This window comes from Spinacia oleracea, chromosome 6 (assembly GCF_020520425.1).
Source record: "Spinacia oleracea cultivar Varoflay chromosome 6, BTI_SOV_V1, whole genome shotgun sequence".
Lineage (NCBI taxonomy): Eukaryota > Viridiplantae > Streptophyta > Magnoliopsida > Caryophyllales > Amaranthaceae > Spinacia > Spinacia oleracea.
The window spans coordinates 9,861,831-9,933,919 of NC_079492.1; the positions used below are offsets into that span (position 1 = coordinate 9,861,831).

General features: G+C 37.8%; 1 protein-coding gene and 1 long non-coding RNA gene across 4 annotated transcripts; one reads left to right on the top strand and one right to left on the bottom strand.

Annotated features, from left to right (window-relative positions):
• Positions 1 to 2,043: 2,043 nt before the first annotated feature.
• On the bottom strand, positions 2,044 to 6,845 carry LOC130462766 (protein DETOXIFICATION 45, chloroplastic-like). Of its 3 annotated transcripts, none has more exons than XM_056831657.1 (9): positions 6,326 to 6,845; positions 5,866 to 5,992; positions 5,639 to 5,767; positions 5,405 to 5,544; positions 5,083 to 5,218; positions 4,826 to 4,922; positions 4,645 to 4,745; positions 4,276 to 4,439; positions 2,044 to 2,479 (listed from the first exon to the last, which is right to left on the bottom strand). In XM_056831657.1, exons 2-9 carry the CDS (start codon positions 5,945 to 5,947, stop codon positions 2,381 to 2,383), a joined length of 948 nt encoding a protein of 315 aa, XP_056687635.1. In that variant the 5' UTR covers positions 5,948 to 5,992; positions 6,326 to 6,845; the 3' UTR covers positions 2,044 to 2,380. The 3 variants fall into 3 exon arrangements, with proteins under 3 accessions (XP_056687635.1, XP_056687633.1, XP_056687634.1); XM_056831655.1 differs by having other exon boundaries at positions 5,866 to 6,008; positions 6,326 to 6,844; XM_056831656.1 differs by lacking the exon at positions 6,326 to 6,845 and adding an exon at positions 6,118 to 6,298 and having other exon boundaries at positions 5,866 to 6,008.
• Positions 6,846 to 19,007: 12,162 nt separating this feature from the next.
• On the top strand, positions 19,008 to 21,759 carry LOC130464291 (uncharacterized). The gene is made up of 3 exons (XR_008924664.1): positions 19,008 to 19,392; positions 19,477 to 19,542; positions 21,562 to 21,759. It is a non-coding gene; the product is annotated as an uncharacterized lncRNA (long non-coding RNA).
• Positions 21,760 to 72,089: the final 50,330 nt, after the last annotated feature.

A 72,089-nucleotide genomic window follows, 5' to 3' on the forward strand; every position in this document is an offset into this window, starting at 1 on the left:
TAGGTATTTTGACGAACGAGAGCTATGACGTTCTATTACTTGAAAGTGATGAACCTGCGACTTACAAACAAGCTATGACGAGCCCTAGCTCCAAGCAATGGCAAGAAGCCATGCAATCTGAATTAGACTCCATGTCTGAAAACCAAGTATGGGATTTGGTCGATTTGCCAGGAGGCTACCAAGCCATTGGAAGAAAATGGGTTTTCAAACTGAAAAAGCACAAGGATGGGAAACTTGAAGTTTTCAAAGCTAGATCGGTTGCAAAAGGTTACAGGAAAGTCCACGGTGTGGATTACGATGAAACCTTTTCACCAGTTGCAATGCTAAAGTCTATTCGGATAATGTTAGCAATCGCTGCATATTACGATTACGAAATATGGCAGATGGATGTCAAAACCGCTTTCTTAACCGGCGTTTTAACAGAAACTGTGTTTATGACACAGCCTGAAGGTTTTGAGGATCCAAAGAATGCTAAAAAGGTATGCAAGCTAAAGAAATCAATCTACGGATTGAAGCAGGCATCCAGGAGCTGGAATATACGTTTTGATGAAGCAGTCAGTGACTTTGGTTTCATCAAGAAAGCAGACGAATCTTGTGTATACAAGAAGGTCAGTGGGAGCAAAATTGCTTTCCTAGTATTATATGTCGACGACATATTACTTATCGGAAATGACAATCCTATGTTGAACTCTGTCAAGATTTGGCTTGGGAAATGTTTTTCGATGAAGGATCTAGGAGAAGCACAGTACATATTGGGCATCAAGATTTACAGAGATAGATCTAAAAAGATGATTGGACTTAGTCAAAGCACTTATATCAATAAGGTGCTTGATAGGTTCAAGATGGCAGACTCCAAGCGAGGCTACCTACCCATGTCTCATGGAATAACTCTAAGCAAGACTCAGTGCCCAAAAACACTTGATGAGCGTAGACGAATGAATGGGATTCCATATGCATCATTGATTGGTTCAATAATGTATGCTATGATATGTACACGCCCAGATGTTGCGTACGCACTCAGTGCTACGAGCAGATACCAGTCAACCCAGGAGAGGCACATTGGACTGCTGCCAAGAATATTATGAAGTACCTGAAAAGGCACAAAGATGACTTCCTGGTCTATGGTGGAGATGATGAATTAATTGTTAAAGGCTATACGGACGCAAGTTTCCAAACCGACAAAGATGATTTCAGATCACAGTCTGGGTTTGTCTTCTGCCTCAACGGAGGTGCAGTAAGCTGGAAAAGTGCTAAGCAAAGCACCATTGCGGATTCTACAACTGAAGCGGAGTACATTGCTCCACATCAAGAAGCAAAGGAAGCTATATGGCTAAGGAAGTTCATAGGTGAACTAGGTGTAGTCCCCTCCATTAAAGGACCAATATCCCTGTATTGTGATAACAATGGAGCTATTGCACAGGCAAAGGAGCCTAGACACCACCAAAGAGTCAAGCATGTACTTCGTAGATTTCAACTTCTACGAGAGTTCGTTGAAAGAAAAGAAGTCGAGATAAGCTAGATTGGAACTGATGACAACATATCAGATCCATTGACTAAACCTCTGCTGCAGGCGAAGCACAACTCGCACACTACAGCCATGGGAATCAAGCATATTGGAGAATGGCTTTGATGTCCTTATTTAATGTTTTAAATTTTTAGAGTTTAAATCTTTGTAAAACATTATTGGTTAATCATTCACAATAAATGAATAGAATTCATTTTTCCATTCACTAGTAGAAAAAACCCTTATTGCAGCGGGCTTTTAGACCCCTGTTGCAGCGTACATCGTATGCTGCAACTGGGGGGCCTGCAACAAGTCTGAACTTGTTGCAGCGTACAATGTTCGCTGCAAAAAGTGATTTGTTGCAGCGGGCTTTTAGATGTACGCTGCAACAAGTGCCAAAAAATTGGCAAAATTTTGGACTTGTTGCAGCGTACATATATATGTACGCTGCAAAAGACTCAACTTTTTGCAGCGTACATTTATTTGTACGCTGCAACAAGTCTGAATTACTCAATTTTTTGCGCGTACATTTATTTGTACGCTGCAACAAGTCTGAATTTTTGCAAATTTTTTTTCCCTTGTTGCAGCGTACAACATATATGTACGCTGCAAAAAAGCACTTTTGGCGGGAAAATTCTAATTTTGTTTAGGGATACCTAGAGTGCCTTGCACCAAATATAGAAACCTGTCAAAACAATAATAGAATAACGCAACCTGTATAACAAATATAAAAACAACAACTGGAGTTTTGTATACTATATATCCCAAAACCAAAGTGCACATATTACATTTAAATATATGTTCCAATTTCAACATAAACATACATTTTAATATAAAATTTATTCTATAACAACTAAACCAACTCGATCAAGCGCGCTAAAGCCAATAATAAATACTTGTTGGTAAAAAACTTAGCCCATTGCTCACGAACCACATCAAATTCCTCGCATAAGGCGCAATCCTCGGAGTGTAGACCTTTACAAAAACAGAAATTTAAATTAAACATTAGATTAAATACAAATTAAATATCACATTTTAACATTCAAGAAACTAATGACAATGTCCTAATAGTCTAAAATGAGTCCTTAGGTTCTTTAGTTCAAAGTTGGGAGCGAAAATGTCATTTTAGCCTAAATATGACCTATAACGACCCAATGAGCCTATAGGTGCATAAATAGATTGGAACGAGTCTTAGATCGTTAAAATTATGCATATTAAACATGTAATAAGTTTTAAATGAGTCCTTAGGTTCTTTATTTTAAAGTTGGGAGCGAAAATGCCTTATTTTAGCCTAGATATGACCTATAACGATCAAACAAGCATTAAATGGGTATAAGTAGATTAGAATAAGTCCTAGAAACTCAAAACTAAGCTTATTAATCATATAATAATTTAAAAATGAGTCCTTAGGTTCTTAAGTTCAAAGTTGGGAGCGAAAATGTCATTTTAGCCTAAATATGACCTAAAACGACACAATGAGCCTTAAATGTGCATAAATGGATTGGAATGAGTCCTAGAAAGTTAAAAATAAGCATATAAAACATTTAGTAAGTTTAAAATGAGTCCTTAGGTTCTTTGGTTCATAGTTGGGAGCGAAAATGTCATTTTAGCCTAAATATGACCTATAACGACACAATGAGCCTTAAATGTGCATAAATGGATTGGAATGAGTCCTAGAAAGTTAAAAACAAGCATATAAAACATTTAGTAAGTTTAAAATGAGTCCTTAGGTTCTTTGGTTCATAGTTGGGAGCGAAAATGTCATTTTAGCCTAAATATGTCCTATAACGACCAAACAAGCCTTAAATGTGTATAAGTAGTTAGATTAAGTCTTAGAAACTTAAAACTAAGCATATTAATCATGTAATAAGTTTAAAATAAGTCCTTAGGTTCTTTATTTTAAAGTTGGGATCGAAAATGCCTTATTTTATCCTAAATATGACCTATAACGATAAAACAAGCATTAAATGTGCATAAATAGATTAGAATAAGTCTTAGAAACTTAAAACTAAGCATATTTATCATATAATAAGTTTAAAATGAGTCATTAGGTTCTTAAGTTCAAAGTTGGGAGCGAAAATGTCATTTTAGCCTAAATATGACCTATAACGACACAATGAGCCTTAAATGTGCTTAAATGGATTGGAATGAGTCCTAGAAAGTTAAAAATAATCATATGAATCATGTAATAAGTTTGAAATTAGTTTTTAAGTTCGTTAGATCAAAGTTGGGAGCGAAAATGTCATTTTAGCCTAAATATGACCTATAACGGCCAAAGAAGTCATGAATGTGCATAAATAGATTGGATTAAGTCTTGTAAAGTTAAAACTAATCATATAAAATATTTAATATGTTTAAAATGAGTCCTAAGGTTCTTTATTTCATATTTGGGAGCAAAAAAGCCTCATTTTAGCCTAATATGACCTATAACGACCAAACAAGCCTTAAATTTGCATAAGTAGATTGGAATGAGTGTTAGAAAGTTAAAACTATTCATATTAAACATGTAATAAGTGTAATACTCTGAGAAAATATGTAGATTTTCCTATTTGGTTTATTGTTCACAAATCAGGATCTTTGGACAACAACAAATGCTTATTAATCCAAGAAGCTTTTCCTATTTGGTTAAAACCCACACATTATTCACAATCTTCAACTTTTGTGATAATCATAAATCATAATGGACAAGCACTGTAGAATAGAGGTAGTCTAGATGCCTGAAAAACCTATAGCCTGGATATCGAACCTCCTAGTTAGATGAAAGCTCATACCTGACCAGATGCGGCCAATCCATCAGTTAAAAGAGAGACAGCCAACCACACTTGCATACAGATTTGATGAGCAGCCATAGCTAGAGGACCTTGACGAGCAGCTATCGAGGTCCCAATCGTCATAGTTATCAAAACAGCCACAGTTCTTCCAATCAGAAATCCACCTGGAAAAAAGGTAAACATAAGGAAACAGACGGCAATCCAAACATGTACGAGTAACACTTTAAGTAGGTACAAACAATGGCCACTTAAGCAGACTAATTTAAGAAGTTTGTAATGGTGATTATTAAGTAGAAGGTTATTAAAATCAATGTGTTGGATAAAGAATCAAAAACAGAAAATAACCATAAACATTTCTCTGACACTCACCAGATTTTAAATAGACCCCAAACTTCAGATCTCCAAATTTTGGAGGTAATAATATTACTCTCTTGCTAAGAAACCAAATCATCAAGAAGCTACCTATGTATCTGGAGCACAAACAAGCAGCATGATTACCAATATAGTTAAAAGAAAGCCGACTAACAGACTTCAGGAAGAAAGTGCATACTGAGACACAACAGTGGCAGTGGCTGCTCCAGTGACACCCATCTGAAAATAATTTATGAAAAGCGGGAACAGAAAAACAGCTGCAAGATTGGCAACACCTGCATGCAGATCATCAATGTACAGACATAAAAAGTCAAAAAGAAGGAAATTAAGAAATAGAGACTAAAAATAAACAGAAATAAATTATAACAATTAAAATAGAGTAACCAGGGGATAAAAAAAAAAGTACAAATGCAATGCTGAGGCTTGAAAACATGCCTAGACAGAATACAGGGGTTTTTGTGTCCTTAAATCCCCTCAGCACACCCTGAAGAGCCAGAGAAAGTACAACAGCGGGGGCACCAAGAGCTCTAAGCGACAGAAACTTCTCTGCTTGTACTCGCATAGGAGAATCCTGCAAGGCAATTGCAGTTGAACATTAAATAACGCCAGTATGCAATACGTAATCAATGTACTAAGAATAAATTTGATCATGACCAGCAGGGATAACAAAGGGCTCGTTGGTCAACTTCACGAGTTTCACTACTGAATTCGTCATGGAAACAAAATCTCAATAACCATTTAACTATTTAGAACTTACTGCTGAGACACCCATTAACCTGAGGAATGATCCAGCTCCCAAAAGTAAAGCTAGCGCCTCAATGATGCCAATGCCTAGAGCGAGAAATAACGCTGTCGAAACTGATGATAACTGTTTTCTTTCATTTTTTTCATCGCCATCTAGAAGGTGCAAACAAAATACATGATAATCAAGTAATACAATAGTTCAATGGCAAAGATTATGACTAGAATGACAAAATTCAGAATATTTTACCTGAAGAAGACTTTGCTAAATCTTCAGCTACGAAAGAAGTAGCAACACTAAGAAGTGGTATGTTGAATAGCTTTGAAATGATATTAAAGATAGACATAGAAACACCAGCGGATGCCAGCTGTACAGGACCTGCACACATAATGAAAACAAAGTGAGATCATTGACACACACAAAATAAGAGAAAACAAAGTTTTTTTTAAATTCAAAATAAAGAATAAGATTTCAACCTAAACTGCCAATATAAGCTGTCTCCATCAGCTGAGCCATAGGATCAATGGCCTGGCTAGCTATTGCCGGTAAAGAAAGCATTATAAGCTCCCGTTTGACATTTGGAGGAGGCAACTGGTTGAGGGGCTGAAGTACAGACTCACTGCGAAGTCATTAAAAATAAACTAACATAAAAGGGACATGCTTAAAACTTAAAGATTCAAATCAACAGTAGTTTCAACATAATCATTATCGCAGAGAAGTATTTTTACCAACGTATATTTTTGAGATGCGTGGCTCAAATAGTTGTAATGTGGTATCACCAAAAGATCAAGTAACACAAAAAATAAGAATAAGAATAATTTATATTATCAAACCCTAAAAATACGAAATTAGGGGAAAAATCAAGAATTGACTGAAAGCAAACCCTAAAAATACGAAATTAGGGAAAAACAAATACAAAAAGTTAGAAAACTATACCTCCTCAATTTCGAAGGCGGCTGAGTTCGAAGGCTGAGGTCGAAGGCCAGATGCTTGGAGAGAAAGAGTCGAGCAAATTTTCACAAAAACCAAGACGAATTGTCACCCAATTTCAACAATTACTTGCAAAAAACCCAAAAAAAACCACGAATTAGAGAAAACTTAGAACAAAAAAGGGGGGATTCAGAAAAAAGCGTCGAAATGGGAGTTACCTGGGTAAGAAACCGCGGCGAGAAAACGGGGGAGAATTCACGAAAAGGACCTCAGAATTGGGGGAATATGGCGGAGAAAGAAGGGATTTAGGAGAGAGAAAGAGAGCAGATGAAGAAGAAGAAGAATGAGGAGGTGAGAGAGTACGCAGGGAAAGCTGAGGGAAGAAGAGGGAGTATGAGCGTCCTTAGGTTTGAGATCCGAAATGTTTTTCTTAATTAGCTTTGCAGCGAATTTTTTTTATTGCAGCGGGCTTTTATCTGTACGCTGCAAAATAAATGGGCTATTGCAGGGGGCTTTTACTTTGTACGCTGCAAAAAACTCTCTTGCTGCGGGCAATTAATTTGTACGCTGCAACAACCCTTTATAAAGTTTGACCCGCGTTGACCTACTGGTTGTTGAAGCGTATTATTACATGTACGCTGCAACAAGGGGGTTGCAACAGGGGTTTTTTCTACTAGTGATTTAATTTGTGGTTTATTAAATGATGAGTCCCTTCAATTTTACAATATATTCAAGATAGACTGTTAGGACCAGTCCTATGACTAAGAAATGTCTATCAAGTGAACTTGAATGTCAAATGTTGAAAATGGTCCCTGGTCGGAGTTTTCTATAAAATTGGACGCATAGAAAATGTTAGACGACTAGAATGCAAGATGACTAGTAGTTCTGTTTCTTGAACTATGTGGGCATGGCAATGTCATAATCATTTGCATAGATACTTACTTTGGGAAGACTAGTATCAGACAGACCTATGAAACTTTACTGTAAGAGATGAAAATTTGTCATAAGTAAATTTCATTAAAATTATTAGACACTAAATCCTCCATACCTGAGTGATTTTAGATTACTTGTTTGAGAACTGGTTGCTTTGACGTTGACCAACCGTCGCACCGTAAAAGGAGGCTATAAAGGCAACGCTCAGGTAATCACCTATCAAACGAAGTCTAATCTCAAGATCGCAAGATTGGGATTTTCCTCCCATAAATCGGGATGAGATGCTTAAAAGTTGTACAAGGCCACTCGGAGAGCTAGAAACTGTGAAATGCATGGCCGTGCTCAGATGAATCAGAGGCTATGATTATCTGTTTATTTGATCAGTTGAACTCTGAAACCGAGAAACACCTCTGGACGTAATAAGGATGACAACTCTTACCTTATGTTCAAGAGCAAGCATCAAGTGAGAAAGGAATTAGGAAATGCACACTTGTCCCTAAGGACAAGTGGGAGACTGAAGGAAATAATGCCCTTGGTCCAAGTATGCATTCAATGTTAAGTTTAATAAATGCGGTTCAGTATTAATTAACAAGTTAATAATTCAGTGAGATCAAGTGAGCTGAATGCCTAGCTAGAGGCCGCTTCAGTTCAAGTGGAATTAATGATATTAATCCACAGCTTACTCTTGACTGAACCCATAGGGTCACACAAATAGTACGTAAACGGATCAAGTATTTAATGGCATTACATACTCTATCTATGGATATTCGGAATCGACGGACTTGGTTTCAGTTGGAGCTGAGATCGTCACAAGCAAGAAATGAATACTCCGGAAACGATGATATTGCCGGAAATGGAAATATGGATCGTATCGGAAATATAAATATTATCCAAGTGGTAGATGTTGCCGGAAACGGAAACATGGTACGTATCGGAAAATATTATCGGAAATGGAAATATTGCCGGAACCGGAAATATTGCCGGAAACGGAAATATTGTCAGAATCGGAAATATTATCGGAATCGGAAAATAATTCCGGAATCGAAAATATTAAATATTGTTCGTATCGGAAATGAATTTCGAAATCGGGAATTTAATCGGAAGCGTATCGTACGAATTAGCATTGGACGAGGCTCGCTAGACGAAGGCCCAACACGAAGCCAGGCCATCGCCCAGCAAGCCACACGCATCACCAACACACGCCAAAGCCTCGACCAGGCCCAGCGCAAGCCAGGCCCAGCCGAAGCCATGGGCCCGCGCGGACAGCAGCATGGGCTGAGCGCTGTGGGCTCAACGTGGGCCGCAAGGCCTACGCGGGTGTACGGTGCTCGTGCGTTGCTCGTGTGCGTATCCTAAAGCTATCGGGATTCGATAAAAGATTAAATCCTAAACTTATTGGATAAAGTTTATTTAAATAGAGTCCTAGCAGGATTCTAATTAAATTAATTAGTATCCTAATAGGATTCCAGTTCATTTTCCATACCTCTATAAATAAGTGCTTAGGGTCATTATTTACAGATACGATTGAAGTATTCAAAGGGTAAGTTTTTGAAAGAAAATTCAGCCATACACTTGCACAACAATAGCCGAAAATTCCTAGGACCTTAAGGGCGATTCTAGTTGGTCAATCTTGAGGCGGATCCGGACGTACTGTGGACTATCTACGGAGGGACGACATTTGGAGTCATAAAGACTTGTTCTTGTTCGGTTCGGGCGCAGCTAGGGAAGACACGCTACAAAGTGTATGCATCTATACTATGCTAAATGATTATGTGTAAATAATATGCTTTCCTGGCTTTATGGTTTTTCCGCATGATTTATGTATTATCATATGTATCATAACCTAACAGTGGTATCACGAGCCTCTTATTATTTTCATAATCTAAATTGCATAAACATGGTTAAATATTACAAATTTGCAAGAATTAAAAGGGGTGATTAATTTTCGTAATTGTTAATTAATTGCAAATTGCGTTTATTTAATTATATGTACGCAGTTTTTCGGCAGTGTCTTCGTTACTCATCCAAATCGAGTGGTTTTTGTGTCAATTCCGCATGTAAAAGACATTCTAAAATTTTTACAAAAATAGTTATTTTTCGGCCGAACCCAGAATTCTCAAATTCGAAGCCTAACTATGACTTTTTGGAGGTTTTAGTTTTTCGAACGCAAAATTTTGTAAATTTAAGATGTTAAATTAAATATTTGCGATTCTTGTTGTTAAATCTTGAATTTTTTATTGACCTACTGTATATGTTTAACAAGTTTGAATGCCTAGCCTTGTTAATTATGCAATCTAATTTGTAATTATGATTAATTTGTTGAAAATTGGAATAATTTAGAATTAATTTGATTTTCATAATTAGTTAGTAATTTAATTAGATACCTATGATTAAAAACCACCATAAAAATTGTAAATTTATGTTAAATTTTAAATTTTTACGACCTATACTTGAATCCATGTTAATCGGAAATCAACTAATTAATAAATTTTCGATTTTTCGCCCTAAAATTATGAAATTAATATGATTTATTAATTTGTCATTAATTTTGAAAATAAAATTTTTAATTTTTATGCAATTCGCTCATATAACTTGCACGCACAAAGCAATGGACGCTACGTGTTACCCTTAAGGGGTGTTGTATAGTGCGGGCATGCGACGACGAGCAAGGGAGCTCCTCGCCCATGCGGTACGAATGCAATGAGCAAGGCTATGGTGCACGAGCACAAGGCAGCAGCCCTGCCTTGTGTCGTGTGCTGTGTGCGATGGGCGAGTGGGCAAGGGCGAGAGCAAGGCAGCGACAGTCGCGTGTGGGCAGCAGGCGAGCTGCGCCACGACGCAACTGCCGCGCGCAACGTGCGAAGCTTCGCGCGCAGCGAGTGCAAGCTCGCGTGCGACGAGCGCTACGCCCAGCTATGGTGAGCAGCCAATCCAATCCAAACCATAAAATTCTACGATGTCTACCCTTTCCAATCCTTATGTTCTTAGACGCCTTCGCTCTGGGGCCCCTGTTCAGCTCATTTAACCCATCCATGTTCTCATTGCCATAACCCAAGAAACCATTACCTCGACTCTTGTTCTTGAACTTGTTATCAACTGCAAACCACGTACGGTCATTGACACGTGCGTCATGCCCATTATTTCCAAAGCCCAAACCTGCTCTTACACCACCATTAGCATAATGACCATATAACTTGTTTGGATACATCCTGTTGATATACCCTTGAGCCGTCCCCATGCTACTCATTGGCCTTGGTTGATGTAAACTCATGACACTAGCTTGAGGCTGCAAATTGTGAGTCCTAGCAGATATAATCCTCATGACCAATACCCATACAAATTATCCTATCTCATTCAACCCATCTTTCAAACCGTCTTGAGTCATGAATAAAAAAAAGAAGACAAATGAAAAGTACAAAAAATAATAAATAATTAAAAAGAAACTTTGCAAAGCGCCTCTAAAGTTAGTCTAAAAAGAAAAAGAAGCATTTAGCGCACCAAAAAGATCCGCCCAGAAATCATTTTCAGCGCCCACCCCTGGGCGCCGAAATCTTTAACGCCCCAGCCTGGGCGCTGAATCTCTCTGCTTGCCAAATTTTGTTCAGAAGTGCTCGTCATTTTATCCGCATATACACGGAAAAATGACGAACACTTGGGGGGGGGGGGGGGGTACAGCACGTATTCAGATATACGTACCACCAAAAAATACATGTACTCAAAAAAAAATATAAAACAAACTTTTGGCTAACGGCAAGGCAGCAGATTAAAATAATAATAAACTTCACTTATTCTACCGTTTCAAATAATATGTTTCCACCTCAGAACGTACTTGTTTAAAATCGGCATTCTAAGAAACCATTTTCTGGCTAAGAACTACGCAAGACCTGATTCCAAATTAAATCTATTTAAGGCGGATACGTAGGCAATCCATGATTCGCTCCAACCAATTTGCAAAAATGTTAGAGCCTATAGAATAACAAGAATAAAAAATAAAGTCCCTTATTGAAATTTAATTATTTGCAATCCAAGTCGAAAGAAAAATTTAAGTCAAAGAAAGAATCCAAGTCATCAAGATGCCAAAATGAGCACACATCGAAAAATAATAAAGGGCACGTACCCTTGCCAGAAGGAGCACTCACACTCCTAGGCACTTAGCCAAGACTCAAAAGACCGCTTTGCCTCAATTGAATGGGGGCAAGCGCAAGCGTCCATGACCTCTAAAGTACTCGACTTGACCCTCCCTAAAGCGAACTAACTCACTTAAAGACCTTCTTTCACCACTAGACATAGTCGTTCGCTTAAAGACCTTCTTTCACCACTAGACACAGTCATAATCGCCAACAAGCAGTAAAGGCAGTAAGCTTGTAATAAAGAGGATTGTTCTACGGCATCGCCCATCGTTCCTTCGAACTCAGGGTATCCGTTCATGGTAATTCAAATGTTTGCGAATCCCCTTTGAAAAAAAAACAGACATTGTCAATAGGACTTGGCACTTAACCAAGGCTCACCCTACTCAGACATATGACACGGGCATCTAAAATCGAAGTCTGAAAACATCATTAATGGGAAGACATAACAGCAACTGGGGGCTAAAAAAAATTTGAAATGAAAGAGCTAGGGAAAGAACTAAGTATACCTTGACCTTTTTGTGCAGACATACACCAAGTAAATCTAAGTGAATTTGAAAACGGTTTATATTCCCGCAATTCTGGAAAAGATGGCCCTAAAAAGCCTAAAGCATATGCCAAACAGGCACAAGTATATCTTGACGCCTGCACCCTGGCTTCCAGCAAATCCTTAGACAGCATTCCGAAAATCGTAACAGTATTTTGATTCACTCATGTAATCCTGTACGAACCCTTCTATAAGTCAACTTACTTAGGACACCTCGGATTGTACACAGTAGGACTCGGATTTCAAATAATTTTCAAAGACTTCTTCGAACATAATAAAGTGTCGTTGGTTTAAGCTAAGTATGCATTTATTTCGATGTTGCAAGTGAGTCAAAGAGATTTCTAAATATGATTATGGGTAAAGAAAGGCACCTAGCTTTTGGTCAAGGCACACTTCAACATGTGACTACCTTGACCATGGCAATGTCGCACAATACGACATCTACAAGAGAAGTAGCAAATCACTACTTGAACGTACCTCGCACCAAACGAGTCTGGTTCAAACGATTCATGATCCATGTCACCATGAATGCATAAAAACGTATGCCAAGCATTATAGCACCAAGCCAATCCCGTAGCTACAATTGGGGGGCTTGAGAAAGACACTCTAAAAATGCTCGAAATGACGATTTTATCGCAAATTCTCGACGCTAATGCTATACACACGTCATAGGGGCACAATCCTAAGGTTTGATCGTGTAAAACGAACCTTAGAATGGCTACAACCCCTCCCAAATTCTAAGCGCTACTTAGAATATATAAAGTCACCCCACTAACAAGGGTAACTGAAAATCGCGAGTCACCAAAACTCCGATCAAACTACTACACATAACGCTCGCCCTACAAGCGCCTGTTACACAGTCTACGTCGTTCCAAAGCAAAAGCGAAAGAAAAATCAAAGATAAAAAAAAAAGAAACATCTATGAATCCTCGCATCGAACGAAGTAATAAGCCGTGCACACCCACGCAGAAGGTGCTACACTTGTTCGAGCACCTGAATGAGGCGTGATGAAGTACTCCAATGCAAAAATAATAATGATATCCCAACACCTGGAGGAATGTTCTAAGACACGCTGTTAGGGCACACAAGCCTACGTCGCACCATAAGTTCAACCATCCCACGGTACAAGTCTTAAAAAAAAGGAGTAAGGCATATTGCACTAATGCGGGCACGACCAAGAGTATGAGGCAAAGACTACTTATCGCCCAAATTCAAAATGCAAGCCACACGACTTCTACATTGAGGATTAAAGGTAGCAAAATATTACCTACCACGGAACGGATAGCTCGCACCTACACGAGCGGGACCCCAAGGCATCTTTCTCGAAAGAACCTACAAAAATCGTACGCCAAAAGGAAGCATCCCAACATGCATACTTGGGGGCTCCAAGCTACGAAACGACCGTAGCAAAATAAAAAAAATATATACACGATCAAAGTCTTACGCCTCAAGGTATGTTCCTCGGGCCATATAGACTCGCCCAACTATTGCAATAACTGTACGTAGGGGTGTTCAAAAATACCCGACCCGCATTACCCGACCCGTTGACCCGCTGACCCGGTACAAATAAAGCGGGTATTTTGCTGTTTTTTGTAAAATAAATGGGCCGGGTACCCGACCCGGTAAATATCCCGGGTACCGGGTCGGGGCATGGGCCACCCTTTTAATTAAACGGGTACCCGAATACCCGTTAAAAACAAAAAAAAAATAAAAAAAAAATAAAAAGTTTATGCGTGTTTAAATGTTTATGCCTAGGAAAGTTTAGTCAGGACTCAGTTTACTAAGGAGTAGTTTAGAATCTTAAACTTTAGGGTTCCGCTCCGCCGCTGGTGCCCTCTCATTCTCTCACCTCCTTGATCTCTTCTCTCTTCTATCACCTCCTTGATCTCCTCTCACATAATCTCCACACTGAAGTCTCAGATATTGTCAAATCTGGGCATAAAGTCGTGCTCTCAGGTGAAGGAATGCCCGTATCCAAGGTTTATCTACATAAGTATGTTTAATTAATACCGACACTAAAATGTAAATCGTTGGGCAAGTGTTTTGTTTGGAAACTTTATTTTCGTGAGGGGTTAGCAGCGAATAGTTACAACAATTTAGATAGTGAGATCAGAGTAGAGCTGTCAAAAACTGACCCGACCCGAAAACCCGACCTGAACCGATCGAACCCGTAACCGACCATGATCCGAAATTACGGTAAAACAGGTAACCCGAAACCCGACCTGTACCCGACCCGAAAAAACCGATAACCGATTTTAACCCGATGTTGTAACACCCGAACCCGAACCCGACACCCGACCCGAAAATGACCGATAACCGAACTGACCCGACCGAACAATGACCCGAACCCGATTTGATACCCGACCCGATGTCAACCCGAAACCGATTGTAACTCGATGAAACCTGCTATTGACCCGACCTGTGAGAACCCGCTACTCGATTTACCCGAGTTATCAATGACATGACCAAATATTAACTTCATTGATATATCTATTTTAAATATTTATTGCTAAATATTGAAAAATTTAACTCTAAAATAAGTTAAACAAAATTTTTTAGAATATAAATCCTTAAAATGTATAGGTTAATTATCAGACCCGAGTTTGACCCGTCCCTGAGAGTGACCCAATCTGAATTCTATTTGATCTGATTATTATCCGATCCAAACTAAGACCCGAACCCGAAAATAACTGTGTTGCAAACCGACTTAAACCCGACTCGATAAGACCCGAACCCGAAATTATCTGCTACAAACCGACTTAAACCCGACCCGATAAGACCCGAACCCGAAATCAAACCTGACCGAAATGTGACCCGACTCGAACCCGACCTGAACCCGGGATAGGAAAAAACCCGATATGACCCGACCTGAAATCGACCCGACCGAACCCGAACTCAACCCGAATGAAATATTGACCCGACACGACCCGACCTGATCATGACCCGAAACCCGAGATGACCCGACCCAAACCCGACCCGATGACCTGTTTTGACAGCTCTAGATCAGAGGAGGCATCTTTGAGATTCATCTCCTCTGTTAATTAACCGAAAGATTGTATAGTATATCGGTACTCTAGTCTCTTTTTTACGCTTTCCTGTGTTTAGTTTTCCATGGAAAATGCTAACAAATTATGCTAAGATTTGGAAACATCAAACATGAACATTTTATTTATTATAATGTACTCTACATATTACAACCATATTATTTGGAAACTAAGTATGAATTTTTAAAATAATGTACATATTATTTGGAAAGTAACTATGAATTTTTTTTATATGAAAAAATACGGGTACCCTGTGACCCGACATGAAAAACCGGGTACTCGGTTTTTCCGGGTCGGGTCATGGGCCGACAAAATTACTACCCGCATTTCCGGGTACCCGGAAATGCGGGTACCCGTTTAGCCGGGTACCCGGTAATGAACACCCCTAACTGTACGCCTTAAGAGCGACGGTTCCTTTAAATAATCGCCCCAAAGCGACAAACACCGTAGTCCACCAATCGGCTACGGCTTCTCGAGAAATCATCACTCATTGTGATCTCTAATAAAATTCTACGTTCCAAAAATAAAGAAAAACAAAAGAGAAAAGAATACGTAGAATTTCCAAGTGAAATAAACGAACGAACAAGAGGCCAACTGTGTCATCAAAAGACCAGCCCAAACAATATTTTCAACGCCCCACTTGGGCGTGAATTATTTCTAACGCCCAGGCCTGGGCGCCGAAAATGAGCCCAAGCCCAAAATAAGCCCTGACTTCTATAGGGTCCTGCCGTATCCATTCGACTCGAAAATTGCCGATTTCTTTACTGAAAGTCGCACCTCACGGCTTTGTTAAGAGTAGCACACCACTACAAAGATCGCTCGCACTTACGAGCACGATCCCAAACACGATCAAGGACATTACAAAATGCGTATCCCCAAGGAACCTCTTTGACAAGAAATGACCGTCAAGCACGAGTGCTTGGGGGCTCGAAAGAAAATATATATTTCAAAAGAGAGTATGCAAAGTTAAAACAATATTCCCAGACTACGATGTACGAAATCCCGTGTTTGGATAATCTCAAAAGATAAAATCGGATTACGACCTCAAGACAAAGGTCGCCGTTGATACTTATACGTAGCCCCTAATCAAGGACCCAGGTAGTGAAAAAATTGAGCCGTAAAGACTAGCTCAAAACCATGAAAGATGATGACCACGAGACAATGGTCCGTCTAAGCACGTTGTCAACCCACATTTAGGTTGCAACTAAATCCGAGCATCCCTCGAAAGAATTCGCTCTTACAAGAATGGATAAAAAGAAATTCTCAAAAGAAATCACAAGAACAAATGAAATAGGGACTTGCCCAACTCAATCGGGCAAGATCGCGGCACGTACCACGCGAGTCCCAAATCGAAAAGACGAATTCTGGTTCGCTCACCTCCAGCGGGCGGAGCGTCCACCCTTAGCGGACAAGGCTCGCCCGTCACTAACCGCGCAGGTCCTCAGTTTTCGAAAATGAAAACAAAATAAAATCTTCAAAACAAAAACAGGCTCGCCCACCTTCAGCGGGCGGGGTCTACGTCACAAACCACGTAGGTCCTTATTTTTAAAACATCAAAACAGATTCGTCCACTTCTATCGGACGGGGTGTCCACCCTCAGCAGACAGGCTCGCCCACCTTCAGCGGGCGGGGTCTGCGTCACTAACCACGCAGGTCCTTAGTCGCTGCAGCGATAACTTTTTCCGGTTTATCCTTTTCCAAAAATCAAAGGATGGTTTCCCTTTTCCAAAAATCAAAGGATGGTTTCCCTTTTCCAAAAAATCAAAGGATGGTTTCCCTTTTCCAAAAATCAAAAGATGGTTTCCCTTTTCCAAAAATCAAAGGATGGTTTCCCTTTTCCAAAAATCAAAGGATTGGTTTTCTGTTTTTCCAAAAAAGAGCGATGTGCTGGATTTTCCTTCGTTTTACGTCCTATAAAAACAAGGGGGTTTTCTCGTTTAGCTAACCCTGAAAATGAGAATCTTTAAAACGTTTTACCTCGTGATTGGGCTTGGCCAGGCCTAGTTACACTTTATAGCTTTGATTTCGAAAACATCTTTAGATACTTCCAATGACAAAGTGAGGGAGTTTCTATACTATCAGTTAACAAATTCCAATGACGCGTGAGGAATGTGTTAACAGTTTAAGTAATGACCCTTAAGTCAAATGTTATCACTTGGGGGCTCGTGAGACCCTCGCAAAACAGGTCACACACACCATGGCTTGTATGACGCACTCCGTCTAGTACTTTGACCATCGTCTCATCTCGAGACTTAGTCAAAGTGGGGGCTAACTGTAGACACCTACTTTTGTCCCCATTCCCGAAAGGGAAGGTTCGATGATGAGAACATAAATCTCCACTTGGCAACGCATCTCCTATAAAATAACGAAACTCAGTCACCCTTTCATTTCAGCCAAAGCTGCTATTTATAGAAACCTGCTAAGAATAGTAACTGCCGTAAAAGGTAGTTGTTAAAAGTGGCAAAGTCATAAAAGATAGAAACCTATCAGAAATAGCTAGGTGTTGCACTCCAACATAAATCCTAAAAGAGATAGAATTTGCATTCCTGGTATAATTCGAAAATAAGAGTTACGTATTAATTAAATTCCTAACGAACCTAGAGTTCGTAACGGGCCCAGACGCATTCCGTCATAAGTTAATACGCACTAAAAGACTCGGATAAATCTCAAAAGCTCCGTGTTCTGAGAGTCCAAATCTGACAAAGAACTCGGCCCAGATCCCATTTTCAACGCCTGGATCTGGGCGCCGAAATCTTCGACGCCCAGCCCTAGGCGCTGAAAATGCCTGGGGCCGTTTTATCTCCGGATTCTTTTTGGATTCGTATCTTAAAATCTATCTTTCCACACACTCTTTTCCTATAAATACAGCCTCAAAATCGACGTGAAAATAACACACAATTCCATAATCTGAGTATTGACTCTAGCCTTAAGCCTAAGCCTCACGCTGCGAAATTGATCCAGCGTTCTGTCGCAATCGACCCAAAAGTCGAACAGAACGCATCCTGCCCCTTGTAGCTTGATGAATTAAGCCTAAATACTAGAACATTGCTTAGAAACATGAGATTCGTTAAATAAAAGGAGAAATAGCAAAGCCAAGTGGTTAGTTTTCTGAGAATCACAACGCACCTCTCAAGGGTGCGTTGTAATGTGTCCCTCGCATGATTTAATCGCTTTCATCACCCTTTTATAAAATTGTCAAACTATTATTTTGATTGATCTATCACGCCTAATAAAATAATACCTTGGACAATTGAATTATCATGCTAGGTACCTTAAATCAATCTAAATAAGATAATCACGATCGATTTAGTGTTATGTGTTGCATATTGCTAAAATCAATTCAGAATAGTTTAATAGTTTAACGCATGTCCCTTCAATTATTTATGCTGAGCTAGTAAAGATAACCTGCCTCTGGAGTATTATCGATGAGCACTCCTCTCGGTAGCTACAGTCCCCCGAACTCTCAATCTCTGCCCTGCGGGTGTACGTTGAGCGATCCCCACACCAGGGATCACAAGGGAACCTATGGCCGTCGTGGTCGAACATAATTTCACTCCCTTTATGTCACGATAATCGGGTTTTGTCAGTTTTTCTCATTGTCGTTAAAAACTGAATGGCAACTCCTATATTACTAGTCGATTGGGTGTAAACTCACAGGAAATCCAATTACACTTGATCTGACAACGTCACGCCCACGAGGGACGAGGTCACGCATTAGCCTCGTGCTTTTTCGACCCCCTCACACCCCTCCCCTTTTGGTGCAGAGTTATCCCACTGCTCGCGGATACACGGATGGGACCTTGGGTTATCCCAAGGGACTTTAACACTGTTCTTAATTGTGAAGGAAAAATAGGCAATGTGAGGAATTATGAAGTTACATCAAGTAGAAGAGAAGGGTGCTGAGAAAGACCAACCCAAGGTTGAAGCTGTGGAAGAGAAACAACCAGCGGCACAAGAATCAGTACAAGGAGAAAAGGGTCCAGAGCAAGAAGAGGCAAAAACTGAAGAAGAGCATAAACCAGTACCAGCAACAGAAGCAGAAGCCGAAAACGGTTTAGTAAAGGAGCAACCTGAAGCAGAAAATGCTGCAGTGGAAGCCGAGGATGATGATGATCAAGAATTCCAAGAGGTAAAAGAAGCACTAGAAGGGCTGGAGTTAGAGGATCAAAAACCAATACCTGTGGATTTTTCAATTCTTAATTGGGTTCTCAATTTTCAATAGAATTTCTAATTATTACCAAATGCAATATCCTTAGTGAGCCCATGTCTATTTTTGGAATTATAGATCACCTACATTTGACACTTCTACAAGAAATTGATTTTGTTGTAAGATAAACTGAAATCATTGCATGTGGAATTGTGGACCATGTGGTTCATGAAGGAAGCTTCTATCTAGGAGATGCCCATAGGCTTAACGAGATGGTACTGATGCCTTATTTTGTGTTTACCAGACTGTATTTTATTCTAAGCTGTTTAAATAAAGGTATGTAATTTCATGCATTCTAGGTACCGAGATCCGAAGACAGGGCAACCTTATGCAACAAAAGAAGCTTTTCAAATAATACGTGAACGGTATTGCTTCATCATCTTAACAACCCTTTTCTTGTGTATGATATATGTTCTATTGCCTTTCACTTCTTTTTTCACTTAAAAGTGACATAGTTAATAAAAACCACGTCATTCGAATAATTAAGAGTAGCAACAGGCCGGACAACAAAGCTAACATTCAGATTATAGCCAACATCAAAACAACAGTAAAATGACAGGAATTTGACAATAGTAAAATGAGTTTAAGAAAGAGAACATAGAGAAGTTTATTCTAATATAAAACTTACATAGATATATGTCCGTTTACTTGCACGCAATCTAATCCACCTCTTGTAGGTAGAATTTTTCAAAATGTGGGATCAATTATAAATACAATTACGATATTAAATTATGAATAATAAATAAAATGGGTAAATACCTTAGATTCGTTTGTGAATAGGGGAGGATCAACATGATCAATCTGATCAATATCAACCGGCTTATCTGTACTAACTAGCTAACCAATATCATCGACTGACTGGCAACTACTAAATTTATTTAGGGGCATATCCACCTCAACATCAGTAGGAACTTTTATACCGCAAGATTTGAGTATGTCAATGACAACAACTCTCATTTCAGCTCTTATTTGATCTTTTACTTGTTCTGTGATAAGACGAGAAAATATTTCCACTTGCGCATATGTAAATACTCCTTCTTTTTGATAACTTTGCTTATTCATTTTAAAAATTGAAGTAATATTTTCTCTCCCTCCAACTCCCCTAACATGGCCACCATGCTCTGCATTCCCAAGCCCTTCAGTCAAGATGTCATGGCTTCTAACGTATTTTGACTCGCCTGACTTTTCTTTTTTCCTCAGTTCATACTATTTTAAAGTAAGAAAATCAAATGATAAGTAATGATTCATCTGAGAGGAATGTTTAGGTTCTACGTATACAAAGAAATCGGAGCAAATAAGTTTTAACGAGAGCTTTTGCTTTAATATGAGCCTTTTGAGCTCCATTATCGCCTGAACATAGTGGCTTCTTTTTGTAAATTTTATAAGTTTGGTTGGCTCTACTTATGGAGGTTACTCGATGAAAGAAATTATGACTCATGACTCTGAATTGGAGAGAAACTTTTTCATGTGTTGCTTGTTAAGACAGTAAAATTGGTTTGTGGTTATAGGTCATCGTTCAACCTAAGTAGATGTTAACAAATAAGGTATTTTGCACAAGTGGGTATCTATTGGGAATCTGGACACAAACTTTTCAGAAAGGCCGATCTACGATAATATATTGTGTGGCGGCCTAAAAGAGGAAGGTTATCCGCACCTGTTATGTTCTTTTAGTTACCCTTATTGATGTTATGAGTTTTCTTTATTGTAGATATAAGTTACCTTATTTTCAAGGCTATTAACTCAAATGGTAGAGCAATGTACAATATTGTACATGGAGTGGGGTGAAGCTCCACGTAGCCTACTACCTATATTACATTTGTGTATTGATGTATATTTTCATTTGTGGTGTTGTATTGGTCATAATTATAACTTGTACAAGCATATCACTTTTGATTAGGGTCACTTCATTGTTTATTGTTAGGGTCGCGTTTTTCAATGGTTAGGGTCACATTTATCCTAGAGTAAGGTAACTTTAGGGGGAAGTCTTAATCTATACTAGGTATACCATTGAAATGGTATACTAATATTCTGCACTTTTATTTAGTACCAAACCACATATTTTGGTACAAGAAAAGTAGTTGTATTTTCTCATGTGATATCAAACAACATAGTTTGGTAACGTGGTTTCATTTTTGTTTGGTTCTAAACAACATGGTTTGGTACTAACAAGTCAAATATAAATGTTATTTTTCGTGGGCCAGACTCAATTTATTACATGAACTTACCATTTAACCCTTAATATACCAACTAAAGTTACTATTTTGTCCTTAGTATACCATTTTAATGGTATACCTAATATAGATTCAGAAAACCTCGTAACTTTAGTCCTCGAATAAGGTCACTTATATCTTTTATCTGATTCACTTTTATATTTGGATGTACAGTAAAATACCGCAGATCGGGGGCACACAAAAGTTTTTGGAATCTGGAATATTAATTTTCTCTGAAGTTGTTATATTACATTTCAGTTTGTATTAAGGAAAATTTGCCAAATACAACCTACTCCCCCCGTCCCAGATTAGTTGTTACACTTTCCTTTTTCGTCCGTCCCAAATTAGTTGTTACATTTCTAAATTAGGAATGACCCCACAATTATTATATTGTATCTCTCTTCGAGCATCTCCAATAGTAAGCTAATTTGACAATTAGCTTGTTAATTTGTTATGCCACATAAGATTTCAAGCTATTTCATTGTCTAGCTAATTTATACTCTAATGGATAGCAACTAGCTTCTTAATTAAATTAATTTCACTTGTCCCACTTGTCAATTAATCATTTGACAACTTTGGGAGCAAGTTGTCAAGCAAATTAGCCTAAACAAGCTAATTTGCTTGGCCAAGCTAATTTAATATTTGCACTCCAATGGTCTAGCTATTAGCTTGAAACTTTTATAAATTTCAAGTTAGTCCCTAGCTATAACCATTGGAGATGCTCTTCCCACTATTTTTCTTTGTCCCCACACCCTTTCTCATTCAATTAAAATAATACCCACTAACTCATATCACATCTACTTTTTCAATAAAATAACAATTGATAACCAAACAATCACTTATCACCTAAAACTTTGTGCAAAAGTAAGTGTAACAACTAATCTGGGACGAAGGGAGTAATAAAGTTCTCTATTTGTCAATTAAAATTTTAATTTTGCCAATTACAACCTTAAACTTATACATCCATTTTAAATTACAACCGAAGTTATTTTCCGGCAAAAATCACCGGAAGATGATGTCATAATGTTTAATAAAAACAAATTACATAATTTCTATAAAAAAAATTAAATTGATAAATAAGAATTAAAACAAAAAAAATAAAATAATCGATGAAATATTTTTTTTATATATAGAAATTATGTACTTTGTATTTTTTAATAACGTTATGACATCATTTTTCGGTGATTTTTGCCGAAAAATAGTTTGGGGGTTGTAATTTAAATAAATGTACAAGTTTAAGGTTGTAATTGGCAAAATTAGAAATTTGAGGTTTTAATTGACAAATAGTGAATTTTATTAGGTTGTATTTGACAAATTTGTCTTGTATTAATAAATGTTTTGCTATGGGGGCTGCAATGTATAAATTAAGACCCTTGCAGTAAGTGGGATGTTGTTGGATGCAGAGGATATGAAGTTCTTTAAGTTAGAAAATGTTTGAATAATCTGCACATGGTGGTTACTGTTCTTTGACTTGTTCTCTGTATCTTTTTGCACTACCATATAACAAACCCAATGCCTAATGCTTATAATTGTGGTTGATATCCTTCATCAGTGAGATATTGTTTTCAACTTCTTTATTCAATAAACATTTGTTCTTATCTCATACATTAATGGGATCATTTTACAATGGTCATCTTAAAAATGACCATTGTTTAGAATTAATATGGGCCACACAAAATTCTTTTCTTTTATCTTTAAATTTAATGAAAATAATATATTTTAATCAATTTATTTCTTTTATCTTTAAATTTAATTACACAATTTCTTTTTATGAAAATACCTTTTGTAATTTCTGAATTTTCCAAAAATACCTTTTGTATTATCTGAAATTAATAAATAAAATAATTAGGAAACTTAATTAACAATTAAGTTTCCTAATTAACAATTAAGTTTATTTCTCTCTCCTCTTGCTTAAGCTGACCCAATGTTTCGCCGGAGTTCCGATTGCCGGAAAATCAGTGATGGACCTCACAAAGCTCGTTCATCGTTCATGGGTATCGCCGGAGTTCTTTTATATTCTAATAGTTTCGTCCTTGTATCTTACCACGAAATTCTGGGTTTTGGGTTGTTAGATCTGAAATTCGGGGTTTTGGGTTGTTAGATCTGGAAATCAAAAGCGGGAGGTGTTAAAGAGCAATGAATGTCGGTGCTTGTTCCATAGAATTTGCAACAATTATCGGTAGCCATAGCCGTAGAAAAGAGAAATGACAGACTTTGGTGGCCGCCGGAAACAATGGAGTGCCGACGGAAGTTTGACAATTCGTCGGGAGTGTTAAATATGTTGAATAATAATAATGTTTTAGTGTTAAATCTGGAATTTCCGTCGATTTAATGATGGTTATCATGCCTGGAACTTGCTTGGCAAAAGTTGCAGGTCTGCCTCTACCATGGGAGAAGGAAGGAACCGAGGTTTTTACTGAATATCCTTATGTTCTTTAACATCGTTTACGGCTAGTATCCAAAATCTTTTGTGGTGATTACCATCCTTATGTCTTTATGAATTTACTAACATCTGCAAGGATAGTATCCGTAAACATGGTTGGTAGCTACCTCTCTTAAGGTATTACAGAAATTGCCAACATCAATCAAGGGTAGTACCCAAACACAATTCAAAATGATGATTTAGTGAAACGTGTCCGTAATTTCCCCCTTTTTTCTCCCAACAGTGAAACCCTTCTTCTCTGTTTCCCGCTTTCTCCCCTACACTTTCTTGCTTTCTCCTAGAATTGTACATTCAAACCCTAAATTCTATTCTTCTTAAACCTAATTTCGGTCTCTTCAACTCACTCCCAGAATTGTACATTAAAGGATAATCCTAAATTCTATTCTTCTAAGACCTAAATTCGCTCTCTTTAATTTCAATTTAAGCCCCTTCTCAGGTGAATTGGGCACTAAACCCTAAATGATTGTACATATAATTTATAATTTGTAGAATTTATAATGATTATGGGTTCTTGTTTCTTTGTAAATGCAGGCGGAGGTATACGGGTCACTTCCCAAATACAGGTTAGTAACGGCGAACTACGGTGTTGGTCATGTCCGAAGGGATACAAGATACAAATGGAAAAGGTTCCCTTGAAATTGTTTTAGATGTAAGTAGATTAAATTTAGAATTAAAAAAGTCTTTCATTTGTTTCTGGTTTGGATATTTGCTTATTTGTTTTCCCTTCTCCTATGTCATGGTTGCTTGAATAGCGAATGAGTGTTATAGAAAACCATGTCAATCAACTCAATTGGAGGGTTGGAAACTTGGAGTATACATTGAAAGAAGTGAAGGACCTCATAATTAAGTCGATGAAAACAGGGATGGTAATCGAGGATGTTCTTCGAGTTCCCCATTCTTTATCAACGACGACAGCCTAAAGGGTAATCGAGGATGTTCTTCGAATTCCCCATTCTCTATCAACGATAACAGCCTAAAGGGTAATCGAGGACATTTTCCGTTCTTAACTCCAGTCGGGAATTCTGTGAAAAGGAAATTGATTATTGACCAGGATGAAAGCAGAGTAGTCCCGGATGATGATGATGATGGTCCAACAATCAACATTAGAGATATTCGCTTCACGGCATCCCAGTTCCCTGATGGGATGGACACTTTAATGGAATTCCCAATTCTTGATGTGGTCAATAAAAAGAAAAAAGATCACGAGTCCGGTGGAAAAGAAAACAACCGAGAAGGCTCCAACTAAGAAGAGTCCTGACAATACAGGCGGCATAACGTACGATGCTAATCAGCCAGAGAGAAAAATTACAAAAAGAAGAGGAACTCGTCTTTGTAACAAAGATAAACAACTGGTAACTTACTCATTTGGGCACTATGTTCATCTTTCGTAGTTATAAGAGGGTATTGGCAATCACTTAATATTTATATGCCAACCTATTATGAGGTGGATATGACCAAACGTTCTCTATGAATTACATTGTTGGCATTTGATTAATGTAAAAGCGAACTGACTCTTGGTCGTTTAATATGTGCGGGGGAACAGGAAGAGGAGACTAATGTTGGTTCAGAGAGATCAGGAGAAAATGAAGTCATTATGGAACGTGTACCTCCAGAAAAACCAAAGAGGGGCAGACCGCCCAAAAGTCCTGCAGTTACGAAGGAAGGTCTACCTCTAGAAAAACCAAAGAGGGGAAGACCACCAAAAATTCCTGGTGTTATTAACCCTAGAGAGGAGGTATATCCCTGTTTTATTTTCACAGTAAACGTTGTGATTTTTTCTTGTAATTTTGATCACCAGCTAATAGATAAGGAACACTGTTTGGCCATTGGATGTGCTTCTTTTTGAGTTGTGCAGGATGGGCCACGACTTAGTGAAGTATTCTCATCACCCCAGGTAGATTTGAGAGATCCAGATATGGTAATATCCGTGAACATACTTGGTCATCACCTAGAGAATGTGGATTTTTTTTAACAGTCTCTTTTTATACGCTTTAATTGGGACAACAACAATGATGTGCAGGAAGCATTAACTCCCATTCAAACTCTGCAACGAATGAAGTAGGTGAACCAGGTTATTCATACAAGTGATCACACCAACATATCAGCGGAAGGCCCAAGTCCTATCTACCTAGACTGCTTGAGTTCCCTAACTCCATTGGAAAGACAAATATGCCAACATATAGCTCGAGAGAACACCGGCTACCATGCATACTGGCCCCCAGGTTACCAAATGTACCTCACATTTGGAGAATCGCATGTTGTGTACCCAGACTCAAGATTTACAGGCCACGTACGTATTACTATTGGCGTTGAATAATCTAATAGTATCAAATTGTTTGTTAACACAATTTTTCAATTGCAGTTTATTGACATGTACTTGTATGATCTGGAACGTCGCGCAACACATGAAGGGAATACGAAGTTGATTTTGCCGACTTTATTCCAGGTAGTAAAATCTGTAAACAATCTATTAAGAATACTATATTTGGGTCGTTTTATTTAGGCGTGAGTTCTATTGACCAACAAACCAAACGTTTCTTATAGGCCGTTGTTCTGAAAAATGATGTACGTAACGCGTATGTGGCTAACGAAAACTTAATTCAACATGCTTGGGAACGTACCTCTTCATATCTACCTAATGATTTGACCCAGATTAGCACGGTTTGTACAATTGTTCAATGCCGTTCCTTAAATTGCAACTAGTTATTGTAATAATTTTGTTTGTTTGGTGATTGTAGGTGTACATTCCTGCATATGATTTTCAAAATGAATCCTGTGAGCATTGGTTTTTCTTGGTCGTCAAAATACATGATAGAGAGGTGTGGATTATGGATTCTATTGGTGTTTCGAGTTCAGGATTCACTCTCGCATTAGATCTGGTCAGTAAGAAATAAATTTTGCCTTGTTTACATTTTTCTATAGTCGTTTAGAACAATTGAAATTGTTTCTTTAGTGAGAACCAGGGATACTTTAGGAACTTACCAATGTTGGTCCATGATCAAATCAATACTCTAGTAAAATTGCTAAAAAATCAATGCTATATTGTAATAGATGAGGAAGGCGTCAGAAATATTCAAGAATCATAGGTTGTATGCAGTTTTTCAAGATGTTGCACACTTTGCTTATAATAAACCTCAATGCAAGATCCAACCGAACGGGTATGAATTGTGTTTTTCATATGTCACACTAGTCGTATCTTATTTAATATTCTCACACTAATCAGTTAGTTGATGATGATTGATAATTTAATGTTTGTTTGCTCAGACATGATTGTGGCATGTATGTAATCAAGTATATCGAAGATGGAAACGTTCATGATATACCTAACATATCCTATACGGTAACAACTCTTTTTACGATATTATTCCTTGGAAATTTAACTATATGAAAAACTGTAACTAAAAACGTTCGAACTGTGTTTCCATTGATTGGTGTACATTTTAACCAAATTGCAGACGGCCGAGATGCGGGTGGAACGACTAAAATGTTTGGCCAAGCTCGTCTCAAGTAAGTTCAATGATCGCGCCATTGTCGAACGATTGTCTTCTGAAGTTTTCAAGTACGAGTAAGAAAAATTGGACGTACATGTATATTTTGGACAGCAACGTAGCATGTCATACTGTAACCGTTTTGGAATGATAGTTAAACCGAAACCTTTTGGATCCATAGTTAGATTAATGATACCTTTTGGAATGCAACGTCCTTGTATGATTTGGAAACAATGTAAACAAAGTAACTTACTGATCAATTTAATAGTAGCCAAGTACAAGTTAATGTTTTATGGTGGCTACCATTGAAGGATTTGGTTATTACCAAGCACCTGCAATAATGAATATAGTTCTAATGTGACAGAGTTAGTTGGCGAATTAATGCTTGCTTTGAAAAACCCCACCCACCAAGTGCTATTAATATGCCGGCCCTCTGCTTCATTCGCTTCCTCTGTTTCTCAAAATTCTTTATTTTCACAAACTTAGGTAAAACAAAGAGTATGGCATGGGTGAACCCTAATTCTTTAGGATCGGGTTGTTCTTCAAACGTCAGGTGGTTATCGAATTCGCAGATCAAGTGTGAGCATAACATAGATGCAGTCGTCCGGGTTGCAAAGAAATGGTCAAACTCTTGGTGCAAATTTCTTGGTTGTTCTAAGTGGCCTGTAAGTTTATTCTAGTTAATTAGGTTGTTGTACCCTTTTTTTTATAATTACATACCGTTCTAGTATGACATTGTAATTTGTTTTTTTTTTTTTACATTCACAGCGGGAAGACTGCGGGTTTTTCGAGTGGATTCCAAATAGCGGTGGTATGGAAGAGCGTGAATATCAGATCTTGCAGATCTTGGAGAAGGACAAAATGATAGCTGATTTGGAGTTGGAAAAGAATCTTTTGGAAGAAAAAGTAAAGAAGCTGCAAATGAAGAAGGAGAATTTGGAGGAGGATGTTCAAGAAATGAAGAACGAGCTATGCCAAACACGAATTGAGCTGATGAACTGTGCAAGGAACGAGAAGAATTTTTCAATGGCACTTGTTTTTTCTTTGCTATTTTTTGCCATTCTTGTCTTTTATATTAAGTAGATATATCAGAAACGAATTGTGTTGTTGTTGGTTAGGCTACCTTAGACAAAATTCAGTTTATCACATCACTAATTATCAATATGCATCCGCAAGACTATTAACATTATGTTATGTATTCCTGGCGATTACCACTTTTGGAACTGGTACATTATTTTTATTTTAGTCTTTCTTATATGAAATGTATAAGTATTGTCTTACCTCCCCTATGTCATTTCAAATGATAACTTCCCCATCCCGGTAAAGTCACTCATAAATCACAAACAATCAAAGCTTGATAAATGAACACAAAGTAAATGAATAGGCAAATAAATTTCAACAATTGTGGTAAATATTGTCATGTTCTCCTATTAGTAAATTTGTACACAACCCAAATAATTTGAAATGTTACCTGGTTGGTTAGTGGGTTCTTTTGCCAAAGGTAGCTACCAGTATATATCTAGGTAGTCAGTAAAGGTAATTACCAGTATATATCTAGGTATGTACCAAGTTAACTTCTATAGACATTAAATATAGACTTAATCAACTCATTACTCAATTTCTTACACCAATTTTAAGTTGTCTTAGTCATTCTATTTTTCTTATATCTATATCATACTACTTGTACATTTAAAATAACCATTAAAGATATCTTGTTCTTATTTAAGTAAGATTATAATACAACTGAGTTTTCACTTGGAGCTTGATCCCAGCCGCTCTCTCAATAACGTGTAAATATTAGATTAATGTGTTTTCTCTGTCAATTGTAGTTGATATAGAAAGAGGTTTTAAATAACATGTGTCACTTGTATTTGTTCAATATCGAAAGAGGTTTTAAATAACTCGTCTATTTCCTCATCAACATTTAGTCTCGCATTTATTGGGCATTATTATATGTGTTTTACCTATAGTCTACTTCCTCATCAACATTCACTCGCGCATTTATCGGGCATTGGATTTTATTACATGTGTGTTACCTATAGTCCATTTCCTCATCAACATTCACTCTCGCATTCATCGGGCATTGGTGTTTATTATATGTGTGTTACCTATTGTAACAACATTCTAACACGTGGCGATTAAAAAAACAATATCCATTACAATTTCAATTATTGTCATTATTAGTAAAAACAAAAAACAACTACATATCTAGAGAAATTAAATGTGTAACACCACTAAGTAGTATATTGATATAAGTTTCACTGTTAGTTTCATAGATGAACCCGCCGACCCCTTATTAATGTTAAACCAAATGTAAATACCCCCGTGTCTCTAAGAGTTATTAGTTAGAGTTAAAGTAACATCATAACTTACTACGTACACCTTACTCACTAGTAAAATTCTTTACGGACCCAATAAGTACAACACACATATTCATTGCAATAGAAATGAATCTTAAAAATGTTTACCCATGAGAAAGCCCTCACCCTAACCAATACCCATTATTTTGGTGGGGAAAATACATATGGAGATCTATTTTATAGATTAAAATCCTTTAACTAAATCTCATACCCAACTACCACAAAATTTACCTTTCCACTTTGAGATTTATTATGTGGGTAGCTACCGGGAGATATCGTGGTCCTTACTGACAGATAATAACTTAAATTTAGAACCATGTTTTTCTCTACGGTAACTACTAACCCATTACTTGGTAACAACCAAATTAAAATACTTTAACTAAATCTCATACCAAGAGTACCACAAAATTTACCTTTCCACTTTGAGATTTATTATGTGGGTAGCTACCGGGAGATATCGTGGTCCTTACTGACAGATAATAACTTAAATTTAGAACCATGTTTTTCTCTACGGTAACTACTAACCCATTACTTGGTAACGATCAAATGAAAATACTTTAACTAAATCTCATACCCAACTACCACAAAATTTACCTTTCGACCCTGATACTTATTTTATGGGATACTACCAAGAGGTATCTTGGTAATTACTTAAAGATAATAACTTAAATATAGAACCATGTTTTAAGTCGGTAATGACCAATTGGTATACAAATATGGTGTTATCCATCCATGTGAATAGTTGGACCCACACATGTTCACCAATTTATAATACTAATACATAAAACTCATACTTTTTATTTTGAGAAAAATAATAATTGTTTTATTATTTTAACAAATAATACCTTCATTTCAAAATTACTATGTGTTTTAGTCCGTTTAAGATTTATTTTATTTGTGAACATGGAAATAAACAATCTAATCTTTCTTCCCCACAACACGTCATTGATACTCTATGCCATCGTTCCAGCAGTGGTGGTCCTGATAAATACATGCCAACGGAACTAGTTTTATCTGGTTACTTTTATTAAGAATAGTTACATTAGTGAACACTAAGTAAACACCAGTCAGATTACTAGTTGAAAATGTCATGCATTAAAAATTTTCAGTGCTTCAGACTTAGTTATTGGGAAACGAAACAATGCAAGTCTACAAGACCTAGGTACCTACATGCATTCAATCAATGGCATATGATTCAGGTACCTACCAAGCGTTGAAACATTGTGATACGACCACTCAATTCAATCAATGAACTCGTATTATACAATTGTGATTACCATGCATGTATTTAACACGTGGTAAATTACCCAGGTAACTACCCTGAAAGCAGAATCCAATACATGTGAAGTTGATAACACCTTTTTAAATAGAGGTATGTTTTTTATTTCCAATACCCTTCACTTCCCTTTCTTTCTCATTTCAAACAACCATCCATATATTTCTTTCTTTTTCCCCTCTTATTCTCGACGGAAATGGCTTCCAATGTTTCGTACGTTCACCCTTACACAATTGTCATGAAAAACTTGCCGATAGAGTTCATCGAAGGGAAGCCAACAAGCAGAAGTCTTTCTTGGCTGAAACATGAACTCATCTGCCTTGGGTTCAGGGTAACCAAGGTGAGGGGACAATGGGATGGGTCTGGTTTCTTAGGATATGCCTTCGTTGATTTTGGGGGGCGCCAAGAACATTTTGAGTCTGCTGCACGGTTGGCTAGACAGTATGAGTTGGCAGGGCATGGCAGAACACATTACCTGTCTAATATGGAATCCCCAACTGGGATTTATGCATGGCTGGCTACGAGCACAGATGCTCGTCTGTTTAGAGGTGCTCATCTGTGCTATCAGAATGCTGATATAGCAACAATAGCTGGAATCAACGCGAAAACGACAATGCATGAGAGCATTACGACATATGAAGCAGTTTCAGCCGGTTTTAACAAGATGTAAAATCTTGTTTGAACGTCTGCTCCATGCAGTGATGGTGGTGAAGCTGGTGGTGCTTCCATGGATGATGATGCAGTCTCTGTTTCATGTACTAGTTTTATTTCCTGTTTTCTGTACCCCCGTTTTAATTATCTAGTGGCATCCAAGTTGAGCTATATATGCCTCTATATTTTGTGTTTTTTGTTGTTTTTTACGTTACCCTAATAATATAAAATTATGTTTGTGTTTTATCTCTTAATTCGTTATCTGTTGAATCTATATGATTTACTTGTTTGTTCTCTTACACGTTTGATAAGTGTCCTAACTTCTACACGTATTTGGTAATTTCACTCAGCTACTAGACTATTATAGTTCAACTTATATGGTTGATCATGTTCATAAAGAAACTCGGTAATGACCTAGTAAGATACTTGGTAATGTCCTAGTGTGCGTGGTTATTTTAATCATCATTGTGCCTTACGGCCACAAATATTCATAGACAGTACTATAATCAGGGTTTAACAAATATGGTGTTATCCATCCAAGTTAATAGTTGGTAATTACCCACACATGTTCACCAATTTATAATACTAATACAGAAAACTCATTCTTTTTATTTTGAGAAAAATAATAATTGTTTTATTATTTTAACAAATAATACCCCCATTTCAAAATTACTAATCGTTTTAGTCCATTTCATAATGTTAAGATTTATTTTATTTGTGAACATGGAAATAAACCATCTTATCTTTCTTCCCTACAACACGTATATGTTTTTTCTCACGTTATCTCACTTTGTTCATTTTTTTTTCTACCACCAACCCGCATGTAGTACACATTTAACTAGTTTTATCTGGTTACTTTTATTAAGAATAGTTACATTACTGAACACTAAGCAAATACCAGTCAGATTCCTAGCTGAAAAATTTCATGCTTTGAAACTTTTCAGTGCTTCTAACTTAGTTATTGGGAAACGAAACAATGCAAGGCTACAAGACCTAGGTACCTACATGCATTTAATCAATGACATATGATTCAGGTACCTACCAAGCATGGAAACAGACCTATGTATCTACATGCATTCTATCAATGACATATGATTCAGGTACTTACCAAGCATGGAAACAGTCCTAGGTACCTACATGCATTCAATCTATGACATATGATTCAGGTACCTACCACGCATGGAAACAGTAGGATACGACCACTCATTTCAATCAATGAACTTGTTGAAGACTTTAAATAAATTTTCAGTGCTTTTTTTTAAAAAGAAGTCAGGTATTGTTGGAAGACTAAGGTATGAAAATAATAGGTGATTACCAAGCATAAGTTCAAACCGTGGTAAATTACCCAGGTAACTACCATGAAAGCAGAATCCAATGCATGTTAAGTTGATAACACCTTTATAAATAGAGGTCTGTTTTTTATTTCCAATATCCATCACTTCCTTTTCTTTCTCATTTCAAACAACCATCCATATTTTTCTTTCTTTTTCCCCTCTTGTTCTCGACGGAAATGGCTCCCTCATACAAACAACCCCCAAAACACCAAGACAATCATTTCATTACGAGAGCAAATGATGAAATCAGGCAGGCGAAGAAATTTCTACGTGAATGTATATCCGATAGGACAACCAACCTACGTTGGGAAGGAAATGACAATGATTCAGGCACCTATAAAAATCAAATGAGCAAATAGGCAATAAGATTACATTTTGTAAATTTTTTGGGGACAACAGCGGTTCGAATAGGTAACCCTCTTTTGTAAACGGGTATAGGAACCCAGTTAGTCAGAATCACAGGTTTAATTTGTTAACAAATTAGTTCTTCGTGGTAGTCACCGTATACAGGTTTGGACGGTACCAGCAGGTTCAGAATGTCATTAATTTGTTAACAAATTAGTTATTTGAGGTAAATCAAATTGAATGTTGAATGTTTATCTTTTTATTAATTATTCAACGACACTTGTTTAAAAATTCTAAGTAAAAATGACCATGGTATTGCTATTGTTTCATCGTATGGATGTGTTTATTATAATTGTGATTAAGTTTTTAAAATTGTGATTAAAGGTATACTTTCTGTTGCATTGCCTTCCCTATTTTTCTTCCATCCCTGTTATGTCTTGGTAATTACCTTTTCAACATCAGGACACAACCAGAAACTGTTCTCATACGTTTAAAGAAAACAATTCTCCATCACATGCACAGCGCAATAAATGGTTATTAATCCAGAGTTGGTCCTTTCCCAATATGAACTCGGTGATACCAAGAATCACAGACTTAAAACACAGACCAACAACATACTTGGTCACGTCCGGTGACATTAGTTCACAAGTACTAACCAAAAACATTAGTTCACAAGTACTAACCAAAAGCAAATTAGTATCTGCTAACCATATACAAAATTAAAATCGTTTTCAGACTAATAACACGGTGAGACGAATCATCATGGCCATCCAATAAGTTATCATACTGTTTTATGCATCGTCGTCATTATCTGTTTCAGTTCCGGTAGAGTCGTCATCATCTTCTGTAGCTCCATCATCTATTCCAGGTTCCGTAGCGTGGTCATCATCTTCTGGAGATTCAGCATCGTCATCATCTTCTGCAGCTACATCATCTTCACGCTCAGGTTCCGTAGTGTCGTCATCATCTGCTGGAACTTCATTATCTGCTGGAGCTTCATCATCTCTTCCAGGTCCGGTAGCATCGTCATCTTCTTCTCCACTTCTGCTACTGTCATCACCATCCTCAACACCATTCGAACCCTCATCACCGTCATCGACTTCTGCAGTGAACAGATATTTAGGGTTTAGGATATGTAACAAATATTTTACAACATTTCAAGCAAAGGAATCTAAACTAACCGTAATTATCAGTTTCAGTGTTGCGGCCTGGAAAGAGATCCTCTTCAGGGGGATCTTCATTACGTTCACCCGTACCGAACTCCGATTTGAGTGATGTATATACCTTATCGTGAATTTCGAGCATCACTTCTCTAGTAAATATATCCGGGTGCAGATGTATTAACATCGCCTCGACCATGCCAACCCGTAATGCAGTTTCAAAGGTGAACACACTAGGATGTAGCTCCTTGATACAATCATCTGGATCGTCACCTTGAACCTGCATGTCCAGTTCACCTCCACCATGGTGTGGGTCAGATTCTTGATTACTCACTGCAGCAATACCTGCTTGGGTACCATCTGGCTGAACCCATACAGAGCTCACCTTATCATATGTACACTTCATATTTCTGGTGAGCGTAGAGATAGAAAATGTATGACATGCACTAGTGTGCCCAACATCCTTACTAGTATCAATCTTAAAGTTTCTAAACACCTTTATCAACCACATACCATAGGGGAGATTATTTGTCCTGCTTTCTTCATGCGCACTCCGAATATTGTTGATAATCATTCTAGGGAGATTCATCTTCTTTTTCAGAAGAATGCAAAACATAATAAAGACATCAAGGTAAGTCAGGGATGACTTTCTACCGGGACGAGGATTGAGGGTTCCATGAATTAGTAGGTGTAGTAGTCGATTTAGCGGTGGCAATTCTTGAATGAGAGGCTTACTCTCTCTCGCGGAATCATTGTCGTCAAGCAAGGCCTTCACGCAATCTTCGATTTTAAAATCTGTATGTTTACTCCAAGACAGCCCAGGATCATCATAGATCCCCTCATGCGGAATGCCGAGAATACGTCCCAGGTTCTCGTCATCTAGATAAATCGTGACGCCTCTCACCCATGTACGAAGAAACCCTTCCTTTTTACCGAAGGGCTCGATGTGGGTGTAGAACTCTCTCACAAGATCTTCCCATACCTTCCCTTTATACTGTAGGAGGACATCCCATCCTTGGAACGAAAACCAATCATGCACAATTTCCGCTTTGCCTTTAGTGAAAGGCTCAAAGTCAATGTTCTTCCCTGGCCAAACTGGTTGTTCTCCGAATTTCACTTGGAATAGTTTTTGGTAGTCTTCATTCTTGAACCTTATATCAGGTATAAAATCGCCACTGCTACCTTTTTCAAGTCGAGCACATTTTGCAGACTGATTCTTATTGTTCCGAATACCTGCTTGTTTTGAACCCGTAGGGGGCGTTGCTTTGGTAGCAGGCGCTTTCCGCTTCACTTCTTTTTTCTTTGGCCTTACCATTTCACCTTCATATTAAACGAGAGTAAATTAGGCCCTCAACAATTGAGTACACATCTCACACTCATAACAGAAAATAAACATCATTGTTGGCCATTTCCATTGTTATAAAGATAGCCAGTTTGATTAAAGCAACTGATACAAAAATACTTGGAATGCAAATGAAATCAGTATTCATCCAGTTACCAGAGCAACAATTTATCTGCTATCTGCCCTATTAAGAACATTTCCAAACTCCATTTATCCTATTCTAACCCACCTCATTGTTGGCCATTTCCATTGTTATTAACACAACAGATACAAAAATACTTGGAATGCAAAAAAAATCAATATTCATCAAACAGTTACCAGAGCAACAAGAATCAGAGGGAAATTAAACATCACTGTACATAATCATGTGAGAATGAACATGAGATTTATTTACTCTACGGGATATTCATCCGTCATAAATATACGGCTCGTAAATATACACAATACAAAACAACTACACCCTTAACCCCCTAAACCCTAAACCCTAAACCCCAAGTTGTAGACCTTCAATCCTTAAATTACAAATTTTATGATACTTTGGTTTAATTGACGCGGAATTGAAGTGTTATACCAACAGAAAACGAGAAGCGAATTACCTGATAAGCCTGAATTGTAGTCGCCGATAATATTTCCGCGAAATCAAGACCGGGGTACCTGAAATTATAAACGGAAGACTGTTTTGCAGAGAAAGAAAAGAAGAAACATAAAAAAATGGAAAGAAGAGCAAGAACTACCGTAAGGTTGAGCAGTTACTGGAAGATGAATGCAGAGGTTTTTAAGAGAGAGGTTTTTTTTGAGAGAGAAAGAATTTGAGAAGTTATGCGAGGAGAGAGAAAATAATTAGGGTATAAGTTCAAAATTTTGGGGATATTTTTCGTCTAACCCGCGAAAACAAAAACTAAAAAAGGACTTTCAATTTTGAACCACGGGCCGAAAATTTAGGTTTCTTTTACCTTAAAAGTCCTAATAATATTCCACTTTATCACAGTACTTACTGACTTTCTTAATGGTCACTACCAACACTACAACCATAGACAAAAAATATTGAAAATTAATTAAATTTACTATCTCATATACTAAAGTGTAGATGATCCTTTTTATCTTAATTAAATATTAATTATATCTTTTTCAAATTTTATTACTATTAATATGAATGCTAATGACTTATCCTCGTGATCACTTTATGCAGATGTAAACCACTTATTGACTTGACTATGTTATGTTACACTTTATATTTTTGTGGTTGAATTATAATGTGATTAAAAAATAAAAAACTTAATAAGAGTTTGAGTTAATTTTGGTTATTTTTGGCAACAAAACATGATTAAAGTTATCCTAGCCCAAAAACTAGTTTATTATTTACTTATGTCGTGAACCCAATATGGTTGAACCAAATGGGAATTGTAATGTTGAACCAAATGGGAATTCTAATGTCTTTAGGCATTACAATTAAGAGTAAAAGTTACATAGTTACCATGCAACGCAATAAGTACACCAGGTATTCAATGCAATAGAAATTGATCATACGACTGTTAAAATACGAGAACGGTTATGTCCAAGACCTAGTTCTAGAGAATAAAAGATGTTTTGAAATATCTTGCCAAAATCCATATAGATTTGAACTGTTAAAATACGAGAACGGTTAAGTTTCTGGCAGTTACCAAGTTTGAACAGGACACTACCAAACTCAAGCACATATAAATAATGAAAGCCATATATATTTCTTGGTCACTACTGTAGACACCTACTTTTGTCCCCATTCCCGAAAGGGAAAAGGTTCGATGATGAAAGCATAAAGCTCCACTTGACAACGCATCTCCTATAAAATAAACGAATCTCAATTCCCATTTTCATTTCACCCGAAACCTGATATTTATAGAAAACTGCTATTTATGGAAACCTGCTAAAAATAGTAACTGCCGTAAAAGGTAGCTTCTAAAAGTGGCAAATCATAAAGGATAGAAACCTGTCAGAATTAGGTGTTGCATTCCAACATAAATCCTAAATGAGATAGAAAACTGCGAGAATCCTATTCCTAATATGATTCGGAAATAAGAGTTACGTATTAATTAAAATCCTAACGAGCCTAGAGTTCGTAACGGGCCCAGACGCATTCCGTCATGAAATTGATACGCACTAAAAGACTCGATTAAGTCTCAAACACTACGGATTTCAGGAATCCGAATCTGACTAAGAAAACAGCCCAGATCCTATTTTCAACGCCTGGCTCTGGGCGCCGAAATCTTCGGCGCCCAGGCCTGGGCGCTGAAAATACCTGGGTACGTGTTTTTTCCTAATTCTTTGTGGATTAAGACTCTGCAATTCTATCTTTCCACGAACTCTTACCTATAAATACAGCCCCAAATTCGACGTGAAAAGGAGACAACACACAATTATATTCTGAGTATTGACTCCAACCCTTAGCCTAAGCCTCACGCTGCGAAATTGTTCACGCGTTCTGTCGCAATCGATCCATAAATCGAACAGAACGTATCCTGTCCCATAATTGAGATTCGTTAAATAAAAAGGAGAAATAGCAAAGTCAAAGTGGTTAGTTTTCTGAGAACTGTGACGCACCTCTCAAGGGTGCGTCGTAATGTGCCCCTTCTCGATGATTTAATTGCTTTCCTCGCCCTTTTTATGAACTGTTAAACTAACTAAATCTGATTGTTCTATCACGCCTAACAAATATAATATTTTCGGGAAATTGGATTATCATGCTAGGTCCCTTAATACTATTTAAATCAGATAATCACGATCGATCTAGTATTATATGTTGCATATTGCTAAAATCAACTCATATTAGTTTAATAGTTAACGCATGTCCCTTCAATTATTTATGCTGAGCTAGTAAGGATATCCTTCCTCTGGAGTTATCGACGAGCGAAGTACTCCTCTCGGTAGTTACAGTCCCCCGAACCCTCAATCTCTACCTTACGGGTGTATGTTGAGAGATCCCCACACCAGGGATCAAAAGGGAACCTACGCCCGTCGTGGTCAAACATAATTGCACTCCCTTTATGTCACGATAACCGGGTTTTGTCATTTTTTCTCATTGTCGTTAAAAACTGAATGGCGACTCCTATATTACTAGTCAATTGGGTGTAAACTCACAGGAAATCCAATTACACTTGATTGAATAAAAAGAATCGTCACACCCACGAGGGACGAGGTCACGCATTAGCCTCGTGCTTTTTCGACCCCCTCACAGTGGCGACTCCACTGGGGATAGTGAAGGAAATACTCGTGCTTGTAGGTAATCAAAATAGCCGAAGGGTGAAACGATCCTACCCCGCGTTTATTTCCCCATCAAGTTGGGACGACCTGAAAATCAGCATATTAATGTGAACGGGCAGAACCGCATAACAAATTTCGGCTCCCTCGGGAGTTGGGACTAAGGATACCTTTTTCCGCCAATAGGGGGGTGCATACGCCGCGCATGTTGCCCACTCGGTACTTGTGCAGGTAGTACACCTATCCCGAACCCAATCGCTCGCTCATTAGGCCCCTCTCGCCTGCATGCCCCCTTGGCTTGCACTTGCGGGTTGGCCTCTTGGGCGAAATTCGTCTGTTGAAGACACTACCTCGATCGGGGCATGTGTTGGATCTACGATAGAAGCGGTACCAAGCCAGGCGCAAATAAACTACCCATAGAAGCCTATCATAAACTACGTGACATACTTAATTTTCAAATCCATGTTTGTAATGTAGTTATGTGTAGCGAAATATGTGATTGTGTGTGACAAACTATCCTAGAAAACCAACGACCTTAAAAATTGCCCAAACATTCATAGACTAATTTTCCAAAGAGTTATACCGAAACACGTGTTCCGCAAACCCGAATGATCGCCACAAAAATAAGCGACGCTCGGGATTGCCTGTAACGAATTCCACAAACGCTGCTACGCGTAAAGGACGTTATTAGGCAAGCACGCAAATCGAAGTCGCATAAACAGAAGACAGAAAACGAGAACCAGCCAGGGACGCATTTTCAACGCCCCTGGCTGGGCCCAGAATTTCTCACGCCCCTCGCTGGGCGCTGAAGTTGCTGCTTGGCCTTCTGGTCGGGCGCAGCAGCCTCGGTGCCCGCGCGAAAGGAAAATACGTAGCGCAAAAAATGTTCATAAAAAGAATTGCTACGAAGGCGTAAGAAAAGCACTCGATTTCAAAAGCGACTCGTGAAAATATTAATAACTCTTTGTGTCGTTGTTAGGCCTCCTACGACGACAATGTTCGGCACCAAAACCGAACATGCTAATAACTATGAATGTCACATGGGCAAGTGTTTCGAAAATCCAAAGAATGACCAAAATAAAAAAACCAATTTAGAGAGTCGAAGTCTAGACTAAGTAATGCTTGAAACTTTGGGAACCTAAACTTTAGCTTATCTTATGCCTAGGACTGGTCCTGCCACTTGGTGCCGATCAGGGAATCAACGGTTAGTGCGTCTCGAAGATACATCGCCAACATCAGGTTTAGTGACTCCAAGCTCCGTCCGTCATCCCTCATTTCAAGGATCTCCGCTTCCCCAACCTCGATTCGCACCTTCAAACATGTCCATCGAAGATTTGCAAGAGCAGATGGCTCAAATGACCCGACTCATGGGCCAACTGAAAATGGAAAATGAAGCTTTAGCGGCTGCGCAAGCCAAAAATGACCTCGTTAACGAGAAGAGGATTGAAAAAATGGTCCTACAGCAAACCATGGGGAGCAAATACTTCTCCCTCGACCCTGAACCTTTTCCTGGCAAACTACCAGAAAAGTTCAGTTCATCTGACTTACCAAAGTTCAAGGCCACAGACAAACCCCGTGATCATCTACTGAGCTTTGTGAATGCCATGAACTTGAAAGGCGTAGACAAGTCCATGTATTTACCTGCCTTTCCTTTGTCCTTGGAACCTGTGCCGCTCAAATGGTACTATCACCAGGACCCTAAGCTCTTTCCCACTTGGGAAGACTTTGTCAATGTCTTCATCAAGCAATACTCGTCAAACATGGATTTCCAAGTCACCATGCGCGAGCTGGAAGTTCTCTTCCAAAAGAAAAATGAGGGTTTCACGACCTACTTTGCTAGATGGAGGGACCAGGCGGCCCAGCTAATCAATAGGCCTCCCGAAACAGAATTGGTCCGAAAATTCATTGACAACCTGGACCCGGCTTACAGACAACACCTTAGGTACGTGGGACTTGACACTTTCAAAAGAGTTTATGATGTGGGAATAAAGATCGAGGACGACCTCGCCAAAACCATACAAAGCAAACCCACATATAAAAAAAACACCTATAATCGGGGTAACACATCCCAAGCCCAAGAAGTCCATGCTGTAGAAGAGACTCCCGCCCGAAGAAGCCCTGGAAGATGGGTCCGAGATCGAAAGTTTGCCCCAATCGGGTCGACTTTGGTACAAGCCTTTGAAAGACTAAACAATCAAGGAAAGTTGAGACCTATAGGCCCCACCCGTGACCCTCCTGTCAAAAGCAAATATTGGGTCGAAGATACTTACTGCAAATTCCATCAAGGAAATGGGCATGACACTGAAAACTGCTGGAATCTAAAACATACGATCCAGGACATGATAGAGGATGAAGTGATACCTCTCCCTAACGTTGGCAAACCCAACAACAACAAAAGCCCACTCGGCTCTTGTCACATCTCTCTCGACCAACCAGAGAATTTCGACCCCACGGTGTATATTACACCTCAAGGTGCACCACTCGCTGTGATCCCTATGGATCGAATCGAGAGAGAAGTGTGCGGTGTGTGGAATGATGATGCTGAAGATATTTACCTATCTCAAGTGTCGGGCCAGGACCTCATCACTGAAACTTGGCCCGGGTATGCTCTCATTGACACCACCCCTCAGGAGCTCGAGGTCGACAACCTCACCCGATCCGGAAGAATATACCAACCGAATATTCACCCACCTCCTATGGACGACATCCCGGTTAGGCAAACTCCTGAGAATGGACGGCACGCCACCGTCGCAGAAGTCATTGAAAATCCTCTCCTGAAACAACTAAAAAGAACCAAGGCCGAGATTACCATTTGGGATCTCATGTGTACTTCAAAGGAACATCGCGAAAAGCTTTATCTCTCACTTGACCTCATCTCAGTACCTCATCACAGATATCACACCTGACTCATTGGTTAGCCATGTCAGGAGAGATGCCGGAGAAAAGGCCATAGTTTTCACTGATAAAGACTTACCCAAAGAGGGGGGTGCTCACAATAAAGCCCTTTACCTAGTGGTTGGATGCAAAGGACAAAAAATCCCCCTAGCGCTCGTAGATAATGGTTCGGCAGTTAATGTCTGCCCATTGCGAACCGCCCATTGCTTGGGGCTAGGAAATGATGACTTCCAAACCTCCACGCAAGGGGTACGAGCTTATGATAACTCCCGAAGGCCTGTATTGGAAAAAATCAACCTTACCATACAAACCGTGCCTGTGGCGCGCACCACGGAGTTTCAAATAATTGACATCAAGCCCACTTTCAACCTCCTCTTGGGGCGACCTTGGCTACATGACTTAGGAGGTGTGGCTTCTACCTTGCACCAAATGGTTAAACTTAACCATAACGGGGTAATACTAGAAATCCGCGCCCCTCCTCTCGACGTCTGTTGCACTATGGTTGGAACGGCCGAAACTGCAGACGACCTTTACGGGTTTCAAATGGAAGAAACAATCCAGTTCATCGAAGATTATGATCCAGCATTCTTAGACCCGCATGCATCCCGAGTCATCCCTAGAATGTTGTTAGATCAAGGTTATTTCCCAGGAACCCCATTGGGCATAAGGAAGAAGGAATACACATTCCATCCCTTTCCCAACAAATCTACTCCCTTTGGCTTAGGCTATGAACCAACGGAGGAAGATATTGCTGACCGCCTGTCTAGGCTACGCCTTAAAAAGGCCAAACAAACCACCCTCCTTCCCCCGTATCAAAGGACCCTTAACGGGATGTTCGTTTTGGAAGGAGAAAAACACCCATGATGTGATTTCCCTGAACCCTTCGTTCAGGATGGCTTGCTAAAACCCGGATTTGAAAATTTCCATGACTGCCACACCTTGGATGAGGCACCCCACCTCACCAAGACTAAAACAGCTGAAATATTGGACAACCAGGCTCTATGGACATTGTTTAACGAATCGAGGCCTATGGAGAACGAGATTGTGATGACTACCCTAGCTTACAAGATGAAGGTTTCGATCCAACCCGGTTAATCTCTCCTGCATCAACACTAGAAGAGGTCGAGAACGGATGGGTGAAGACATTTCAGTGGGTCAATGAAAAAGGAATGGAATTCAAGATGAGTACCGGTGAAGGACCGAAGTTTTATGAGACTAAACCCCAGGCTTGAGCCATATAGAGCACCATTAGTAAAAAAGCGCCTAGTAGTTCTTTAGATTGATAGAAAAAATAATAGAGACTTTAGATGGTCCTAAGGCCCCTTGGAATATGGGTCAGTTTTATTTCAGTGTGTTTTCCTTACTTTCCGAATCAATAAAGGCGTAATATTTCTCCTAAAATTTTTTATTCTAACATTAAATAAGCACCAAATGTACTTGCAAAATACTAAAATAAAGAGGCGGCCCACTCCAGGCCCAACAAACAAAGCCCACTCGGTTTTGAAATAGTGCCATGGGAACCAATTCCCGAAACCCACAAAATTAACCACACTATCCCATTCATATCCCCAAAACCTAAAAACCCTAACCAGTGTCATCATAAGAGTCAATCCATGCAACCCAGAATCAAAGGAAATCAAAATCCATAACAATGCAAATGTTACCAAAAAAAACAGATTCATAAAACATAGATTCCATCATACCCTTCACTAACAACACGCACTTCAACCCACCTCAAAAGCCTACACAAAGATCTTCATAACTTCCGCACCCTAACCCCATTTTCAAAACTGTTTCGGGTCACGAATAGAAAAAATTAATCCGGACCAAAACGCATTTCACGCTAACAGTCAAAAAGCCTCCAAAATAGCCTCAAAATTGGCTTTAAATACGAGAAAAAAAAAATCAAGGCACACAAAAGGAAATAAATGCAAGAACATGTGAAGCAATGCGTCAAAAATTGACTGCGCAAGTCATTTTCAGCGCCCAGGGCTGGGCGCCGAAATTTCTGACGCCCCAACCTGGGCGTTGAAACTCTCTGCCTGCCAAAAATTTTCTTTTCGAAAGTGCTCGTCATTTTATCCGCACACAACGGAAAAATAACGAACACTTGGGGGGTACAGTACGTATCCAAGTATCCAAATAGGCTTACCAACCAAGAATATAGCCATACAAATTTGTCGAATTTCGAATTTCATATTTTACGCGACTTATGGCAAAAAAAAAAACGGCAGATGAAAATAAGGATAATACTTCACTCATTTGACCGATTAAGTAATATGCTTCCACCTCAGGGCATATCTACCAAAATCCGGCATACTAGAACTTATTCTAAAAGCTAGAACTACGCGCGACCTGATTCTGACAAGATACGTAGGCAATCCTTACCAAGGATTCGGTCCAATAAAAAAAAACGAATATTCTTTGTGCAAAAAGTGTTAGACATATAAAAACATAAAAAAGAGGAGAAACAAAATAAATGAAAATGAAAAATAAAAATACGCCTGTATTAAAAAAAAATAAGAAGGAAAACAAAGTGCTAAGAATAAAAACAAACACAACTGAAATAAATAGAGGGCACCTACACCTTAGCAAGAACTACACTACTCTAGTTCTTCCGGATCATCAAATAAAGTCTTGTAGAGGGCAATGTTCGCAGGATCCACCCCCACAGTCTTCTGCGCTGCCCCAATATCAATCTCCATAAGAACCGGCTCCTGGACACTAACTTCCGAAGATGCCAAGGCTTCAGAAACATTCTCAGTTATAGCCCGCTCAGCCTCAAGGGTACAGACAATGGTGGGAGAAGGATTATTATCATCAACTAGACTAGCCACTGTTTCTACAGGCGGCTGAGCCTTCCTAACCCATACATTGTTCCGGCGACGATCTCCGCGAGAGCTTGCATTTCTTTTAACAACAGCAGGCCCCTTCATGTTAGGCATCTTTTTAGGCCTGAAACTGGAACGGGGAGGAACTTCCTTTCGCTTTCGATCAGGACGAGCTTTCACAGTCTTAATAATATAGGTACGAGGTCTGGCAGAATTAGGACCCTCATACTTAACACGAATACGAGGTATCAAAAGCTCAGCCGGCTCCCCATTACGAGCCTCGGCCCTCACATCTTTATCATCGGAGCTCATCCACAACTTGTAGTTTTCAGAAAGACCCACAAAGCCATTTGTAGCTACGGTCCAACGCGGGAGACCATCATAATACTTAGCCCACGCTAGGACCCGTGTTTCTGAAAAGGCCGCTACCTTAGGTGGTACCATATCAGAAAAGGGGATAGTCTGCCTTAAACTATATTGACGCATGACTCGGTAAGGGAAAATATAAATGGGACGAGATAGCCCCAACAAAGAAACATAAATCGATACATCAGAACCCCCTGTCATAGTAGTCAAACCCCACCATGGTACCACCCACTTAATAGAACAAATGCCATAAGTAAAAAAGGAGGTCCATTCGGCCTCGTCTTGGCCTTGGTGCAAGTATTTTCGGTTACCCAAGGCTATAGGGCGATAATGTTTAGGATCGGCAGGAGCTTCCAAAAGTCGAAGCCGTTCCGCAAGCCAAATCTACAAAAACAGGTACGATCGAATCAAAAGAATGAAAAGAAAGAAAAAAAAACGGTTCCTGGGGCGCAGTTTCAACGCCCAGGACCAGGCACCGAAAATTCCAGCGCCCAGCCCTGGGCGCTGAAACTCAGCCCCAGGCAAAAAGAAATATATGCAAAAGGGACGTATACGTGCGCAAGGAAAAATCGATTACCTGCTGTAATAGGGGGCTTCCCTTGAAATTTTCAGATTTGGCATCCTTCTTCAGCTCATCCGCACTCAGCAAAGTCTCGGCGACAACCAACGGCATAATAGAAAAGCAACTTTCCATCTGGCTAATCAAGGGGATCAACCTTATGTCACCGAACTCACCATTGTTATTCGATAGCAAATAGTGATTCAACAAGCAAAATACAAGGGCTCGAATATTCAATTTCTGTTCGGTCATATTCTTACTAGGCCTAAAGTGATGTTTTACAAGTTTTGCCAAGTTAACCTTATCATCTACAATAATTTCAGCAAACATGTTATCATCTAGTCCTAGGAAAGCCCTTATGGTTGTTTTACCCTCTTCAATAGTGCCAGGGGTAACAGGAGTAGCATTAGTAGGATAACCAAGGATCGCAGCAAATTCATGGGGCAAAGGACATATTTCGTTGCCCCGAAAGGCAAAAACATGATGATCGGAGTCCCAAAAGCTTAGGGCAGCATGCAGAAAGTTATAATCAATATTAATTTGTTGTAAGCCTAAAAGTGCCTCTAACTGGTATTCTTTTAACAAAGCCTTTTCTGTGGGAGTAAGGGCCCGTAGCCAACGCCTAACAGTCCGTTGGAGTGAGAAAGTAGGGATCGACATGGCAAAAGCAATGAGTAATTAAAACACAGCAAAAAGGAGAGAAAGAATTTGAGAGTGGTGGAAAATAGGGACGTATCTAGCCCCTATACATAGCTGAACGCACCCAATGACATCCTGATACCATTCGGAAACGTGTTAGGAAACCCGAAAGTCAAATATCACCAGGAAAAGACTTTCAGCGCCCACGGCTGGGCGCCGAAATGTTTAACGCCTGGCCTTGGGCGCTGAAAATGCAGCCTAAGGCCCAGATTTCACAAAACGCGGAACAGGAAAGGACTTAAGACCGTGTTGCTAAACACGAGGCCCTATTGCAAGTAGGATCAAGCCCAAAGCACCTTTAGCTCCCAAATAAGCAAAAAAATATAACATTAAAACTTGGTCGAAACTTAGACTCGTCTCAGAAAATGCTTATGTACACTTTTCAAAAAACAAGTTAAATATCATGGTCATTCTTCGAAACACCGAAAATGTGTATCGTTAAGTCGTTGGTTTTCCAAATAAAAAATGTTTGTCTGTCAAAGGATTAATCCGGGCCAAGCTAAAGCCGGATGTCGCCTGAAAACTAAAGTCGCACTCCACGGCTTCGCTAAAGTAGCACACTACTATAAAAGGTCGCTCGCACATACGAGCATGACCCCAAACATGATTACAAGATGCGAAAAACGACCGACGAGCTCCAGTGCTTGGGGGCTCGCGGAAAATAGACTCCAACAAGGAGCGCACAATCGAAATCACATTCTCGGACTGCGCCACACACCATATCATGTTTGGATATCTCAAAAAAAAACAACAGGTTCGACCTCATCGAAAGGTCGTCATTGACACTTGTGCACGGTCCTCTGATCGAAGACCAAGTCGAGCCGTAAAGACTAGCTCAAAATCACGAAAGCAGACGGTCACAAGACAAAGGTCCGTCTGAACACGTTGTCAGCCCACGTTCAGGTTACAACTAAATTCGAGTATCCCTCGAAAGAATTCTCTCTTGCAAGAATGAATAAAAAGAAATTCTCAAAAGAAATCACAAAGAACCAAAGAAATAGGAACTTGCCCATCTTCAGTCGGCAAGATCGCGTCACAAACCGCGCGAGTTCCCAAATCGAAAAAACGAATTCAGGGACGTCCACCCTCAGCGGACAGGGCTCGCCCACCCTCAGCGGGCGGGGTCTGCGTCACTAGCCGCGCAGGTCCTCAGTTTTCGAAAAACTAAAGTCTTCAAATTTAAAATAGGCTCGCCATCTTCAGCCGGCGGGGTCTACGTCACAAACCACGTAGGTCCTTCTTTTCAAAAAGCACAAACAAATTTCAAAATAGATTTGTCCACTTCTATCGGACGGGGTGTCCACCCTTAGCGGACAGGTCCGCCATCTTTAGCCGGCGGGGTCTACGGCGCAAACCACGTAGGTCCTTATTTTCAAAAAAAAAACACAAAACAAATTTCAAAATAGATTCGGCCACTTCTATCGGACGGGGTGTCCACCCTTAGCGGACAGGTTCGCCGTCTTTAGCCGGCGGGGTCTGCATCACTAACCGTGCAGGTCCTTAGTCGCTGCAGCGATAACTTTTTCTGGTTTTCCCTTTTCCAAAAATGAAAAGGATTGGTTTTCCGTTTTTTTCAAAAAAAAGAGTGATGTGCTGGATTTTCCTTCGTTTTACGTCCCATAAAAACAAGGGGGTTTTCTCGTTTAGCTAGCCCTGAAAATGAGAATCTTTAAAAACATTTTTACCTCGTGGTTGGGCTTGGCCAGGCCCAATTACACTTTATAGCTTTGATTTCAAAAACATTTGTAGCTACTCCCAATGACAAAGTGAGGGAGTTTCTACGCACCTTTAGATCCTCCCAATGACAAAGTGAGGAAGTTTCTATACTGCCAGTTGACAAATCCCAATGACACGTGAGGGGTATGTCGACCTTCTATTTATGGAAACCTACTAAAAATAGTAACTGCCGTGAAAGGTAGCTTCTAAAAGTGGCAAATCATAAAGGACAGAAACCTGTCAGAATTAGGTGTTGCATTCCAACATAAATCCTAAATGAGATAGAAAACTGCGAGAATCCTATTCCTAATATGATTCGGAAATAAGAGTTACGTATTAATTAAAATCCTAACGAGCCTAGAGTTCGTAACGGGCCCAGACGCATTCCGTCATGAAATTGATACGCACTGATTTCAGGAATCTGAATCTGACTAAGAAAACAGCCCAGACCCTATTTTCAACGCCTGGCTCTAGCGCCGAAATCTTCGGCGCCCAGGCCTGGGCGCTGAAAATACCTGGGTACGTGTTTTTTCCTAATTCTTTGTGGATTAGAACTCTGCAATTCTATCTTTCCACGAACTCTTCCTTATAAATACAGCCCCAAATTCGACGTGAAAAGGACACAACACACAATTATATTCTGAGTATTGACTCCAACCCTTAGCCTAAGCCTCACGCTGCGAAATTGTTCACGCGTTCTGTCGCAATCGATCCATAAATCGAACAGAACGTATCCTGTCCCATAATTGAGATTCGTTAAATAAAAAGGAGAAATAGCAAAGTCAAAGTGGTTAGTTTTCTGAGAACCGTGACGCACCTCTCAAGGGTGCGTCGTAATGTGCCCCTTCTCGATGATTTAATTGCTTTCCTCGCCCTTTTTATGAACTGTTAAACTAACTAAATCTGATTGTTCTATCACGCCTAACAAATATAATATTTTCGGGAAATTGGATTATCATGCTAGGTCCCTTAATACTATTTAAATCAGATAATCACGATCGATCTAGTATTATATGTTGCATATTGCTAAAATCAACTCAGATTAGTTTAATAGTTAACGCATGTCCCTTCAATTATTTATGCTGAGCTAGTAAGGATATCTTGCCTCTGGAGTTATCGACGAGCGAAGTACTCCTCTCGGTAGTTACAGTCCCCCGAACCCTCAATCTCTACCTTGCGGGTGTATGTTGAGAGATCCACACACCAGGGATCACAAGGGAACCTACGGCCGTCGTGGTAAAACATAATTGCACTCCCTTTATGTCACGATAACCGGGTTTTGTCAGTATTTCTCATTGTCGTTAAAAACTGAATGGCGACTCCTATATTACTAGTTAATTGGGTGTAAACTCACAGGAAATCCAATTACACTTGATTGAATAAAAAGAATCGTCACACCCACGAGGGACGAGGTCACGCATTAGCCTCGTGCTTTTTCGACCCCCTCACACCTACCGAGTCATTAATTAGTAACCACTCACAAAAGGTTTTTATAGTGGGGAATCAAGTTGTTCCTAAGGACCATAAATGTAATGGAATCCTAACATTTTGTGACAGCCACATACCTTGGTGACTACCGAATCATTAATTGGTAACCCATCATAAAAGTTTTTTATAGTGGGAATTCAAGTACTCACTTTACAAATATGAATTATTACATTTTGAATAATTAACGACTTTGAACTCTAATAAATCCGAATTAGATCCTCTTAAAAAATAATGGTGAAACAAACTTAGAAAAATTACGACTATAGCATCAATAAAGAACGTAGTTCATGCGGAGTAGCCAGCACGATGTCGGTTGGTCACCGCCAACTTACAAGCATCTTAATCAACGTCACGATGGAGAGTTCCAAACTTAAGAACTAATTACTGATATCACCATAGAAATAAGTAATACATTTACAAATCATTAAGTGAACATAAATCCATAAGTGAGCCCGTCTCCCCACCATCAGTATAGAGAATGGAAGAGTCCCTTTGTATGCATTCGCCTTAGCATTCTGTGGTGATTAAGTTCTCAAGTAATGAATCTTGGATCAATCCAGACATATGAACTCACAACACAGATAACTCATAAGGAGGTTCCCCTCTACAGTAGTTAAGCAAACAAAATCAGTATTCATAATAAAATACAAATTTAACAACATTTCCCCTGTGTTCTAACTACGCTCATCAAGGTATACTATGACACCAATATATTCATACAAACCTAAAGGGGAAATTAACCCTTTTACTGAATAAATATTCAACTCCAATTGTTCTAAAAATAATAGGATCTGCAAGATCTGCAACAATAATTTCCAAACCAAAGTTCACACAGGCCACCAATAATTTCACTTGCGGGCTTCAGATTTAGAGGGAGATCCAACATCAATGTATAAATTCATGTGAGACATCAGATTTAAAAAAGTACAATTCGTCCCTCAACATCAAAGGAAATTTAAAAGTATCTGCAAGATTTGCAACAATAATTTCCAATTTTAGTTTAATTTTCAGACCGTAAACATAATTAATTGGTACTTTGGATGAACTGACCTCAAAATCATAGTGTATTGCCAACAGAACACGAGAACTTAAGTGTAGTTGGCGACAATTGATATGCGAAATTATACACTACAGTACCTGAAATTTGAAAATTCAATAACTCTGTAAGCAAAATAAGAATTTTCAAAGCAAATCTAAGAACAGACCTTACCGGAGTTCAAAATTGAAGGGTGATTTTAGGGGGGTTTTGGTAAGAGGGAGAGGACTAGAGGAGGGTGTTTAGGAGAGAGAAAGGTTTTCTGAAGAGAGAGAAAATATTGGGGTTTTTATAAAACTTTTGGCAAGGAATTTCGGATGACCCGCGAATTGAAAAATTGGGAGAAAGTAAATTTTTTAAAAAATTTAAAGTCCCGCCAACAATTATTTTGTCGTTTCTGGTCGAATTTTTAATCACGATGTCACCGATATAATAAAGGTAATTACCAGTATATATCTAGGTACGTACCAAGTTAACTTCTATAGACATTAAATATAGACTTAATCAACTCATTACTCAATTTCTTACACTAATTTTAAGTTGTCTTAGTCATTCTATATTTCTTATCTCCATATCATACTACTTGTACATTTAAAATAACCATTAAAGATATCTTATTCTTATTTAAGTAAGATTATAATACAGTTGAGTTTTCACTTGGAGCTTGATCCCAGCCGCCCTCTCAATAACGTGTAAATATTAGATTAATGTGTTTTCTCTGTCAATTGTAGTTGATATAGAAAGAGGTTTTAAATAACACGTGTCACTTGTATTTGTTCAATATCAAAAGAGGTTTTAAAAAACTCGTCTATTTCCTCATCAACATTTAGTCTCGCATTTATTGGGCATTATTATATGTGTTTTACCTATAGTCTACTTCCTCATCAACATTCACTCGCGCATTTATCGGGCATTGGATTTTATTACATGTGTGTTACCTATAGTCCATTTCCTCATCAGCATTCACTCTCGCATTCATCGGTCATTGGTGTTTATTATATGTGTGTTACCTATAGTAACAACATTCTAACACGTGGCGATTAAAAAAACAATATCCATTACAATTTCAATTGTTGTCATTATTAGTAAAAACAAAAAACAACTACATATCTAGAGAAATTACATGTGTAACACCACTAAGTAATATATTGATATAAGTTTCACTATTAGTTTCATAGATGAACCCGCCGACCCCTTATTAATGTTAAACCAAATGTAAATACCCCTGTGTCTCTAAGAGTTATTAGTTAGAGTTAAAGTAACATCATAACTTACTACGTACACCTTACTCACTAGTAGCATTCTTTACGGACCCAATAAGTACAACACACATATTCATTGCAATAGAAATGTATCATAAAAATATTTACCCATGAGAAAGCCCTCACCCTAACCAATACCCATTATTTTGGTGGGGAAAATACATATGGAGATCTATTTTATAGATTAAAATCCTTTAACTAAATCTCATACCCAACTACCACAAAATTTACCTTTCCACTTTGAGATTTATTATGTGGGTAGCTACCGGGAGATATCGTGGTCCTTACTGACAGATAATAACTTAAATTTAGAACCATGTTTTTCTCTACGGTAACTACTAACCCATTACTCGGTAACAACCAAATGAAAATACTTTAACTAAATTTTATACCAAGAGTACCATGAGTGATCTTGGTAATTACTTAAAGATAATAACTTAAATATAGAACCATTCCAATTGGTAATGTCCGTAAGGATACTTGGTAATGCCCTAGTGTGCGTGGTTATTTTAATCATCATTGTGCCTTGGTAGTGGCCACAAACTACTGTTCATCGTCTTCTTCCTTCAAACCCAAAACGCAATTTTCAACGTCTTTTTCCTTGGACCCCCAATAACTTACATGCACCCAAAGTGTCAATGTGTAACTTTAAATTCAAACAAACAACATTACAAAGTAATTTCTAGATCTAAAACATAATTTTGCAACATTGATCTGAAAATTTTTTAGATCTAAAACATAATTTTGCAACACTGATCTGAAAAATTGAGAAACCATTTTTTTTACAATTCTTAACCAAACTTCGACAACCATTTCTCCATATCATCAAATTAATCTGCGTTCGGAAACGTTGTATCTCTCGACAACCATTTTTTTTTCGTGTAGTATGAGCAGAGGTTGAAGATGATGGAAATCATCTTATGGTGTACTGAGAGAGTTGAGAAGTAGGAGTGGAGTGGATGTCGGGGGCAAGAGAGTTGAGAAGGAGCCTCGATTTGGTTTCGCTGGTTTCGCCGGTGAGTTTTCCGGCGCGCAGAGGAGAGGGAGAGGAGAGAGAATTGAACTTAAACCATGAATTAACAACACTCACAAGTTAATTATTTCCCTAATTTTTTTTGGAAATTATTTATTGATTTTCACAAAATTAAATATATTGATTTTTCATATTTCTAAAAAATCAGTTAAAATATTTTTGGATAAAAAAAAAAGGTAAAAGAAAAAAAGAAAAGATAAAAGAAAATCAATTTGTGTGGTCTATATTAATTCCCTACCATGGTCATCTTTATGATGACTATCTTAGAATTTTTATTAGATGATGCACTAAATGTTGGAGAAAAGAAAGTATTTAACATTTTCTTTTGCTAATTTATTTTTGTTATTAGCTTTTGCTAATAGAAATCTCTCAAAGAAGATTGTCTGTTTAGTTATAATAAAACAGGTCTACATGAATCATCCGCACACTTTTGTCTCTTGTGTACGGTTATTTTTGCATGGACCTGATCCACAATAGGGTCTACAATAATATTATTGTGGACTTATGAAGGAAATAATGCCCTTGGTCCAAGTATGCATTCAATGTTAAGTCTAATAAATGTGGTTCAGTATTAATTAACAAGTTAATAATTCAGTGAGATCAAGTGAGCTGAATGCCTAGCTAGAGGCCGCTTCAGTTCAAGTGGAATTAATGATATTAATCCACAGCTTACTCTTGACTGAACCCGTAGGGTCACACAAACAGTACGTAAACGGATCAAGTATTTAATGGCATTAAATACTCCATCTATGGATATTCGGAATCGACGGATCTTGGTTTCAGTGGGAGCTGAGATCGTCACAGGCAAGAAATGAATACTCCGGAAACGATGATATTGCCGGAAACGGAAATATGGATCGTATCGGAAATATAAATATTATCCAAGTCGTAGATGTTGCCGGAAACGGAAACATGGTACGTATCGGAAAATATTATCGGAAATGGAAATATTGCCGGAATCGGAAATATTGCCGGAAACGGAAATATTATCTGAATCGGAAAATAATTCCGGAAACGGAAATATTAAATATTTGTTCGAAACGGAAATTAATTCCGGAATCGGAAATATTAAATATTGTTCGTATCAGAAATAAATTCCGGAATCGGGAATTTAATCGGAAGCGCGTCGTACGAATTAGCATCGGACGAGACTTGCTAGACGAAGGCCCAGCACGAAGCCAGGCCTACGCTCAGCAAGCCCAAGCGCCCAAAAACACGCTACAAAGCCACGCCAAGCGATGGCCTTGGCGCGCGCGCGGGGCTGCGACGAGTGGGCTGGCGCTGTGCGTGGGCCGCAAGGCCTGCGTGCGGTGCTAGCGTATCACTCGAAGTGTGTTACTCGAATCCTAAGGCTACCGGGATTTGTCATATGATTAAATCTAATCCTAAAAGATTTAGTTTATTTAATTAGAGTCCTAGTAGGATTATAATTAAATAAATTAGTATCCTAATAGGATTCCAAATCCTTTTCCATAACTCTATAAATAGGTGCCTAAGGTCACATATTTACATCGAGTATTCAAGTATTCAAAGTGATTTTTGAGAGCAAAAATTCAGTCATACAATTGCCTATAAGTGCCGAAAATTCTAAGTACCTTAAGGGCGATCCTAGTTGGTCAAGCTTAAGGCGGATCCGGACGTGCTGTGGACTATCTACGGAGGGACGACACTTGGAGTCCTAAAGACTTGTTCTTGTTCGGTTCGGGCGCAGCTAAGGAAGGCACGCAACAAAGAGTATGCATCTAAACTATGTTAGGTTATGATACATATGACAATTCATAAATCATGCGGAAAAAACCATTAAGCCAGGAATACATATTATTTACACATAATCATTTAGCATAGTTTAGATGCATACTCTTTGTTGCGTGCCTTCCCTAGCTGCGCCCGAACCGAACAAGAATAAGTCTTTAGGACTCCAAGTGTCGTCCCTCCGTAGATAGTCCACAGCACGTTCGGATCCGCCTTAAGATTGACCAACTAGAATCGCCCTTAAGGTACTCTGAATTTTCGGCACTTTATAGGCAATTGTATGACTGAATTTTGCTCTCAAAAACTCACTTTGAATACTTGAATTCTCGAAGTAAATATGTGACCCTAGGCACCTATTTATAGAGTTATGGAAAAGGATTTGGAATCCTATTAGGATAGTAATTTATTTAATTATAATCCTACTAGGACTCTAATTAAATAAACTAAATCTTTTAGGATTAGATTTAATCATATGACAAATCCCGGTAGCTTTAGGATTCGAGTAGCACACAAACACACACGCACGCACATCATCCCACGAGGGGCGCCATGCGCGCGCGCGCAGCCCGCAAGCTCGCAGCCCACTGCCTCAAGCCCACACGCTGCCGTAGCCTTGGCGCGCGCTGGGCCTGCCTTGCGGTGGGCCTGGCGCAGCCTTGGCTGGTGCGTTTGTGGCGCGCTGGCTTGCTGGGCGAGGGCCCGGCTTCGTGCTGGGCCTTCGTCTGGCAGGCCTCGTCTGATGCTAATTCGTACGATACGCTTCCGATTAATTTCCCGATTCCGGAATTCATTTCCGATACGAACAATATTCAACATTTCCGATTCCGGAATCAATTTCCGTTTCGAACAAATATTTAATATTTCCGTTTCCGGAATTATTTTCCGATTCCGATAATATTTCCGATTCTGACAATATTTCCGTTTCCGGCAATATTTCCGATTCCGGCAATATTTCCATTTCCAATAATATTTTCCGATACGTACCATGTTTCCGTTTCCGGCAACATCTACGACTTGGATAATATTTATATTTCCGATACGATCCATATTTCCGTTTCCGGCAATATCATCGTTTCCGGAGTATTCATTTCTTGCCTGTGACGATCTCAGCTCCCACTGAAACCAAGATCCGTCGATTCCGAATATCCATAGATGGAGTATTTAATGCCATTAAATACTTGATCCGTTTACGTACTATTTGTGTGACCCTACGGGTTCAGTCAAGAGTAAGCTGTGGATTAATATCATTAATTCCACTTGAACTGAAGCGGTCTCTAGCTAGGCATTCAGCTCACTTGATCTCACTGAATTATTAACTTGTTAATTAATACTGAACCGCATTTATGAGACTTAATATAGAATGCATACTTGGACCAAGGGCATTATTTCCTTCAGTCTCCCACTTATCCTTAGGGACAAGTGTGCATTTCCTAATTCCTTTGTCGCTCGATGCTTGCTCTTGAACATAAGGTAAGAGTTGTCATCCTTATTATGTCCAGAGGTGTTCCTCGGTTTCAGAGTTCAACTGATCAAATAGACAGATAATCATAGCCTATGATTCATCTGAGCACGGCCATGCATTTCACAGTTTCTAGCTCTCCGAGTGGCCTTGTACAACTTTTAAGCATCTCATCCCGATTTATGGGAGGACAATCCCAATCTTGCGATCTTGAGATTAGACTTCGTTTGATAGGTGATTACCTGAGCGTTGCCTTTATAGCCTCCTTTTACGGTGCGACGGTTGGTCAACGTCAAAGCAACCAGTTCTCAAACAAGTAATCTCAAATCACTCAGGTATTGAGGATTTAGTGTCTAATAATTTTAATGAAATTTACTTATGACAGATTTTCATCTCTTACAGTAAAGTTTCATAGGTCTTGTCCGATACTAGTCTTCCCAAAGTAAGTATCTATGCAAATGATTATGACATTGCCATGTCCACATAGTTCAAGAAACAGAACTACTAGTCATCTTGCATTCTAATCGTCTAACGTTTTCTATGCGTCCAATTTTATAGAAAACTCCGACTAGGGACCATTTTCAACCTTTGACATTCAAGTTCACTTGATAGACATTTCTTAGTCACAGGACTGGTCCTGACAGTCTATCTTGAATATATCGTCAAATTAAAGGGACTCATCATTTAATACTAAACCAAGATTAAATGGAATATGAAAATACATTTCATATATGATAAATGTTCAACCCCATTGTTTTACAACCATGGGCCTCAAACCCATCTTTAAAACAGTTCATGGAATTCAAAGCTATGCTTGATTTCCAGTGCTACAACGTGAGTGTTGCTTCTCACTTGTTGCATAGGTTTAGTTATCATGCTTTGCCAATCTTAATTATCCTTTTCATCGAATGTTCTTCGAGATATGATGATAAGATCTTTTCGAGTTTGTTTATTATGTGATCTAGTCTTTCTTACTTTGATGGTGGTTTTACTCATTTTGCAATGAAGAACCATCAAGTTAGCAGACGTTTTTCTTGCTTCAAGAGTGGTTCTACGCATTTTTCAATGAAGAACCATCAAGCCAGCAGATAGGTGATCTACCCAAGTTCAGTGAAGAACTTTAAACAACCCTGTTTTATTGCTTCGTAGGCAATAATTACTTTTACTTCAACTGTATAGGTTGCTAGTGATGCTTTTTTTGGATTTATCTATCCAAGCAGTTCATAGATATGTGGAAGACTCTCCAACTATATCTTAGAACATAGAAATTATTATTTTAATTTCCCACGCAACAACTCATGGTCTCCAATCCATGTTGCCATTTCAAAACACGATGCTCTATAGCTCGTCCTTATCAATGGTTAACTCCAAAGGGTCTTGCTTGATCCTTTGCCAGTGTTTATGCGTGTAGCATCAATATTTAGCATATCTTTATTTCCTTGAATCAAGAACTATTCCTATGTAACTTTTCAAGTACCATAAGTATTCTTGATCTCAATCTAGTTGATCTTTACTTAGATCAATATAGATTTGTATATGTTCGTCATGGCTAAAGTCATACGATACGTTTTTGGCGATCCTCATATTATATCATACATGATAAATTCTTTTGCAGAATAATTCCCAATTGAATTCTATTCATGTAACTTTAGCTCATCTAGTTTCAGTAGATACTAAATCCAGCTAAATTCTTTGACATATAATATAGGTTTAAGAATCTTACTTAGATTCTTTGATGTTTAACTTAGTAAATGCTTATACATAGTTCAAACATCCTTTACTTAGATTTATTCATATGGGTCGAATATCTCCAATGGAGTCTTTCGTGTTTGATTTAGTAAATGCCATTACTTAATCCAAAACAATATCATAAGATCTTTGTAAATAGATCTTAATACCCAGTATGTACTAAGTTTCGCCATGGTCCATCATTGATGAATAATTTCAAATCTAAGTCATTAGCATTTGAATGTTATTTCACAATAGAGAGATATGTGTGTGATACATATAGGACCAATTAAGTTTTATGTACTCCCACTAAACTTCTTATATATCTATAAGAATTATGTACATTTTATGAAACTAAAATACTTATTAGCTTCACTAAAATATAGTTCTAATTCCCAATTGCTTGCTTAAATCTGTACTTAGATTTCATAAGTTAGCATTCCTTTTCAAGCATTTATTTGGATCCACAAATCCTATGACATGCCATGTACATAGTTTTCTTCCAACATTTGATTGAGGAATACGTTTTGTCATCCAGTTGCCATATGTACCAATATGCAATTATTGCTTGAATTATAGACTTAAGCATTACGATTAAGCATGAGGTTTCAACACAATCCACGCCGTGAATTTGCTTGTAACCTTTAGCAACTAATCTAGCTTTGTGTGTGAACACAATTCCATGTTTGATAGTTTTTATCCTTAAAACCAATTTGCAACCAATAGGTGTTAACTTATTCTTGCAAATCAACAAAATTCAATTTTGTCATCAAAAACATTGAGTATGTTTTATGGCCTCTAACCATTTAAAACATTGAGTCTATATATGGCCTCTAACCATTTTAGGGAATCTGGGTTTCGTCATAGCTTTCTTACAAGTCACAAACTCATTAATAGTTTGACTGCAAGTTGTAGGTTTCTTCACTATTAATAGAAGAATCTCATAGTTTCATTGACCTGAACTCTATGCCTACTTGGGTATCAAACAATAGAATATCAACAGGCACTTTGAGAGTCCTTTGAATATTCTGTTCTCCTTGAAGCACTTGTAAAGTCTTCTAAGAGATGTCTATTCTTTAAAGCCACTTCTAAAGTCCTTAAAGAATACGTGTTCGGATTTTCTAAAGAACTTCGAAAATCCTCCGGAATGTCCGTCTATGTTTGTTGTTCGCCTTGAAGATTTTCGAGGTCTATTTTCTCCCACTTGTCATTTTGGAAACGAATCTCCAAAAGGACATTATTTCGAGCAAACAAACATTATGTTCTCAAAAATGCGTGGTAGAAACAATACCCTTGTGTCTCATTTGAATAAATCATAATGAAACATATATCTATATTTGGGCCTTAGTTTGTCGAATGACAAACACTAAGCTCCCACTGAGTTTTGCAACTCTCTAGATATATTTTATGAAAAGTTATTCTGAAATTACTTTTCAATAGCTTTGACGAATTTGGTTTAGTTTGGTGGTAGTTGAGCATTTTGTTTTAGAAATTATAGGAAAAGTCTTTATGATTCATCATTAATCGAATCAAGTACTAATTGACTTCGATTATTCCAACTAAGATATGCCATATCTTATGGACTTAGATTGTGAAATTACAACACACAATCATTGATGATCATATTTGGTCTCAAGTAATCATCAACATGATCTAACCTAGATCTTTATGATTTCTTGCCAAGTGGATTTTATATTTCTGAATCTTTGAACTAGCCAAACAGATTCAACTTATATCACATTTGAGTAAATAAACCTATATTCACTCAAATCCATGTGAAATAATAAAGTCATAAAATCTTTCTTTAGCTTTGAACTCTATTGTCTAGGCGTTCTAACAATAGTTCATATCTTTTGTTACTTTCAACAAGTAAGACTAGTTGTCTTAAAATGATCTAAAAATCAATCAACTTTCAAAAGTCCATCAAAATAGATCTTTTGAATGTTAACTTGTTGATATGGTCTAAGAAACAATGCCAAAGATTAGTGGAACTCAAATCAAGGGGTTGATTTGAACCTAGTAAAGTTCTTTAAAGAGTTGTTTGTTTTAATCAAGCATATTGACTCAACCTGTAATTGACCATTTCATTCAAATAAACAAACAAACATTGTTTTTGTTTTTCTTGAATGTGAGTCTTTCTGTGTTTGAAAACAGAAATTTAGGTATGTTGATTATGGAACAAAATAGCCATTAAGTTCCAGCCTTTGAAAGGACTTAAAACAAACTAGATGACCCTACAACTAATGTAGCATTGCCATGCTTCATTTCCCACTTGTAGGTCATTAGTGTATCCTAGCTTCCATTGTTTGAGTTATTACCGAAGTAAGAACCTCAAGCGGTATATGATACCAAGGAAGTTTGATTGCTAGGTCACTTCTCTTTAAACATAAACTTATAGGTAGAAACGGAATCGTAAATTCCTTTCATTTGTTCCTCGTTTTCCTATTTCTTGTACCCTTTCTTATAGTCTTAAGAATTGAATTCTTTAGTGTTGACTTTTATACTTTGTTAGACATGTCCAATGTCACCCCAACAAGGTTCTTACCATTTAATTTATGTTGAATATTAAGTTTCAACTAGATGATCTTACCAGAAGCTTCTAAAGTTCTCTAAGCATCGATCTATTCGAATGTCTAGGGACTAGACTCATTCGAGAATTAAATGGACAAAGATATTAGGTTGTTAACCATTGGTAAAGCTGAGCGTATTAAACTCAATGCTTTATGATCTCAAAACTACAGTGTATTTTGAATTCACAAGCACCAATTGGTTTGCCATTCGACTTTGATGTTCGAAAACAACCATAAAAGTCGCTATAAGAAACGTACATTTTAAATTTCTCACTTTCTCTCATTTCCGTGAATCGTTCTTGGATTCACTACCAATCGAGGAAATTTACTGTTACCTTTCTAAAAGGATTTATTGCAGTGCAAGATATTTAATTATAAACAATAATTAAAACATACATTGAAGCATGCAAAGTCTAAACATTTATCATGAATAATAACTTGAAAATGAAAGCAATCATGCAATTTAAACAAGTCATTAGCATTTTATTCGAATTATGTGTTCCGGCAGGTGTGAATAAAATGATTCCAAGAACCTAAAACCATTGAAGAATTAAGCACAGTTTGTCGACTCAATTCTAAAACATTTTAGGTAAGCAAAAGCCTTTTGCTAATAGTCTAGAAACTATTCTTGGTTGATAGGTACGTCTAAGAACTTATTAGGTAAACCTATCGATTTTGCCACGACATAAAAGGACTCCTTACTTATATCGTTGAGTTTCACCAAAACTAACATGTACTCACAATTATTTGTGTACCTTGCCCCTTTAGGACCAATAAGTAACACCTCGCTGAGCGAAAACTATTACTAGATTGATGTAAAGGATATCCAAGCAAGTGTATATTTTGGCATGGCACCTTATAACTCAATTTTTAAGTTTGGAACTTAAGGCTCTTACTATGTTGGTTAGATTTTAAGTGAACTAAAATCCTTAATCATGCAACATAATCAAGCCACAATCTCATGCATAATTAAGACATATTTAAAGCAATAAATAACTTAAAGCATGCATAAGATAAATGTGATCTAGTATGGCCCGACTTCATCTTGAAGCTTTAATTTCAAAGTCCGTCTTGAAAATCTCCGTGGGAGGCACCATTTTCTTCAAATAGGATAATCTATAATTAAAACTAATTACAACTATTTGATGGTACGCAGACCATATTTGAATTGAAAAAAAACTTTGGTACTTTAGACTAATTACATTCAAATTAATGGTACGCGGACCATATTTTATATCCTATTTGGGCCATACTAGTCACTTCATAACCTGCAAAGCAGTACATATACAATATATACCATTCACCCATTCATTATCATGAATGGCCCACATAGCTGGTTAGTAAAACACATTATGCATCACATAAACATTTGCAGCAATTAATCAAGGGCACCAATAATCTACAAATTATTTAGTCCTTATTAATTCTAATCAAGTTGTTTTAACCTTAAGGATTTGTAGACCTAATCAAGAGTTTATGACTAAAAAGGGCTCCCACTTAAACCAATAAATTCATATGCTTTACCAATAAATTTGTATGTTTCCGGTTAGACTAGATTTTTATGTTTAAAATTAGTAAAGCATATGAATTTATTGGTTTAAGTGGGAGCATTTTTAGTCATAAACTCTTGATTAGGTCTACAAATCCTTCAGGTTAAAACAACTTGATTAGAATTAATAAGGACTGAATAATTTGTAGATTATTGGTGCCCTTGATTAATTGCTGCAAATGTTTATGTGATGCATAATGTGTTTTACTAACCAGCTATGTGGGCCATTCATGATAATGAATGGGTGAATGGTATATATTGTATATCTACTGTTTTGCAGGTTATGAAGTGACTAGTATGGCCCAAATAGGATAGAAAATATGGTCTGCGTACCATTAATTTGAATGTAATTGGTCTAAAGTACCAAATTTGTTTTTCAATTCAAATATGGTCTGCGTACCATCAAATAGTTGTAATTAGTTTTAATTATAGCTTATCCTATTTGAAGAAAATGGTGCCTCCCACGGAGATTTTCAAGACGGACTTTGAAGTTAAAGCTTCAAGATGAAGTCGGGCCATACTAGATCACATTTATCTTATGCATGTTTTAAGTTATTTATCGCTTTTAAATATGTCTTAAAATGCATGAGATCAAAAGCTTGATTATGTTGCATGATTAAGGATTTTAGTTCACTTAAAATCTAACCAACATAGTAAGAGCCTTAAGTTCCAAACTTAAAAATTGAGTTAAAAGGTGCCATGCCAAAATATACACTTGCTTGGATATCCTTTACATCAATCTAGTAATAGTTTTCGCTCAGCGAGGTGTTACTTATTGGTTCTAAAGGGGCAAGGTACACAAATAATTGTGAGTACATGTTAGTTTTGGTCAAACTCAACGATATAAGTAAGGAGTCCTTTTATGTTGTGGCAAAATCGATAGGTTTACCTAATAAGTTCTTAGACGTACCTATCAACCAAGAATAGTTTCTAGACTATTAGCAAAAGGCTTTTGCTTACCTAAGATGTTTTAGGATTAAGTCGACAAACTGTGCTTAGTTCTTCAATGATTTTAGGATCTTGGAATCATTTTATTCACACCTGCCGGAACACATAATCGAATAAAATGCTAATGATTTGTTTAAATTGCATGATTGCTTTCATTTTCAAGTTATTATTCATGATAAATGTTTAGACTTTGCATGCTTCAATGTATGTTTTAATTATTGTTTATAATTAAATATCTTGCACTGCAGTAAATCCTTTTAGAAAGGTAACAGTAAATTTCCTCGATTGGTAGTGAATCCAAGAACGATTCACGGAAAAGAGAGAAAATGAGCAATTTAAATGTACGTTTCTTTTAGCGACTTTTATGGTTGTTTTCGAGTATCAAAGTCGAATGGCGAACCAATTGGTGCTTGTGAATTCAAAATACAATGTAGTTTTGAGATCATGAAGCATTGAGTTTAAACGCTCAGCTTTACCAATGGTTAACAACCTAAAATCTTTTTCCCATTTAATTCTGGAATGAGTCTAGTCCCTAGACATTCGAATAGATCGATACTTAGAGAACTTTCGAAGCTTCTGGTAAAATCATCTAGTTGAAACAAAATATTCAACATAAATTAAAATGGTAAAGAACCTTGTTGGTGACATTGGACATGTCTAACAAAGTATAAAAGTCAACACTAAAGAATTCAATTCTTAAGACTATAAGAAAGGGTACAAGAAATAGGAAAACAAAGGAAAAAATGAAAGGAATTTATAATTCCGTTTCTACCTATAAGTTTATGTTTAAAGAGAAGTGACCTAGGAATCAAACTTCCTTGGTATCATATACCGCTTGAGGTTCTTACTTCGGTAATAACTCAAATAATGGAAGTTAGGCTACACTAATGGCCTACAAGTGAGAAATGAAGCATGGCAATGCTACATTAATTGTAGGGTCATCTAGTTTGTTTTAAGTCCTTTCAAAGGCTGGAACTTAATGGCTATTTTGTTCCATAATCAGCATACCTAAATTTCTGTTTTCAAACACAGAAAGACTCACATTCAAGAAAAACAAAAACAATGTTTGTTTGTTTATTTGAATGAAATGGTCATTTACGGATTGAGTCAATATGCTTGATTAAAAACAAACAACTCTTTAACAATAAAACTTTACTAGGTTCAAATCAATCTCTTGATTTAAGTTGCACTAACCTTTAGCATTGTTGCTTAGACCATATCAACAAGTTAACATTCAAAAGCTCTATTTTGATGGACTTTTGAAAGTTGATTGATTTCTAGATCAATTTAAGACAACTAGTCTTACTTGTTGAAAGTAACAAAAGATATGAACTATTGTTAGAACGCCTAGACAATAGAGTTCAAAGCTAAAGAAAGATTTTATGACTTTATTATTTCACATGGATTTGAGTGAATATAGGTCTATTTACTCAAATGTGATATAAGTTGAATCTGTTTGGCTAGCTCAAAGATTCAGAAGTATAAAATCCACTTGGCAAGAAATCATAAAGATCTAGGTCAGATCATGTTGATGATTACTTAAGTCAAGAATGATCATCAATGATTGTGTGTTGTAAATTCACGATCTAGCTCCATAAGATATGGCATATCTAAGTAGGAATGATCAAAGTCAATTAGTACTTGATACGATCAATGATGAATCATAAAGACTTTTCCTATAATTTCTAAAACAAAATGCTCAACTACCACCAAACTAAACCAAATTCGTCAAAGCTATTGAAAAGTAATTTCAGAATAACTTTTCATAAAATATATCTAGAGAGTTGCAAAACTCACTGGGAGCTTAGTGTTTGTCGTTCGACAAACTAAGGCCCAAGTATAGATATATGTTTCATTGTGATTTATTCAAATGAGATACAAGGGTATTGTTTCTACCATGAATTTTTGAGAACATAATGTTTGTTTGCTCGAAATATGTCCTTTTGGAGATTCGTTTCCAAAATGATAAGTGGGAGAAAATAGACCTCGAAAGTTTTCGAGGCGAACAACAAACATAAACGGACATTCCGGAGGCTTTTCGAATTGCTTCAGAAAATCCGAACTTATTCTTTAAGGACTTTAGAAGTGGCTTTAAAGAATAGACATCTCTTAGAAGACCTTACAAGTGCTTCAAGGAGAACAGAATATTCAAAGGACTTTCAAGTGGCTATTGATATTCTATTGTTTGATGTTCTATACCCAAGTAGGCATAGAGTTCAAATCACTGAAACTATGAGATTCTTCTATTAGATAGTGAAGAAGCATGGAGTTCAGGTCACTGAAGCTATGCAATTCTTCTACTAGATAGTAAAGAAACCTACAACTTGCAGTCAAACTATTAATGAGTTTATGACCTGTAAGAAAGCTATGACGAAACCCAGATTCCCTAAAATGGTTAGAGGCCATATATAGACTCAAATGTTTTAAATGGTTAGAGGCCATAAAACATACTCAATGTTTTGATGACAAATTGAAATTTTGTTGATTTGCAAGAATAGTTTCACACCTATTGGTTGCAAGTTTGTTTTAAGGATAAAAAACCATCAAACATGGAATTGTGTTCACACACAAAGCTAGATTAGTTTCTAAAGGTTACAAGCAAATTCATGCCATGGATTGTGTTGAAACCTCATGCATAATCGTAATGCTCAAGTCTATAACTCAAGCAATGATTGCATATTGGTACATATGACAATTGGATGACAAAACGTATTCCTCAATCAAATGTTAGAAGAAAACTATGTACATGGCATGTCATAGGATTTGTGGATCCAAATAAATGCTTGAAAAGGAATGCTAACTTATGAAATCTAAGTACAGATTTAAGCAAGCAATTGAGAATTGGAACTGTATTTTAGTGAAGCTAATAAGCATTTTAGTTTCATAAAATATACATGATTCTTATAGATATATAAGAAGTTTAGTGGGAGTACGTAAAACTTATTTGGTCCTATGTGTATCACACATATCTCTCTATTGTGAAATAACATTCAAATGCTAATGACTTAGGTTTGAAATTATTCATCAATCATGGACCAAGGCGAAACTTAGTACATACTGAGTATTAAGATCTATTTACAAAGATCTTATGATATTGTTTAGTAATGGCATTTACTAAATCAAACACGAAAGACTCCATTGGAGATATTCGATCCATATGAATAAATCTAAGTAAAGAATGTTTGAACTATGTATAAGCATTTACTAAGTTAAAACATCAAAGAATCTAATGAGATTTTCACCTATATTATATCTCAAAGAATTTAGTTGGATTCAGTATCTACTGAAACTGAATGAGCTAAAGTTACATGAATAGAATTCAATTGGGAATTATTCTGCAAAAGAATTTATCATGTATAATATGAGGATCGCCAAAAACGTATCGTATACCATTCTCTATTGATCTAAGTAAAGATCAACTAGATTGAGATCAAGAAAAACTTATGGTACTTGAAAAGGTACATATGATTTGTTCTTGATTCAAGGAAATAAAGATATGCTAAATATTTATGCTACACGCATGAACACTGGCAAAGGATCAAGAAAGATCCCTTTGAAGTTAACCATTGACAAGGACGAGCTATCGAGCATTGTGTTTTGAAATGGCAACATGGATTGGAGACCATGAGTTGTTGCGTGGGAAATTAAAATATTAATTTCTATGTTCCAAAGATACAGATGGAAAGTCTTCCACATATCTGTGAACTGCTTGGATAAGTAATTCCAAACAAAGCATCACTAGCAACCTATAAAGTTGAAGTAAAAGTACTTATTGCCTAAGAAGCAATAAAACAGGGTTGTTTATGTTAAAGAGTTCTTCAATGAACTTGGGTGAGATCCTATGTCTGCTGACTTGATGGTTCTTCATTGCAATATGCGTAGAACCACTATCGAAGTAAGAAAGACTAGATCACATAATAAACAAACTCAAAAGATCTTATCGTCATATCTCGAAAAACATTCGATGAAAAGGATGTTAAGATTGGCAAAGCATGATAACTAAACCTATGCAACAAGTGAGAAACAACACTCACATTGTGGCACTGGAAATCAAGCATAGGTTTGAATTCCATGAACTGTTTTAAAGATGGGTTTGAGGCCCATGGTTGTAAAACATTAGGGTTGAACATTTATCATATATGAAATGTATTTTTCATATTCCATTTAATCTTGGTTTAGTATTAAATGATGAGTCCCTTCAATTTGACGATATATTCAAGATAGACTGTCAGGACCAGTCCTGTGACTAAGAAATGTCTATCAAGTGAACTTGAATGTCAAAGGTTGAAAATGGTCCCTAGTCGGAGTTTTCTATAAAATTGGACGCATAGAAAACGTTAGACGACTAGAATGCAAGATGACTAGTAATTCTGTTTCTTGAACTATGTGGACATGGCAATGTCATAATCATTTGCATAGATACTTACTTTGGGAAGACTAGTATCGGACAGACCTATGAAACTTTACTGTAAGAGATGAAAATCTGTCATAAGTAAATTTCATTAAAATTATTAGACACTAAATCCTCAATACCTGAGTGATTTGAGATTACTTGTTTGAGAACTGGTTGCTTTGACGTTGACCAACCGTCGCACCGTAAAATGAGGCTATAAAGGCAACGCTCAGGTAATCACCTATCAAACGAAGTCTAATCTCAAGATCGCAAGATTGGGATTGTCCTCCCATAAATCGGGATGAGATGCTTAAAAGTTGTACAAGGGCACTCGGAGAGCTAGAAACTGTGAAATGCATGGCCGTGCTCGGATGAATCATAGGCTATGATTATCTGTTTATTTGATCAGTTGAACTCTGAAACCGAGGGACACCTCTGGACATAATAAGGATGAAAACTCTTACCTTATGTTCAAGAGCAAGCATCGAGCGACAAAGGAATTAGGAAATGCACACTTGTCCCTAAGGACAAGTGGGAGACTGAAGGAAATAATGCCCTTGGTCCAAGTATGCATTCAATGTTAAGTCTAATAAATGCGGTTCAGTATTAATTAACAAGTTAATAATTCAGTGAGATCAAGTGAGCTGAATGCCTAGCTAGAGGCCGCTTCAGTTCAAGTGGAATTAATGATATTAATCCACAGCTTACTCTTGACTGAACCCGTAGGGTCACACAAATAGTACGTAAACAGATCAAGTATTTAATGGCATTAAATACTCCATCTATGGATATTCGGAATCGACGGATCTTGGTTTCAGTGGGAGCTGAGATTGTCACAGGCAAGAAATGAATACTCCGGAAACGATGATATTGCCGGAAACGGAAATATGGATCGTATCGGAAATATAAATATTATCCAAGTCGTAGATGTTGCCGGAAACGGAAACATGGTACGTATCGGAAAATATTATCGGAAATGGAAATATTGCCGGAATCGGAAATATTGCCGGAAACGGAAATATTGTCAGAATCGGAAATATTATCGGAATCGGAAAATAATTCCGGTAACGGAAATATTAAATATTTGTTCGAAACGGAAATTAATTCCGGAATCGGAAATATTAAATATTGTTCGTATCGGAAATAAATTCCGGAATCGGGAATTTAATCGGAAGCGCGTCGTACGAATTAGCATCGGACGAGACTTGCTAGACGAAGGCCCAGCACGAAGCCAGGCCTACGCTCAGCTAGCCCAAGCGCCCAAAAACACGCTACAAAGCCACGCCTGGTCCAGCGCAAGGCCAGGCCCAGCGATGGCCTTGGCGCGCGCGCGGGGCTGCGACGAGTGGGCTGGCGCTGTGCGTGGGCCGCAAGGCCTGCGTGTGGTGCTAGCGTATCACTCGAAGTGTGTTACTCGAATCCTAAGGCTACCGGGATTTGTCATATGATTAAATCTAATCCTAAAAGATTTAGTTTATTTAATTAGAGTCCTAGTAGGATTATAATTAAATAAATTAGTATCCTAATAGGATTCCAAATCCTTTTCCATAACTCTATAAATAGGTGCCTAGGGTCACATATTTACATCGAGTATTCAAGTATTCAAAGTGATTTTTGAGAGCAAAAATTCAGTCATACAATTGCCTATAAGTGCCGAAAATTCTAAGTACCTTAAGGGCGATCCTAGTTCGTCAAGCTTAAGGCGGATCCGGACGTGCTGTGGACTATCTACGGAGGGACGACACTTGGAGTCCTAAAGACTTGTTTTTGTTCGGTTCGGGCGCAGCTAGGGAAGGCACGCAACAAAGAGTATGCATCTAAACTATGCTAAATGATTATGTGTAAATAATATGCTTTCCTGGCTTTATGGTTTTTTCCGCATGATTTATAAATTGTCATATGTATCATAACCTAACAACATAAAGCCAACCTTTTACTCTAGCACCCTGCACCCTTTTACATACATAATGACTATAATAAGTAAACACCAGTTACTTTTAAAATATTGTAACAATTTTTTAAATCAAAGTAGCCCTATGTTTTAAAAGAGAATTGTAATTTAAAATCACATTATTCAAACGCAATGTACTAACCAATTTGATACTTTTTCATAATAGTTCTAATAAAAACGTCAAAATAAATTAGAATTAAGTTGTTAACCCTAGGCATGGTCGCAAGAAATTTAGTATGGATTAGATCCATTTAAGTACGAGTTCTTGTGTACAAGGAAGCCAATCGTGATTATGATACGTTATTTGCCTTGTCAACCCTTAAGTTGGGTGATAAATAATTGATTTATGGCACATATAGATTAATGACATAAATTAGAGGCCTTTAGCTGTACATCATAAATCCTCCCTAAAAGCAAGAAGTTTCCATTTGAAATAGTGCATTTACTGCATTACCCCTCAAATCATTCTCTGAAAATCCCAACTTATCTTAAAAATAGTGTAATGATATATTTTATCCTTATACATTGATACCCTTCCTTATCTTTCATCCATTCCCAGTTTCTCGATTTTCATCTGCAACCCTTTAACAGGAAAGCACGTGCATGTATTGTTATTAATTAATATGTTTGATAGTTTCTCTTTCGTATTACGGAGTACGTATTTTTATAAACGAGATGTTAATCTTTTAGTTATTATAGTTGTGTTTGCATGAATATCGATCAAGTAGTGGTATTATAAATGCGTAATAAATCCAATTATATTGCATAACTACTATACGTTGAAATAACAGTTTCAATTTACATATTAATGAATAAGAATGGAATTTGTAGATAATCATTCATCAACTGAATGATTAAATAAAATAATTGTTCATATATTTCAATACTTTTTTACGCGCGGGGTCAAGCTAACATTAGTCTAGAAAAAATGAGATGTGAATGTGTGACTTCCGCGTTTTAATATTTTTTAAAGCACCCATTTGGTAATTGGTCACTTAAAAAGTTATAAGTAACTATTATCCAATACATGTTTAAACAACGAAAACTTAAAAAGATAAGATAAATTGTCATACTATTCCCACTAGTAATACTAGAAACCTATGTAGCACGGAAACGGATACGGGGACAAATACCGAGACGGGTACGGGAACGGAAAACGGAAAAAGAAAATTTTCAAGAAACAGGTACGGCAAAGGATACGGCAAAGTATCTAAAAAGAAAAATTAATACATCCTCATTTCGTACATGAACCGTGCCGCAAATGTGTTTTCACTAGCTATTAAGAGAGAGAGTTTTAGCTACTTAAAATTATATATCAAGACAAAAGGTTAAAATAATTCCTAATTACATTTCAATTAATAAGAAAAAGTAAATTAAAAAGAAAACAGCCTTGGAAGTTGGAATTAGGATACAGCTGTTGTCTTATTCCCTCAAAAAAATGATACGGCTGTTTCACTTTCCTCTTTCCTTCTTCTTCATCCTCATCCTCATCCTCTTCACCTTCTTATTTCTTTCTCTGTCCTTCATTTTCACGTAGACCTGCGGAAATTCACCCTCATCCTTTCCCCCCTCCTCTATTTTCACGCAAAAATGCAGACTTACCTCCCTCTTTTCTTTCCCCCTCTTCAATTCACGAACAAGATCATGATTCTAACACTAATGATTGATGGCTTAACCTTTTTTTTTCTTTTTTTTGTATGGGTACTTCTATTTGAGGCTCAAAAGTATCCGAAACGTAACCAATAATGGTGTTGACCGTACCCATTTAAGTTGACCGTACTCAATTTTTGGATACAAATCCGATACGTATCCGTGAGGTACCAGTACCGTACCCGTACCCGAGAGGTACCCGGTACGAATACCTCACTAAACTGCGTACCCGTGCTTCCTAGCTAGAAACTGTACCCGGCGATGGCGACATCGGCGACGATGATGGGAACGAGAAATAGAGGCACCATTATAGAATGGGTAAGTCTCATATCGTATAAAACAACTCGGCTGCAAAACACGGGCACCCATCATTACGGTGAGTTGCCCGTTCGCAATTGTCAAGCATTGGTTACAATCACTAGCGGACAAGTCCGGGGTACACTGCTCCATCGTATAGTTGCTCCTCGTATGCGTCTGAATGGCCTTACGACCAATGTTCATCCTATAGCACTTGACGTACGATATAACGTCGTACGATATGATTAATCTTCCGGGCGGTCCAACGATATACACAATACGATATATGATTACTCCCTCCGTCCCTTAATACTCGCACCGGTTTGACCGGTGCGGAGTTTAAGACATTTGAATTGACTTATTAATTTAATGGGTGTTAGTTGATAGTGGGGTATTTTTTAATATAGTTAGTGGGAGATGGTAAGAGGTGGGGAATGGTGAGTGGGGGTTTGATGTTTTAAATGATTTTTTGTACGGAATAGGGGTGTAGGTGGGGTTAGTCAGTAAGTGTGAGAAATAATATAATATTGGTATAAATTTCCATTTATAGAAGCGGTGCAAGTATTAAGGGACGACCCGAAAAGGAAAACGGTGCGAGTATTAAGGGACGGAGGGAGTATAATTCAATGTCTTATCATATATTTACGTTTTTCAAACTAAATTCTCGAATAGCCATTAAATGAATTTCCCATTCATTTAATCTGACGATCTGTTTTATGTCATTGGTGTGACCTTGTAGGTTCAGTTAAGAGTAAGCTTTGAGCCTAATAAGGGTTAGAACTCACTGACCGGATACATTGCTTTAGCTAATTGTTTGGATCTTTTGATATTACTGAATTAATTATTCTGTAATCAATCTGAACTTTGATATTAGACTAATGCACCTT

Excerpts from the sequence above, each read along its gene's own strand:
- LOC130462766 (XM_056831657.1), bottom strand. The coding sequence starts at position 5,947 with ATGCTTTCTTTACCGGCAATAGCTAGCCAGGCCATTGATCCTATGGCT. Across the intron at positions 5,768-5,865 it reads AGCTTATATTGGCAGTTTAG|GTCCTGTACAGCTGGCATCC; the intron begins GTTGAAATCTTA and ends TTATGTGTGCAG. Across the intron at positions 5,219-5,404 it reads GGTTAATGGGTGTCTCAGCA|GATTCTCCTATGCGAGTACA; the intron begins GTAAGTTCTAAA and ends ATTGCCTTGCAG.